Consider the following 70877-nt stretch of genomic DNA (forward strand, 5'->3'; position numbering starts at 1 on the left):
GCCTAGCTAGTGTCTGCTCATTTACTTTTTTTCTCTTCTTGACGATATAATTACTTGGGACTGGAAGTTTTGACCTTTAGTAAAACTTTTTATAGTGCCAGTCTAGAAAATAATGCTTTGATTAAACATTTCTCTTAAAGACAATTTACCAACTTGCACTTGAAATTTAAGTAGTCATCTTATGAATATGTTTATTTAGAAGATCTTAAAAACTATATATTCTGTTGTAACATACATTTAGAATCCCTTGCTTAGGGCAATTTGGAGAGATTCTTGGAAAGAAATATGTATCTTTCATCTGAACCTTACTAATAATTGCAAGAGGAAAATGGCACACTAATTCTTGCATTTCGATAAAAAGAAAGCCACCATCAAACCACTTTAATGAAAGATTTAATACTCTGTTAAACACATAAGTTTGCTTAGTTTGATATCTTACCCTGTGATTTCATTTCCACAGACTAGCCTCTCTCTAACAATGACACACATTTGATTAGCACCTACATTTTACCAAACATTATTTTCATATATATGGTCTCACATTTATTCTCCTCTTTCCCCCCAGTTTGCTGCTAAGGGAATTTCCTTGAGTAAGTTAGTTGGTAAGAATTAGAACATGCTTCTTTTTCCAACACTTAGCTTTACACATTGTCATGTATCTGTCCTAAACAGTGTGCTTGTACAAACACATACACTGACTGTCACCCTCTATTCTCTTCACACTAGTCTATCCTTATTCCCCTATTGGCTCCCCAATACCAACTGGGAGGGAGCATATGGCAGGTACAACTTAATGATAGAATAATTTTAACAAGTTACATCTGGAATCAATCCATTACATCATCATTCTGACTTGTTAAAAAATATTCAGGAAACCAACGGGTCCTTTAAAATGACATGACGCTAAACAACTGGTTTGACTGGCATTTGTCATCCGGAGAGGTGTTTCAGTTTTGTGCACTTGCAGACTAGGCTGAAAGAAGGACTAGTGGAGAAGTAAATAGCAATTAGCTGATGTGACCCATGGGTAGATTTTCTGATTTTTGCCACTTGAAGCAATTCTCAAAGACATTTAAAAGGACTTCCGATTAATTTTCATGAAATTTGAGAGCAGTTATATAGATAGTTTGCATCTTCAGCAGTGCATTAATTTGCAAATGATGGGGCCAGCCTTTAAGAATAGGGTGCTTCTTTAACATTTAGGATCAGATTGTAAAAATAATTACTTTCTCTCATTTTTTTTTTTTTGCCAAGATAAATCACTTTTATCTCTATAGGAAAGGGAGGATCTAAAAAATATATATATAAATTACATTAGTAACACAACATAAGAAAAAAACAGGGGAAAAAAACCCAACAGAGAAGTCTGTATGATGCTATTCTAACCTGTTTATAAAAAGGCCCTGTATCAGAAATTCACAATCCTACCCACTTCTAAAAATATATTTAGACATGTACAGAAGCGGTGGGCTTGTTTTTAAATTGCCTTTTTGTAAAAATATATTAAAGGTGAATAGAAATCCTCTCTCTCTGCCCCCTATCCAAGCCCCAGCTCTGTGCTGGGGATTGGAGACCAGAGGTAACTCTCTCATCATGTTCTAAACCTTGGTTACAACCACTCCCAACCCCTCCCCAACTCACTTCACTTAGAACCTGAAACATTAAAAAAAAAAAAAAAAAAAGAAAAAAAAGAAAGAAAAAGCACACTAGCCTCTTTGGAAAAGCGTAAATCTGAGGGTAAACTTGCTTTTCATTTAAAACACAAAACAACAAACAGCCAGCTCTGAGAGCCCAACTAAATTAATCAGAAACCCAGTCAAATGGAGGTTGGGTTTCAGCTCCACACAACTTTTAACAAAGAAACAGAAGGGAAAGAGGCCTGGAACCAGGGGGGATATGCTAGCAATTAGCTGCCTTTGAAAGATCAAGGGGAGGGGGCTGTTAATGGGCAGAAGGGCTGGGGTCCTGGTCTTGGTTACAGCAGTCAGGGCCTAGTCAGGCAGTTGCCTACACAGGGACACAGGCTGCCCTCCTTCCCTCCCCTCACTACCCTCTGTTGCTTTGGAATCCCCAAGAAAAGCAAAGCTGGGCAGAAACAGAGGGGAGGGGAGTGGGAACCTCACGTGCTAAGGCGGAGGTAGCCAGGCTTTTTTGCCTTTGGTGTGTATAGATGGAGGACTGCTCGGCCCCTGGGGCCCCCAAGATAGGAAAAGGATATGGGGCTAAGGGACCCCTGATTCCAAGGAAGGAGAGTAAATGTCGGGCTGTGGAGAAAAGAAAGACAAACTGGAGACACGAAGACGACCAGGGAAGCCTCACATATTCCCTGTGGCCTGCACGGTAGCTGTTAAGTTCCCCAGAAGCACTGGGAAAACGAGGTGAAGTTAAAGTGGGGGGTAGAAGACAATGAAGCCCTCCACTTGGGCAGTGCCGAGATGGAGAGAGGGAGACATTCTCCATCCAGTCCAGGTCACCAGGGAGGCAAGACAGGTGGAGGTGGAGGGAGCTGGGGGAGGGGGAGGGAGGGGGTGGGCACTGTCTGGACAACAGAAACACTCACAAAGGGAAGAGGGGGTGGGAGGTTCAGATGATCTGCTCCTTTACAGGTGGGCATCTCCGCTCCTAGCCTCGGGCTCCCCCCACATCAGCACTCTGCTTGAGCGTCCACCTGACATCTGGGAGTGTAAAGGTCCAGGAGTGAAGATGTGAGTTCTGAAGTCTTCTTCAGACCAAGACCTCAAGGTGGGGAGAGAAGCAGGGAGGCTCCTGATGGAGAACCTGGGGTGAGCTGTCCTGCCACATCCTCTCCAGAAGGTCCAGGCTGTGCTCTGTGGTACGGGTGAAGGGATCAGGCCGTAGAGCAAGGGCTATCTGCTTCAGTGGCAGATGCTTTCAAGGCATTTGGGAGATGGTCTTTGCCTCCTGGAGCCCAGCCAAAGCTATGTGGATAATGTTCTGTAGGACCTCAAACTCTAGGCAAATCCCTGGAGCTCACCCTGGGAGAGGTGGCTTCATCTGTGGCCACCCAAAAGTACTTTCCTCCAATGGGCTACAAAGTCTCAGTCAAAGTCTTGGGTGTTGGTCCTCTCCCTACCTTGAGAAGTGACAGGAATCTCTCTTCTTCCCAAGGATGAATGAAGTCAGCCCATGGCCTTTCTAGGCCACTCTGGAAATGGCCCACGGTGGGGCAGTACGAAGACTCTGGGCCCTCCTCTTTATTTCCATGAAGCATTTGGCAAGAGGCGGCAGAGCCCAGAGGCTTCTCCCAGGAACGAGTCTTGAGTGGGACACATCCATTGGGCTAAGAGGAGGCAGGAGAATGGGCAGAGGTGGGCAGGCTTCTGGAGACAGGGCTGGAGCCGCAGAAAGTGTTGAGCACTGGGCCTCCCACTTCATGACCAGGGAAATACCGAGGGGCCCAGGCTCTCCTCATGCCTCTCCTCATCCTGCTTTCCAGCTTTAAGTGGGGATGACAGTAAAGGGCAGACAAAGCTGGTGAAAGGGAAATGGATTGGGGCAGCAGAAAAGAGGGCTCTAGTCAGCTGGAAACCTCTCCCATTTACTGGCTACTCAGAGATATGGAAAAGGAAGGCAGGATGCTCCAGTGGAAGCAGGGGAGGGAGCTGAGGGAGTAGGTGAAGGGGCCCATGGGAGAGTCGATGCCTTTGGTCAGTTCCAAGAAAGCAGGACAATGCGCCTCAGCACCTTGTCCGGGGCAGGTAGGATCCAGGAGTGCCCTGAGAATTGACAACGGAGAAGGCAATGGGGGTGAAGGGGTGAGGGGCAGGACACAAAGGGGATCACAGAAGCACTTTGCCATTTCTGTAGATTTTCAGGATACGGCCGAGTCTCTGCTTTGCCGTAGCCAGGCCCTTTTTGGGACGCTTTCCTGGTCCTGCTTGATTGCTCTGGGAGCCAACTGAAGGGCGCCGCTGGGTCAAGAAGACACCAGGGGCCATGGGTGTGGTGCTGCGGTTTGCCTGGGCCATGCCAAAGGCATTGGGACGAGCAGTACACTCATGGTCAGCAAGACTTCCTGAGAGGGCCTCTTGTTTAGGCTCAGGGGGAGGCAGGGGCGAGGAGGAGGTGAGAAGTTGGGGTGGAGTGGCCAGAGGTGGGGCTGGTACTGCCACGCTGAGATTAGGCTCTTGAGGACGAGGCTGTTCTACCTCCTTCAACAAAGGCTTCTTCTTGATATATTTCTTCTTTGGGGCCTTCTGTAGCTCCTGCGGGGCCAACTTTGCAGCTGCTGCAGCCAAGCCTGTCTCAATGGAAGCTACCCGGGTCCCCTCACGCACAGGACAGTCCTGCTTCGGTAGAGTTGGGGTCACACGGGCTTTAGGACTCCATGGAGCATCATCTGAATTCTTCTTTTTCTTGGGTCGAGATTTCAAAGCAGGGTCATCGTCGTCAGACTCCAGGGAAGGGTAAATATACTCTGCATCCTTGAAGCATGCTCCCAAGCTGTCCTGTTCATCGAGACTGGCGTTCTCCTCCTCCTCCTTGCTCTCGGTTCTCCAGTATGATGGCCGCTTGATGGGCCACTTCCCTGGGATGCGCTGGGAAGCAGGACTGCTAGACGCTGTGCCCAGCCCACTGCTGGAACTCCCATGGCTTCGCTCCTGCCCCCCGGGCCAACAGGCCTGCAGGCTGGAGGTAGCTGGCGAGGATGATGAGGACTGCGGGTTGGCCATGCACAGCATGCCCTGGATGGCCTCCTGAGTGCTGGGAGAGGCAGGGGCCTCGGTGAGGGCAGCATAGTCAGGTCCCCCCACCTGCCTGCTGGCCTTGAGCAGATCAAGAGTTCCACCAGCTCCACTCCCATTTCCAAGCTTGCCTTCGACCCCTTCTACCATGTCCTCATCTGCTGTATAGTCCTCCTCAATGTCAAACTCAACTTCTCCTGGTTCACGAACTCGGTTGGGGTCAGAGCAAGGCTTCGCACGGGGCAACTTTCGGGGAAATTTTGGTCTTATTATCAGAGTCGCCTTCTCCTTTCCCAGTCTCTCATCAATCTGCAGTTCATCATCTGAATCCAAGTCAAATTCATCCTCCATCACCTGTTCTGCCACCAGCCTAGCCTTGTCTACCTTCTTTGCGATCTTGGCTCGCCGAGACTTGGATAAGCTCTTTACCCTCTTGGCACTGCCATTAGACGTCAACAGGGCCAGCCGGACCTCATTCCCATCAAGGTCCAAGTCTGGCGAGTCATCATCTGAGTCATTCAAGCAGGTGCCAGTGATGTTGAACTTTGCTTTCTGGGAACAGCCTGTCTTCAGTGCCTGATGACTGTATGTGTCCATGAGATTATAGCTCAATTGGCCAGCAGGCCCCAAGGCTGAGCTCTCCTTGCCCTTTCGCTCTGCCTTCTTGAAGAATTCCTTGGGCTCCAGGCCTTTCTTCTTTGAACCACTTTTGGAGGGCAGTGACAGCCTGGACATGGATACTGAAGTGGAATGGGCTGGCCTGGTTAAGGGAATGGAGCCGGCTGGGAAGATCCTCTGCAGCCCAAAGGTATTGCTTGTCTTCCCAACGTTCTGTCGGAAGGTATCTTCCACCAGGCCAATCTCCCTAGCCAGATCTTTAATGAGCTGTACGGTCCTCACTGTCTCTGGGATCTCATCCTCGTGGTCTGGCAGAGCTTCTTTCCTTGTCCAGGCTCTAAAGGCCAAGTTCAGGGCTTTAGCACCATGGACCAGGTAGGAGGCAGGGTGTCTCCTGTTTTCTCGCAAACCTCGAAAGACGTCCAGGATATGCTTTCCCACATACCAACAGATGGTCTCAAAGTTGGGGAACTTGAAGAGGTCTTCTGTGCTCAACCGCTTCTCAATCTCATAGACTTTGAGCTGCATTTCAATGTTAAGGCTGTGTAAGAAGTTCCCTCCAAAGACAAGGCAGTCCACGGGGGTCAGCACAGCATGGATCCATCCTGCAGGAATGAAAAGTGTCTGTCCTTGCTTCACAGAACACTTGTAGCACTTGTCCACCTGGTCCCCAAAGAACATCTCATTCTGGTTAGAGGAGCTGCTCCAGCACTCAAAGAGAGTCAGGTTGGCATTTGTTGGGCGGATCAGGTAGAAGATCTTCTCACCCTTGAGCACATGGTACCAGACCGAGCTGCCACCAAAGTCAATGTGAAAGTCGGTATAGCTATCCCGCACGCTCATGAGGCAGTACTTCTGCACATTGGGCCTCTCAAGGATACACTCCTCTGGCCACAAGTTCTCCACCCATGAGAGCTTCCGAACAATCTTGGGTGTCTCCACAAGGTTAGAAAGCCTGGTATCAGAGAATTCCAAACTAATGACATTGAGGACTTTCTCCCTCTTCCCGCTATAATAATACTTCACAAAATCACCAAGCTTCATCTTGCAGTCGGCCTGGCGGGTCACATCAATCACATCAATCTCTCTGTCAGAACCAACGTAGTGTTCCACATCCCGCACGGTGAATGATGGTGAGGGCAGCGTCATCCCCAATCCATCCTTCTTCAAGACCAGGATGGGCACACTGAAGCTATTCTCTTCCAGGAATTCCATGCTCAGCTGACTTCCAGTGGGCTTCAGAATCACTTCATCTGAGCTGTCAAAGGTCCTACTCCGAAGCTCTCCAATGAACGTAGGGCTTCCCGTCTTCACTGGCTTCCCCTTGTGTGTATCATGGCCTTTTGAAGATACACAGCGTTTTTTCATGATGGAGGGCCCATGGAAGACCTCACAATTGGGGCAGTGGTAGAGGTCAATGTCATCAGCCTTCTCCTCTTCAACACCAACACAACTGCCATGAAACCAGTCCTGGCACGTGTCACACTGGATCATGAAGCGGGTGACATCGTAAGGAAGCCGACAGAGGCAATACACCGGTCCCGAGGCCATCTTCGCCTGGCCTTGGAGCGTCCTGCGGTGGGCCAGGCTCTCAGCGTCAAAGGGAGCGGGAGGCGGCAGCACGCACTCTCTCTGGACGAAGGGAGAATCTCTTCACGCCTCTCAAAGTGACAGGAACCTCCTCACGCCCCAAACCTGCCAAGAACGTACTCGGTCCGGAACCCTACAGGGACCTCCTCATCCGCAAAGCCGCAGGGATTCCTCACGCCCGCGGAGCTCAGTCCCACCAAAGCGCCGGCGGCCGGGCTCGCTCCGGAGCTGCTCAGCGCCTCGCTCAGCGAAGGTTGGGCGACGCGCACCGAATTCTGGCATCGTCATGGCAACGCGGCGAACCTTTCTCGCCTTGTTCTCGAGCCACCCGCTGGGTCGCGCGGCCCTGGTCGCGCGGCCCTGGCCGCCCAGCCGTGCTTCAGGGCAGCTTTCTCCACAGCTCTGCCCCGGGCCCGGCCGTCAGGGCCTACTGGAGCCCGCGGCTCGGGCCTAGGCCGGCGGCCGCCAGACGAACAGGCAAGCGGCGGCGTCGCTGGGCCGGCAGGAGATCGCCGCGAGCAAACCAACGAGGAAGGAGATGAACCGGCGGCCCGGTTGGAGATCAAAACAGCCCGAAAAATCGCCGGGAGAAGCCCGGTGGCGGTGATGGGCAATTCAGAGTAGCCAATCTCTCTCATTTTTTTAATGCTTTTCCATCATTTGAAGATGGCAATAAACAAGGACAATTTCCTGGAATGCCCATTGGGATAAATGGATTAGTCAGTCTTTAAGTGTCATCAAATTCATAAGGACAAGTTGAAGTAAGTAGTCAGATGATACTGGACATTGATTCTAAAATGTGCAGAAAAGGAAAGCTACTCGGGAATACAAGAATGGTTCATTCCTAGTTTTCCTACTTATACAAGTGAAAATACTATGGTTATGATAACACGTTTAGTGGTGGTTCCTTTCTAGGGTACTTCTCAAGATACATTCATCTTTTGCCCATTCTTTCCAGTAGGTTGCAAAGCCCATAGGGATTCCTGTGGCTTTGTCAAGAGATGAGTGTATGTCTTTGCAATAACCCCAGCACTTTAAGAGTGACTACTGTAAGTATTGGCTTTTCAGAATTGTCCCATCTTTTGGGCTACTCATTTCCAAAGGAGACTACAAGTGATTTGTTTTCTATTTGTTTTACATACCACGGCAACAATGACAAGATCTAAGCTTTTAGCAATAGGAAGTTTTTTTCCCTAAGGCTTCAGTTAGGATGGAAAAAAACAACATATATCAAAAACAACATATATCAAAAAACAACATATAATCTCTACTTCAACATAATAGGTGGAGCAGAGGGATTTACAGCTCAGAAAGCCGGAGGTCCACTGACACTTAAGGAGTTCTGCAAAGAAGAAAACATCTGTGAAAGGACAAATAAGGACATAGACCTATATGTTGAAGGCATAAAACATCTTACAGTATGAGAAGGGCTCCTGGGATGAGAAACTATTCCTTGACTTGCGTGTGTCTAGGGGAGTTAGTCTACTCTGCTCTAGATTCCTAAACAATTTTGTGCATACTTCCATTATATGCTTACTATATTCTATTTGTTATGTATGCTTATCTGTCTCTCCTCCCCATCCCCCTCCTACCCTAACCAGCAGCAAGCTCTTTCAGACAGGGAATCATGTCTGACTACTCTCAGCTTTAGAGCCCAACACACATATAACTTCTTAATTAATATTGCTTGAATTTATTTATGAGAATAGTCTCATTTTGAACCCGAGGCTGGAGTAGTGAGTGTCATTAGTCAACTTTGCACTGATGAAATTTCTTTTTCATGTCCGGAAAAAGAAATCAAAATGTCCGTCAGCCAATTTAGAGTTTTGTTTTGTTTTTTTCTTTATTTGGTGCCCCCCTTTTTTTTAAAATCACGCTTTTGCTGAATGGAAATATTGCTTTGATGTGATTATGGACACATCCTCTGAAATGGGGTTTTTGATTAAAAGACTATAATCTAAAAGTAGAAGTTAAGCATAAAAGTATAAACTCATTTCCCCTGAGGGAAAAAACATTGCTCATCCAGTGACAGGATTTTTATGTTCAGTCGTTGGAAAAAGGGAAACATTCGAAATCTAGTTTGAGATCATTTTTTGTAACATGGTGTATTAACTAGGAATTCATTAAGCTACCAGTAAAAGAAAACCTAAGTATATATGTATATACATATATATACATATATATGTACATACAGATATATATATATATTGCTTAAATGAAAAGGGTTTATTTTTCTTACCTAATAAGAAACCTGGAAACATGTGGCTGCTGATGTTAGTTCAGTGGCCCAAGGATATCAGGCCCATGTTTCTATGATTCCCTTAACCTTTCCTTGGACTCACAGGTTAGTTGCCGCAGCTCCAAACATCACATCTACATTCAAGGCAGGAAGTAGGTGAAAGGGTTGTTTCAGCCCAGCCACATCTGTTATATTTTTCTATTAATTAATTTATGTGTTAGTTTATTCATTTATTTATTTAGGCTGTGTTGGGTCTTTGTTGCTGCACACGGGCTTTCTCTAGTTGCGGTGAGCGGCGCTACTCTTCATTGCGGTGCACAGGCCTCTCATTGCAGTGGTTTCTCTTGTTGTGGAGCCCAGGCTCTAGGCATGCAGGCTTCAGTAGCTGTGGCACGCAGGCTCAGTAGTTGTGGCTTGCAGGCTCTAGAGCACAGGTTCAGAAGTTGTCACACACGTGCTTATCTATTCCACGGCATGTGGGACCTTCCCAGGCCAGGGCTCGAACCAGTGTCCCCTGCATTGGCAGGCGGATTCTTAACCACTGTGCCACCAGGGAAGTCCCCACACATCTGCTATTTTTTAATCAAGAAAGTAAAAGCATTTCTATGACCTTCATCAGTGGACTAAGTCTTAATTCGTGGACTACAAAGATGTTACATGGTCATTTATAGATACAAGTAAGTCTGAGGGAAAGAGCTCCAGTGTAAGACAGTAAAGTACTTTGTCCAGGGAGTTGGGAATGGCTATTGGGGAAGCAATCACCAAAGTCAATCCCATAAGGCAATGTGACCTGATGGAAAACGGTGCATTGAATAAATTCAACTTTAACGCTAAATTGGCATAACTCCACTGCTGTTTATCTTTATTTTCTTAGATCTTAACTTCTTTACCTTAAAAACAGAAGTTTTCATATTATTCACCAAACATTGCACACTTGAGAAACAGAAAATGCTGGTAAGAATACAATGATGCACTACCAAACGTGAAATAGATAGCTAGTGGGAAGCAACCGCATAGCACAGGGAGATCAGCTTGGTGCTTTTTCACCACCTAGAGGGGTGGGATGGGGAGGGTGGGAGGGAGGGAGACGCAAGAGGGAAGAGATATGGGAACATATGTATATGTATAACTGGTTCACTTTGTTATAAAGCAGAAACTGATACACCATTGTAAAGCAATACTCTAATAAAAATGTTAAAAAAAAGATACAATGATGGCTGCATAATCTACTTGGTGATAGATCTGAAAGCCCCTTCTTTCTAGAACTTTGAGCAAATAATTTCAACTCTCCTACATATCAATGTTCTCTGCAAATTAAATGGGTCCAAATGGATAATCTCAAAATTCTTTTCTGCTTTACCAATTTATTATTCTATGATTTGTGGTAATAATCTATTAATTGAATAAATGTCTTGAAATCCTGGAGTTTAGAAAATTATTGAAATTAAGAATTAAAAGTGGTACAATCACTGTAGAAAGGACTTAAACATTGATATACCCCATGAGTAAGCAATTACACCCCTCAGTATAAACACCAGAGAAAGTCTTTCACTTGTACACTAATAAATATATATATTAGAAAGTTTACAGAGATACCAATCGTATGGAAAATACCCAGAAACTATTCAAATGCCAAAAAAGTAGGGAATAAATAAATAAATAAGCTGTAGTATGTTCGCCCAATTGGTTATCACAGGAGTTAAAATGAAGTACAGCTAGTTGGAACACCATGTATGGTGTTATAAATATAATATTGAGAAGAAAAAAATTAGTCTCCTAAGATTATATATAAAATTGCAATACCCTTTATATAAAGTTAAAATAACTAAAACCAGGGGCCTCCCTGGTGGCGCAAGTGGTTGAGAGTCCGCCTGCCGATGCAGGGGATACGGGTTCGTGCCCCGGTCTGGGAGGATCCCATATGCCGCGGAGCGGCTGGGCCCGTGAGCCATGGCCGCTGAGCCTGCGCGTCCGGAGCCTGCGCGTCCGGAGCCTGTGCTCCGCAACGGGGGAGGCCACAACAGTGAGAGGCCCGCATACCGCAAAAAAAAAAAAAAAAAATTACTAAAACCAAACAACATGTGTATTAGAAATATGTAAAAATATAAAACTAGGTATGCTTTCAAATGGCAATGAAATGATTATTATAGGAGTCAAGGTAGTAATTACATTAGAAGGGAAGAGTGAAGAGTCCAATGGATATGATGGAAAAGTTTCCCAGGTAATGTTAACTACTGTCAATGCTCTAATTATCACACTGAGTAGTAGATTCATAGATATTTTTATAGGATTTTAAATAAATAAGTAGTTGAATAAATAAATACATACTCGCATACAAAAGGCCAACGGACTGATAGATTATATCAAGAACAAAGGATTGGGCTTCCCTGGTGGCGCAGGGGTTGAGAATCCGCCTGCTGATGCAGGGGACACGGGTTCGTGTCCCGGTCCGGGAAGATCCCACACGCTGCGGAGCTGCTGGGCCCGTGAGCCATGGCTGCTGAGCCTGCGCGTCCGGAGCGTGTGCTCCGCAACGGGAGAGGCCACAGCAGTGAGAGGCCCATGTACCGCAATAAAAAAGAAAAAAGGATTACGCTTAATCCCTTTCTGTTTACTTAAATTTCAAGTAAAAAAAATTTATAAGTCCATATCATCTATGGAAGTTATTTTAGAAAAGACCTTTAAACTCATGGTTTCATTCCGTATAGAAAACAAATGACGCAAAAATTCACTCACCAAAAATAGTAGAAGTTTTTGGTTATTTAGGATGTCTTCTATTAGACCACCTAGTCATTTAATCAGTGCTAATAAAACAAGGAAGGAAATCACAAGCATACCACACCCTACCCTGAAATCCAGTCCCTCTAAGGATGACAACAGTCACTATTCTCTTTTATCACCAGTCTCATCCCTGTTCTTCTCTGGAGTGAGGTCAGGACAGAGAGATAGGAGCGTCCATCCACCGCATCTTCCTGAGCAGAGAGGAGGTTTTTGAAATGACCCAGTACCCGGTATTTCAAAGCATGTCCTCTACTGGGTGAAATGAGAGATTATCAAGATATGATTTAAACCACGATGAATCCCCAAATAATGAGGAACACAGCAGATGAAGACAGGCAAAGAACAAGACATTGAAATGTACTGACACAGATGCCCAAACCAAAGCAATTCATTTGTTCTATATTACACACACACACACACACACACACACACACACAACTGTGACATTTACTGTTATAGGCATGGGGGATATACATCAATGAACATAATAAGCTAAGCCTTTGCTCTTTAGAACTTATATTCTACTGGAAAAGACTAACAATATTTAAGTAAACAAATCAATAAACAAGATAATTTAAAAGAGCAAAAGTGAAATGAAGGAAATAAAATCATGTATTATAATACAGACTGAGGGGAAAAAACATTGCTTTAAAGCACAAATGACTTCTAACTTTTGACGATCTTCAATCCATGCAAGCTTTGAGATTGCATCAGTACTCATTAGAACAAAACTGCAGCCCCTTATGCTTATAAAATTGACTTGTATCGACCAAATTCAAGTGTCATTAGTCACACGTACCTGAAGCTACTGAAACCTACTAAAATATGTGGAGAGCACACACTGCTTCACCATTCAGCCACTCTGCAATCAGGCTCCTTTTTAACCCTCCCCTCACCCCTTCCTTAAAAACCTTCAGAAATTGAGGTGACCACCCCTCCTGTAATGACCAGCAGCTCCTGAAGCAGAGTACATTTCTTTTAACAGGCCCCATGCTTCTGACATATCTGAGGGTGATATCCTAGGGGAATTTAAATGTATACATAATTTTTATAGGCATAGATTTAGAAGAGCATATTACATATTCGAATATATATACACATATCTATGTTTGTATGTATGTATATGTATATCCATCCTATCTTGGGATCCCATATTTTGATGAAGTTTCATACCTAACACACATCTTGGGGCATCCATTTACACATGGCTTTGAATTAATAATCATGTAAGAGAATATCTAGACTCCAACAAATGTGCAACATCCGCAAAGTCATTGATTAAATCTTAGTGAGAAGTTTACAAATTCTCATATATAAGTTTGTGGGTTTTTTCAGCTTGTAAGCCTGATCCAGAGCTGCTATCAGAAAATTGACCCCCTCTGTTCTCAAACATGACATCTGCCCTTGATACCGAACATAGGTGGTCATCACCAGCAGAAAAAGAAATTTGATTTTGGAACAGATTTCTTGAGTTTCCAGTTCAATACCTCTTCCTCACTAGGTAACAGGCATAAGTGAGAGAACTGTCCAAAAGATCTACTATACAACCATTGCATCGATCCAGTTCAAGACCAGAAAGATCAAGCAACAAACCACACACTGGAAGCATTTGCATTAAACAATTTATTGAATGCCCAGCCGGTCTGGAAACGCTCTAGTGTCCTGCTGGTTGTAAAGAGTGTTGAAGCCCTACCTTACCTTCCCCAGTTACAAATGTTTCAGACAGAAAACCTTAGACCACGGGAGAGAATCCAAGCAAACGAAATGTTAAAGTCATGCTCATCTGCTAATAGACCCAGACGCTGTCTCTCACCACTTTTGAAAACTCATATTTACAAGTATGACCCACTTCATTTCTAAATCACCGTAGTTCAACCAGTGTCCAGAACCAGGATGTCAGTAGGTTTCTGATACCACGCTTCTCCCTTTCTCTGAAATGGTTCCCAGAACAAGGGTTAGCCCCATTTAACACATTGTATAGAACAGTCTCTCTCACATTGAATAGAAAGGTTAATGCGTCCTCAGGCCCTCAGAGAATCTATAAAAGAGGAAGAACAGCATTATGAGGGGTTGGGATTATTCCGCTAGGGATGCTTTCAGGGCTTAATTTTTCCATGGTAGAAACAAAATCTCTTGTTTCCAAAGCAAGATGTCAACATGATTTTTAGCTGTCAACCACTTTTTGTGCAAGAAGCTCAGTTTTACATAGCAATCACTTTTTTGTGCAAGGAATTCAATACTTATCCTTCTCTTTCACTATAATAAAAGTAAATATATATAAAGCTTTTTAACCAAACTAATTGCAAAGCTACTTAGCTAACTCTCAAATTATTGCAGGAGAGTCACCCAAACAGAGAGATGATTTCTGTCACAAAATATTTGTAATAGTCGGCTAACATAAGTGATATGTGATTTGTGGACATATGAATTGTTTGCCTTTCTGGGTAACTAACTGGAAATCCTACAGACGTTGATAGTCAAAGGCTTTCTTCCACAAACATTCATCGGTAGTTCATTTGTCTGTAAAAAGTCAAAGGCTTTTTATTTCATAGGGGCAGCTACCTAGTCGGTATAGACCCTGAGAACAAAGCAAAAATGGACTGAATGTCTACATTTTCCTCCTTTCATCTGAGTGTTTGGTCCATATAAATATCTGAGTACAAGGCTTTCTCGGAGTTTTTTTTAACTTTAATAAAGAAAATATTAGTTCTTTGTTTCTAACCATAAGTAATGAAATGTGGCTCCAGGCAACACATCACCAAGAAAGGAGAGGTTATACAACTTTCTGAGAACTCAGTGAAGTAGAGAGCCATTTTGATTACCTGTAACCACGAGTTTCTACTTGGATTGGCTCCTTTTATTTCTTAGGTTCAACTCGCATTTCTCAAAATACCAAATGCCTGATAAAATGCCTTAAGCATCTTATCTCTCTGTGTGGCATTGAAACTGTAGTTTTGAGACTCAAGAACAGTTACCACCTTTCATGTGTTCCACCTTAGGTCATAATGGCTCAGGAATAATACTTTGCTGCAGAGAGCTACCATGATGTTATTAATAAATAGCTACTCTGCTGACAAATCAATATTCGGCTCCTAATCAGTATGGGGGTGTTGTTCTCATCTCTTGTTTCTGAAATGCTGAATGCTTACAATTTCAGTTTCAGCCCAAAATAGTATAGCTATGGTTATAGTCACGGAAGTAAGAGGTGTTTGTTTGTTTGTTTGTTTTTTGCAGTAGGCGGGCCTCTCACTGTTGTGGCCTCTCCCATTGCGGAGCACAGGCTCTGGACGCGCAGGCTCAGCGGCCATGGCTCACGGGCCCAGGCGCTCCGCGGCACGTGGGATCTTCCCGGACCGGGGCACGAACACGCATCCCCTGCATCGGCAGGCGGACTCTCACATGTTCACACTGCTCCCTGAGCAAGCGACGGTCCCCACCTTCAGCGTCCTGAGGGTTACGGTGCCTCTTCTTAAGCAGCGGGGGTGCTCGGCGCCTCTTCAAGTCTACGTCAAAACGCCGGGAAACGGCCGCCACCTCTCGCCCCCAAGTCCATCTCCTGCACCCTCCTCTTCCCTCCCTCCCCTGAAGCTTTCTTTTCAGAAAACAAGGAGGCTTAGCCGCACACACCTCATTGACACTGACCCCTACCCGCCCCCCGCACCAGCGGAACTGAGCCTTTGTGTGGTTGGGAGCCGTGACACTGCTGGCCAGGAACTGGAAAGCTGGGGCCCAGTCCCGCGCCTTCAAGGAGCCAGTGGGGCTGCCTAGAGCTCTACGCTCCAGACGGTCCTTGTTGGAGAACAAAGTGACAGCGGGGAAGACTCGGGACTCCTAGGGTCGGAGAATGCACGTGGGTGCCCTCGCAGCGGTCAGTGAGGAAACGAAGGTGCATTCCAGTGACATCCTGGGTGTGAATTTCTCCTGCCCGCCTGTGGTCCTGGGCTCCGAAAAGAAACACACCCTTGAGGCAAGGATGTGGGGAGGGACAAGGCACCACTGGAAGCTCCCCTGGACTGGGGACAGGAGACCCCATTAGCTCCAGGCTCTGTGGCTTGGATCACCCCAGGAGCCCGAGCTGCTGCTCGTATTGCTTGCGTCAGCCCACTGCTCAAGATTTCACAGAGGGGTTCCTGCTTTCCAAGAAGAGGGGACGTCTGGGATTCTCTTTGGTTCTCAGCTCAAAGCTAGTTAACATCCTAGTCAGGCCTGTCACCTTTTCGGGGCTCTGCTGAGAATTAGGGCCCACCTGAACTGAAAGACACCCAGACCAAGAGCCTGAGGCAAAAGTCTTACCTTTGCCACGGTTTCCAGGTTCTGCCCCTTCACCTCAAAACCCTCTAAGCATCCTGAAAACCACTGGTAGCCTCCACTAACTGAAGGCTTTTGTGCCAGCTCAATAGTATCCATGGTTACCTTCCAGAGGGGCACAGGGAGGAACCCAGGCTTATAGCAAGGTTTACCAAAGACACGAGGAACATTCCCTCTACCCAAGCGGTAGAAAGCAAGAGATCTCGAGAGGATTCCTAGGGGTTCTGGGCTTTTTCTCTTCCTCTGAAATCAGTTTCTCAATCTGTGAACTGAACATACTCATGTCTGCTTCTCTTTATCTTCCGAGGAAGTGGGAAAAGATCATAAATGAGGGCTTCAACTTGCTTCCTGAACTTCAAGGAGCTCTCAGCCTCTTGGAGAAGAGAATTACAGGAGCATAGTGTGTGAGCACAAGGGATAGAGATTGGTGTGGGAGAACCCTGAGAAAGGGAAAGGGGAAAGAGGGGGCAGAGACAGTGTGTTTGAGGAGGTGACTGGTGACCTTCTTGAAGAAAAAGTTAGACAGTTTTCCTGGAGCCATGGTGGGGGAATGGTCTCCTTCAGGCAGAGAAGTTAGCATGATCAAAGGCAGGGAGGGAGCCTCCAAGCAGTCCTGTGCTTCTGGGGAAACAAGTCAAGTGACAGGAAGAAGGGAAGTCAAGGGAAGGAGTGCAGAGAGAGAAAGGAGAACAGAGGTAAAGATGTGGGGATTTAATTCTGGTTTTAGACATGTTGAAAGTTACATTACCCTTGAAAATATTGGTATATAAATATGCAGTGCTCACTTTATTTTCAAGTGTCTGTGTGTCAGGCACTATTCTAGATGCTGTGCACACAGAAGGAATAAAACAAAGTCCCTGTACTCATGGAGCTTATACTGTAGTGGGGGTGGGAGAAGAAAATTTATATTTTAATTTAAAAATTATATATGTATAATGATTTGTGACTCTAGTTTCTGTGTTAAATGATGAGTTTACAGCTGTGTATCAAAAACAAACACACAACTAGTTAATTAACTAAACAAATAGTGTCATGAGTCAATAATGAGTGTTTATAATTCTGAAGCCTGTGGTAAGGTATATGTGTAATGTGTCAGTTATGGTAAGAAAAAAACAAAGGATCACCAAGAAAAAGTAAAGTGGGACTAGGAAAGGATAATGGGGGAAGAGCTATTTTATATGGAATACTGAGAAGTCCTTCCTGAGGAAGAGATATTTAAGTAAAGATTTCTTAATGTGAAAGAGCGAGTCATGCATACGTATGTGAGAGAAGGCTCCAGGTAGAGCATAGGGCAAGCATAATTGCCTTGGAACATACGTGGTGTAATAAGAGTGTTTTCTGGGTATTGGGTCAGAAAGGTGGTCATAAATCCACTCTGGTTGCTCAGTAGAGCACAGACTAGATGGGAGCGAGGGCAGAGGCAGGGAGTCCAGTTAGGAGCTACTGCAATAATCCCGAGGAGATGGAATAGTGGCTTAGATAAGGGTGGTAGCAGTACAGTTGGTGAAAGTTAGCAGATTCTGAATCTATTTTGATGGTAGAAAGGACAGGATTTATTGATAGACTGGATGTGTTGTGCAAGAAAAAGAGAAAAATTCAAGATTACTTCAAGTTTGGGGGGCTAAGCCAATGGAGGCTTGGAACCATCAGCTGAGAGAGGAACAATCGATTGAGGAATAGGTTTGGGAAAGGGAACTCAAGCATATGCTTTTCTACAAGGATATATTGTACAGCATAGGGAATATAACCAATATTTTATAATAACTTCAAACAGACTACAATAGATAAAATTTTGAATCGCCATGTTGTACACCTGAAACTAATAAAAAAAAGAATTTGCTTTCAACACGTTAAGCTTGAGATGACTGACATCCAAAGGAGAAGCTGAATAGTCAAGGAAGAGGAGGGGACTAAAGATAAACACATACATAGCGCTCAAGAAAGAAGTCTAAATTCGGGATTTTGTCAACCTGTGGGCAATAGTTAAAAACGTCATAGGAAAGTATGTAAAGTGGGTACAATAGTAACCTAAGGATTGAATCTGGGAAATGCCAATATCTAAGTGATTAAAAAGTAGAGTTAAGAGGAACCAGGAGAATGTGGTGCCTTGCAAACCAATGAGGTAAAGATTTTCACAGGGGGAAGAAATAAACCACAGCACACAGATTCAGAAAAGGGAGTCCATAAAATGAAGACAAAGAATTTTCCATTGGCTCTAAAAAAATAGTACGTCACCAAATCGCTTATTAAGAACAATTTTGACTGAGTGTTGGGGGAGAAATGGTGAGCTGAGGCAGAAATGGAAAGCCAGGAAATGCAGACAGCCCCTGAGAAGCACTTTCTATGAAGTTTAGCAAAGAAGAGGGAGAAGAATTGGAACAGGAGGTTAGGGGTTGGGTCTTTGTCATGTTTACAAGCTGAGGGAGAGAAACCAACAGACAGGGAGGAGTTTAAATTCAAGACAGAAGGATAACTAACAACCTCAGAAGACATAGAAGCAACAGGGATAAGGGAATAAGGAAGTCAGCATTACACAGAAGGGATAGCTTTGCTCTCTGAACAAGGAGAAAGAAAGGCTCCCTCTGGATATGGATACATCTGTGTATGGTATGTTGGCTGGAGAGCAGGAGTTGAGAGAGATGTGACCAATGGTCTCAGTTTCTTAATGAACTAAGGTCCGTAGTCATTCACAAAAAGTGAATGAGAGGAGGTATTAAGTAAGGAATATAAGGAGAGTGAAAAGGCTTTGAATAATCTTTGAAAAGAAGAGAAAGAAGAGAGGAGATAAGAGAAGGGAGAGAAAGAGACTAAAGGAAGTACTAAATGCCCAGGCAAAATTTGAGACCATGAATTTGTAACAGACCATTTTGCATGCTTGTTTGGTTTTTATGGGGCAGAATAGCATATGGATGAAGCTCCAAACTGCCTGGGCTTGCACCATATCTCCCTCATGTGTCATATTTGATGGATTCTTAGATGGAAATTTTCACATTTAACACCACTGAAATCAGGTTTTATCTATCAAATGAAGGCACCTTACAATCAGAATTGCAATCTTTTCTTTTGCTTTTCTCAGATAATGAGATGCCTACAATTGACGGTGTCTTCTAATTGATGTAATACTTTGTACAAGTTACTTAACCCTTATGAAACTGTTTTCTTGTGTGTAAAATGGGCAAAAATCTCCCTATGGCTAGTGAGGATAAAATGAGTTCATACACGCAAAGCACTTAGAATGGTGCTGCATGTAGCAAAGTGTTTGTTAAATGCTAGTTATTATTTTTCTCCTTCAGTGCTCATCTGACTGAATGTAGGAGAAAAGAACGGTTATGATTATATTGATCCTGTGTTAGAACTTTTTTGGGCAAATGCTGACAAAGGAGAGCGATGCAAAGGAATCAAGGGTATACACAGGTTAGAAAAAAAGAAGAGACGAGGGGTAGAGAGACAAAAGACTGGTTGGAAATGAAGAAAACGGAAGCCCTGTTGAAGGGAAAAAACACGTGTAAGAGGAATAAGAAAGGGGACAGTGAAAGGTACTAGTCGGGAAGAGGGATATTCAGGCTTCAGATTTCAGAGGTGGAGCAGCTCTGCATTCTGAGCACAGCCTCTGAAGTGAGTGGCTGAAGCGAAGTGAAGGTAAAGACCACTGTAGTTGGGCTCCAGCTGTCCTATAGTAAGTAATAATAAGATATAAGTATAATAAGATAATAAACTGAAAGGGTCACCCCAGCTTTATAGCAGCTGAGGGTGTGTGACATTGCCGTCCCAACCAGAAATCCTAGGACAACTCTTTAAAAATATATATTTTTATACATATATATGTATAAAGACTTTAAAAATATATATTTTTAAAAGCCTAGCTAGTGTCTGCTCATTTACTTTTTTTCTCTTCTTGACGATATAATTACTTGGGACTGGAAGTTTTGACCTTTAGTAAAACTTTTTATAGTGCCAGTCTAGAAAATAATGCTTTGATTAAACATTTCTCTTAAAGACAATTTACCAACTTGCACTTGAAATTTAAGTAGTCATCTTATGAATATGTTTATTTAGAAGATCTTAAAAACTATATATTCTGTTGTAACATACATTTAGAATCCCTTGCTTAGGGCAATTTGGAGAGATTCTTGGAAAGAAATATGTATCTTTCATCTGAACCTTACTAATAATTGCAAGAGGAAAATGGCACACTAATTCTTGCATTTCGATAAAAAGAAAGCCACCATCAAACCACTTTAATGAAAGATTTAATACTCTGTTAAACACATAAGTTTGCTTAGTTTGATATCTTACCCTGTGATTTCATTTCCACAGACTAGCCTCTCTCTAACAATGACACACATTTGATTAGCACCTACATTTTACCAAACATTATTTTCATATATATGGTCTCACATTTATTCTCCTCTTTCCCCCCAGTTTGCTGCTAAGGGAATTTCCTTGAGTAAGTTAGTTGGTAAGAATTAGAACATGCTTCTTTTTCCAACACTTAGCTTTACACATTGTCAGGTATCTGTCCTAAACAGTGTGCTTGTACAAACACATACACTGACTGTCACCCTCTATTCTCTTCACACTAGTCTATCCTTATTCCCCTATTGGCTCCCCAATACCAACTGGGAGGGAGCATATGGCAGGTACAACTTACTGATAGAATAATTTTAACAAGTTACATCTGGAATCAATCCATTACATCATCATTCTGACTTGTTAAAAAATATTCAGGAAACCAACGGGTCCTTTAAAATGACATGACGCTAAACAACTGGTTTGACTGGCATTTGTCATCCGGAGAGTTGTTTCAGTTTTGTGCACTTGCAGACTAGGCTGAAAGAATGACTAGTGGAGAAGTAAATAGCAATTAGCTGATGTGACCCATGGGTAGATTTTCTGATTTTTGCCACTTGAAGCAATTCTCAAAGACATTTAAAAGGACTTCCGATTAATTTTCATGAAATTTGAGAGCAGTTATATAGATAGTTTGCATCTTCAGCAGTGCATTAATTTGCAAATGATGGGGCCAGCCTTTAAGAATAGGGTGCTTCTTTAACATTTAGGATCAGATTGTAAAAATAATTACTTTCTCTCATTTTTTTTTTTTTGCCAAGATAAATCACTTTTATCTCTATAGGAAAGGGAGGATCTAAAAAATATATATATAAATTACATTAGTAAGACAACATAAGAAAAAAACAGGGGAAAAAAACCCAACAGAGAAGTCTGTATGATGCTATTGTAACCTGTTTATAAAAAGGCCCTGTATCAGAAATTCACAATCCTACCCACTTCTAAAAATATATTTAGACATGTACAGAAGCGGTGGGCTTGTTTTTAAATTGCCTTTTTGTAAAAATATATTAAAGGTGAATAGAAATCCTCTCTCTCTGCCCCCTATCCAAGCCCCAGCTCTGTGCTGGGGATTGGAGACCAGAGGTAACTCTCTCATCATGTTCTAAACCTTGGTTACAACCACTCCCAACCCCTCCCCAACTCACTTCACTTAGAACCTGAAACATTAAAAAAAAAGAAGAAGAAAGAAAGAAAAAGCACACTAGCCTCTTTGGAAAAGCGTAAATCTGAGGGTAAACTTGCTTTTCATTTAAAACACAAAACAACAAACAGCCAGCTCTGAGAGCCCAACTAAATTAATCAGAAACCCAGTCAAATGGAGGTTGGGTTTCAGCTCCACACAACTTTTAACAAAGAAACAGAAGGGAAAGAGGCCTGGAACCAGGGGGGATATGCTAGCAATTAGCTGCCTTTGAAAGATCAAGGGGAGGGGGCTGTTAATGGGCAGAAGGGCTGGGGTCCTGGTCTTGGTTACAGCAGTCAGGGCCTAGTCAGGCAGTTGCCTACACAGGGACACAGGCTGCCCTCCTTCCCTCCCCTCACTACCCTCTGTTGCTTTGAAATCCCCAAGAAGAGCAAAGCTGGGCAGAAACAGAGGGGAGGGGAGTGGGAACTTCACGTGCTAAGGCGGAGGTAGCCAGGCTTTTTTGCCTTTGGTGTGTATAGATGGAGGACTGCTCGGCCCCTGGGGCCCCCAAGATACGAAAAGGATATGGGGCTAAGGGACCCCTGATTCCAAGGAAGGAGAGTAAATGTCGGGCTGTGGAGAAAAGAAAGACAAACTGGAGACACGAAGACGACCAGGGAAGCCTCACATATTCCCTGTGGCCTGCACGGTAGCTGTTAAGTTCCCCAGAAGCACTGGGAAAACGAGGTGAAGTTAAAGTGGGGGGTAGAAGACAATGAAGCCCTCCACTTGGGCAGTGCCGAGATGGAGAGAGGGAGACGTTCTCCATCCAGTCCAGGTCACCAGGGAGGCAAGACAGGTGGAGGTGGAGGGAGCTGGGGGAGGGGGAGGGAGGGGGTGGGCACTGTCTGGACAACAGAAACACTCACAAAGGGAAGAGGGGGTGGGAGGTTCAGATGATCTGCTCCTTTACAGGTGGGCATCTCCGCTCCTAGCCTCGGGCTCCCCCCACATCAGCACTCTGCTTGAGCGTCCACCTGACATCTGGGAGTGTAAAGGTCCAGGAGTGAAGATGTGAGTTCTGAAGTCTTCTTCAGACCAAGACCTCAAGGTGGGGAGAGAAGCAGGGAGGCTCCTGATGGAGAACCTGGGGTGAGCTGTCCTGCCACATCCTCTCCAGAAGGTCCAGGCTGTGCTCTGTGGTACGGGTGAAGGGATCAGGCCGTAGAGCAAGGGCTATCTGCTTCAGTGGCAGATGCTTTCAAGGCATTTGGGAGATGGTCTTTGCCTCCTGGAGCCCAGCCAAAGCTATGTGGATAATGTTCTGTAGCACCTCAAACTCTAGGCAAATCCCTGGAGCTCACCCTGGGAGAGGTGGCTTCATCTGTGGCCACCCAAAAGTACTTTCCTCCAATGGGCTACAAAGTCTCAGTCAAAGTCTTGGGTGTTGGTCCTCTCCCCACCTTGAGAAGTGACAGGAATCTCTCTTCTTCCCAAGGATGAATGAAGTCAGCCCATGGCCTTTCTAGGCCACTCTGGAAATGGCCCACGGTGGGGCAGTACGAAGACTCTGGGCCCTCCTCTTTATTTCCATGAAGCATTTGGCAAGAGGCGGCAGAGCCCAGAGGCTTCTCCCAGGAACGAGTCTTGAGTGGGACACATCCATTGGGCTAAGAGGAGGCAGGAGAATGGGCAGAGGTGGGCAGGCTTCTGGAGACAGGGCTGGAGCCGCAGAAAGTGTTGAGCACTGGGCCTCCCACTTCATGACCAGGGAAATACCGAGGGGCCCAGGCTCTCCTCATGCCTCTCCTCATCCTGCTTTCCAGCTTTAAGTGGGGATGACAGTAAAGGGCAGACAAAGCTGGTGAAAGAGAAATGGATTGGGGCAGCAGTAAAGAGGGCTCTAGTCAGCTGGAAACCTCTCCCATTTACTGGCTACTCAGAGATATGGAAAAGGAAGGCAGGATGCTCCAGTGGAAGCAGGGGAGGGAGCTGAGGGAGTAGGTGAAGGGGCCCATGGGAGAGTCGATGCCTTTGGTCAGTTCCAAGAAAGCAGGACAATGCGCCTCAGCACCTTGTCCGGGGCAGGTAGGATCCAGGAGTGCCCTGAGAATTGAGAACAGAGAAGGAAATGGGGGTGAAGGGGTGAGGGGCAGGACACAAAGGGGATCACAGAAGCACTTTGCCATTTCTGTAGATTTTCAGGATACGGCCGAGTCTCTGCTTTGCCGTAGCCAGGCCCTTTTTGGGACGCTTTCCTGGTCCTGCTTGATTGCTCTGGGAGCCAACTGAAGGGCGCCGCTGGGTCAAGAAGACACCAGGGGCCATGGGTGTGGTGCTGCGGTTTGCCTGGGCCATGCCAAAGGCATTGGGACGAGCAGTACACTCATGGTCAGCAAGACTTCCTGAGAGGGCCTCTTGTTTAGGCTCAGGGGGAGGCAGGGGCGAGGAGGAGGTGAGAAGTTGGGGTGTAGTGGCCAGAGTTGGGGCTGGTACTGCCACGCTGAGATTAGGCTCTTGAGGGCGAGGCTGTTCTACCTCCTTCAACAAAGGCTTCTTCTTGATATATTTCTTCTTTGGGGCCTTCTGTAGCTCCTGCGGGGCCAACTTTGCAGCTGCTGCAGCCAAACCTGTCTCAATGGAAGCTACCCGGGTCCCCTCACGCACAGGACAGTCCTGCTTCGGTAGAGTTGGGGTCACACGGGCTTTAGGACTCCATGGAGCATCATCTGAATTCTTCTTTTTCTTGGGTCGAGATTTCAAAGCAGGGTCATCGTCGTCAGACTCCAGGGAAGGGTAAATATACTCTGCATCCTTGAAGCATGCTCCCAAGCTGTCCTGTTCATCGAGACTGGCGTTCTCCTCCTCCTCCTCGCTCTCGGTTCTCCAGTATGATGGCCGCTTGATGGGCCACTTCCCTGGGATGCGCTGGGAAGCAGGACTGCTAGACGCTGTGCCCAGCCCACTGCTGGAACTCCCATGGCTTCGCTCCTGCCCCCCGGGCCAACAGGCCTGCAGGCTGGAGGTAGCTGGCGAGGATGATGAGGACTGCGGGTTGGCCATGCACAGCATGCCCTGGATGGCCTCCTGAGTGCTGGGAGAGGCAGGGGCCTCGGTGAGGGCAGCATAGTCAGGTCCCCCCACCTGCCTGCTGGCCTTGAGCAGATCAAGAGTTCCACCAGCTCCCCTCCCATTTCCAAGCTTGCCTTCGACCCCTTCTACCATGTCCTCATCTGCTGTATAGTCCTCCTCAATGTCAAACTCAACTTCTCCTGGTTCACGAACTCGGTTGAGGTCAGAGCAAGGCTTCGCACGGGGCAACTTTCGGGGAAATTTTGGTCTTATTATCAGAGTCGCCTTCTCCTTTCCCAGTCTCTCATCAATCTGCAGTTCATCATCTGAATCCAAGTCAAATTCATCCTCCATCACCTGTTCTGCCACCAGCCTAGCCTTGTCTACCTTCTTTGCGATCTTGGCTCGCCGAGACTTGGATAAGCTCTTTACCCTCTTGGCACTGCCATTAGACGTCAACAGGGCCAGCCGGACCTCATTCCCATCAAGGTCCAAGTCTGGCGAGTCATCATCTGAGTCATTCAAGCAGGTGCCAGTGATGTTGAACTTTGCTTTCTGGGAACAGCCTGTCTTCAGTGCCTGATGACTGTATGTGTCCATGAGATTATAGCTCAGTTGGCCAGCAGGCCCCAAGGCTGAGCTCTCCTTGCCCTTTCGCTCTGCCTTCTTGAAGAATTCCTTGGGCTCCAGGCCTTTCTTCTTTGAACCACTTTTGGAAGGCAGTGACAGCCTGGACATGGATACTGAAGTGGAATGGGCTGGCCTGGTTAAGGAAATGGAGCCGGCTGGGAAGATCCTCTGCAGCCCAAAGATATTGCTTGTCTTCCCAACGTTCTGTCGGAAGGTATCTTCCACCAGCCGAATCTCCCTAGCCAGATCTTTAATGAGCTGTACGGTCCTCACTGTCTCCGGGATCTCATCCTCGTGGTCTGGCAGAGCTTCTTTCCTTGTCCAGGCTCTAAAGGCCAAGTTCAGGGCTTTAGCACCATGGACCAGGTAGGAGGCAGGGTGTCTCCTGTTTTCTCGCAAACCTCGAAAGACGTCCAGGATATGCTTTCCCACATACCAACAGATGGTCTCAAAGTTGGGGAACTTGAAGAGGTCTTCTGTGCTCAACCGCTTCTCAATCTCATAGACTTTGAGCTGCATTTCAATGTTAAGGCTGTGTAAGAAGTTCCCTCCAAAGACAAGGCAGTCCACGGGGGTCAGCACAGCATGGATCCATCCTGCAGGAATGAAAAGTGTCTGTCCTTGCTTCACAGAACACTTGTAGCACTTGTCCACCTGGTCCCCAAAGAACATCTCATTCTGGTTAGAGGAGCTGCTCCAGCACTCAAAGAGAGTCAGGTTGGCATTTGTTGGGCGGATCAGGTAGAAGATCTTCTCACCCTTGAGCACATGGTACCAGACCGAGCTGCCACCAAAGTCAATGTGAAAGTCGGTATAGCTATCCCGCACGCTCATGAGGCAGTACTTCTGCACATTGGGCCTCTCAAGGATACACTCCTCTGGCCACAAGTTCTCCACCCATGAGAGCTTCCGAACAATCTTGGGTGTCTCCACAAGGTTAGAAAGCCTGGTATCAGAGAATTCCAAACTAATGACATTGAGGACTTTCTCCCTCTTCCCGCTATAATAATACTTCACAAAATCACCAAGCTTCATCTTGCAGTCGGCCTGGCGGGTCACATCAATCACATCAATCTCTCTGTCAGAACCAACGTAGTGTTCCACATCCCTCACAGTGAATGATGGTGAGGGCAGCGTCATCCCCAATCCATCCTTCTTCAAGACCAGGATGGGCACACTGAAGCTATTCTCTTCCAGGAATTCCACGCTCAGCTGACTTCCAGTGGGCTTCAGAATCACTTCATCTGAGCTGTCAAAGGTCCTACTCCGAAGCTCTCCAATGAACGTAGGGCTTCCCGTCTTCACTGGCTTCCCCTTGTGTGTATCATGGCCTTTTGAAGATACACAGCGTTTTTTCATGATGGGGGGCCCATGGAAGACCTCACAATTGGGGCAGTGGTAGAGGTCAATGTCATCAGCCTTCTCCTCTTCAACACCAACACAACTGCCATGAAACCAGTCCTGGCACGTGTCACACTGGATCATGAAGCGAGTGACATCGTAAGGAAGCCGACAGAGGCAATACACCGGTCGCGAGGCCATCTTTGCCTGGCCTTGGAGCGTCCTGCGGTGGGCCAGGCTCTCAGCGTCCAAGGGAGCGGGAGGCGGCAGCACGCACTCTCTCTGGACGAAGGGAGAATCTCTTCACGCCTCTCAAACTGACAGGAACCTCCTCACGCCCCAAACCTGCCAAGAACGTACTCGGTCCGGAACCCTACAGGGACCTCCTCATCCGCAAAGCCGCAGGGATTCCTCACGCCCGCGGAGCTCAGTCCCACCAAAGCGCCGGCGGCCGGGCTCGCTCCGGAGCTGCTCAGCGCCTCGCTCAGCGAAGGTTGGGCGACGCGCACCGAATTCTGGCATCGTCATGGCAACGCGGCGAACCTTTCTCGCCTTGTTCTCGAGCCACCCGCTGGGTCGCGCGGCCCTGGCCGCCCAGCCGTGCTTCAGGGCAGCTTTCTCCACAGCTCTGCCCCGGGCCCGGCCGTCAGGGCCTACTGGAGCCCGCGGCTCGGGCCTAGGCCGGCGGCCGCCAGACGAACAGGCAAGCGGCGGCGTCGCTGGGCCGGCAGGAGATCGCCGCGAGCAAACCAACGAGGAAGGAGATGAACCGGCGGCCCGGTTGGAGATCAAAACAGCCCGAAAAATCGCCGGGAGAAGCCCGGTGGCGGTGATGGGCAATTCAGAGTAGCCAATCTCTCTCATTTTTTTAATGCTTTTCCATCATTTGAAGATGGCAATAAACAAGGACAATTTCCTGGAATGCCCATTGGGATAAATGGATTAGTCAGTCTTTAAGTGTCATCAAATTCATAAGGACAAGTTGAAGTAAGTAGTCAGATGATATTGGACATTGATTCTAAAATGTGCAGAAAAGGAAAGCTACTCGGGAATACAAGAATGGTTCATTCCTAGTTTTCCTACTTATACAAGTGAAAATACTATGGTTATGATAACACGTTTAGTGGTGGTTCCTTTCTAGGGTACTTCTCAAGATACATTCAACTTTTGCCCATTCTTTCCAGTAGGTTGCAAAGCCCATAGGGATTCCTGTGGCTTTGTCAAGAGATGAGTGTATGTCTTTGCAATAACCCCAGCACTTTAAGAGTGACTACTGTAAGTATTGGCTTTTCAGAATTGTCCCATCTTTTGGGCTACTCATTTCCAAAGGAGACTACAAGTGATTTGTTTTCTATTTGTTTTACATACCACGGCAACAATGACAAGATCTAAGCTTTTAGCAATAGAAAGTTTTTTTCCCTAAGGCTTCAGTTAGGATGGAAAAAAACAACATATATCAAAAACAACATATATCAGAAAACAACATATAATCTCTACTTCAACATAATAGGTGGAGCAGAGGGATTTACAGCTCAGAAAGCCGGAGGTCCACTGACACTTAAGGAGTTCTGCCAAGAAGAAAACATCTGTGAAAGGACAAATAAGGACATAGACCTATATGTTGAAGGCATAAAACATCTTACAGTATGAGAAGGGCTCCTGGGATGAGAAACTTTACCTTGACTTGCGTGTCTCTAGGGGAGTTAGTCTACTCTGCTCTAGATTCCTAAACAATTTTGTGCATACTTCCATTATATGCTTACTATATTCTATTTGTTATGTATGCTTATCTGTCTCTCCTCCCCATCCCCCTCCTACCCTAACCAGCAGCGAGCTCTTTCAGACAGGGAATCATGTCTGACTACTCTCAGCTTTAGAGCCCAACACACATATAACTTCTTAATTAATATTGCTTGAATTTATTTATGAGAATAGTCTCATTTTGAACCCGAGGCTGGAGTAGTGAGTGTCATTAGTCAACTTTGCACTGATGAAATTTCTTTTTCATGTCCGGAAAAAGAAATCAAAATGTCCGTCAGCCAATTTAGAGTTTTGTTTTGTTTTTTTCTTTATTTGGTGCCCCCCTTTTTTTTTAAATCACGCTTTTGCTGAATGGAAATATTGCTTTGATGTGATTATGGACACATCCTCTGAAATGGGGTTTTTGATTAAAAGACTATAATCTAAAAGTAGAAGTTAAGCATAAAAGTATAAACTCATTTCCCCTGAGGGAAAAAACATTGCTCATCCAGTGACAGGATTTTCATGTTCAGTCGTTGGAAAAAGGGAAACATTCGAAATCTAGTTTGAGATCATTTTTTGTAACATGGTGTATTAACTAGGAATTCATTAAGCTACCAGTAAAAGAAAACCTAAGTATATATGTATATACATATATATACATATATATGTACATACAGATATATATATATATTGCTTAAATGAAAAGGGTTTATTTTTCTTACCTAATAAGAAACCTGGAAACATGTGGCTGCTGATGTTAGTTCAGTGGCCCAAGGATATCAGGCCCATGTTTCTATGATTCCCTTAACCTTTCCTTGGACTCACAGGTTAGTTGCCGCAGCTCCAAACATCACATCTACATTCAAGGCAGGAAGTAGGTGAAAGGGTTGTTTCAGCCCAGCCACATCTGTTATATTTTTCTATTAATTAATTTATGTGTTAGTTTATTCATTTATTTATTTAGGCTGTGTTGGGTCTTGGTTGCTGCACACGGGCTTTCTCTAGTTGCGGCGAGCGGCGCTACTCTTCATTGCGGTGCACAGGCCTCTCATTGCAGTGGTTTCTCTTGTTGTGGAGCCCAGGCTCTAGGCATGCAGGCTTCAGTAGCTGTGGCACGCAGGCTCAGTAGTTGTGGCTCGCAGGCTCTAGAGCACAGGTTCAGAAGTTGTCACACACGGGCTTATCTATTCCACGGCATGTGGGACCTTCCCAGGCCAGGGCTCGAACCAGTGTCCCCTGCATTGGCAGGCGGATTCTTAACCACTGTGCCACCAGGGAAGTCCCCACACATCTGCTATTTTTTAATCAAGAAAGTAAAAGCATTTCTATGACCTTCATCAGTGGACTAAGTCTTAATTCGTGGACTACAAAGATGTTACATGGTCATTTATAGATACAAGTAAGTCTGAGGGAAAGAGCTCCAGTGTAAGACAGTAAAGTACTTTGTCCAGGGAGTTGGGAATGGCTATTGGGGAAGCAATCACCAAAGTCAATCCCATAAGGCAATGTGACCTGATGGAAAACGGTGCATTGAATAAATTCAACTTTAACGCTAAATTGGCATAACTCCACTGCTGTTTATCTTTATTTTCTTAGATCTTAACTTCTTTACCTTAAAAACAGAAGTTTTCATATTATTCACCAAACATTGCACACTTGAGAAACAGAAAATGCTGGTAAGAATACAATGATGCACTACCAAACGTGAAATAGATAGCTAGTGGGAAGCAACCGCATAGCACAGGGAGATCAGCTTGGTGCTTTTTCACCACCTAGAGGGGTGGGATGGGGAGGGTGGGAGGGAGGGAGACGCAAGAGGGAAGAGATATGGGAACATATGTATATGTATAACTGGTTCACTTTGTTATAAAGCAGAAACTGATACACCATTGTAAAGCAATACTCTAATAAAAATGTTAAAAAAAAGATACAATGATGGCTGCATAATCTACTTGGTGATAGATCTGAAAGCCCCTTCTTTCTAGAACTTTGAGCAAATAATTTCAACTCTCCTACATATCAATGTTCTCTGCAAATTAAATGGGTCCAAATGGATAATCTCAAAATTCTTTTCTGCTTTACCAATTTATTATTCTATGATTTGTGGTAATAATCTATTAATTGAATAAATGTCTTGAAATCCTGGAGTTTAGAAAATTATTGAAATTAAGAATTAAAAGTGGTACAATCACTGTAGAAAGGACTTAAACATTGATATACCCCATGAGTAAGCAATTACACCCCTCAGTATAAACACCAGAGAAAGTCTTTCACTTGTACACTAATAAATATATATATAAGAAAGTTTACAGAGATACCAATCGTATGGAAAATACCCAGAAACTATTCAAATGCCAAAAAAGTAGGGAATAAATAAATAAATAAGCTGTAGTATGTTCGCCCAATTGGTTATCACAGGAGTTAAAATGAAGTACAGCTAGTTGGAACACCATGTATGGTGTTATACATATAATATTGAGAAGAAAAAAATTAGTCTCCTAAGATTATATATAAAATTGCAATACCCTTTTTATAAAGTTAAAATAACTAAAACCAAACAACATGTGTATTAGAAATATGTAAAAATATAAAACTAGGTATGCTTTCAAATGGCAATGAAATGATTATTATAGGAGTCAAGGTAGTAATTACATTAGAAGGGAAGAGTGAAGAGTCCAATGGATAAGATGGAAAAGTTTCCCAGGTAATGTTAACTACTGTCAATGCTCTAATTATCACACTGAGTAGTAGATTCATAGATATTTTTATAGGATTTTAAATAAATAAGTAGTTGAATAAATAAATACATACTCGCATACAAAAGGCCAACGGACTGATAGATTATATCAAGAACAAAAGATTGGGCTTCCCTGGTGGCGCAGTGGTTGAGAATCTGCCTGCTGATGCAGCGGACACGGGTTCGTTTCCCGGTCCGGGAAGATCCCACACGCCGCGGAGCTGCTGGGCCCGTGAGCCATGGCTGCTGAGCCTGCGCGTCCGGAGCGTGTGCTCCGCAACGGGAGAGGCCACAGCAGTGAGAGGCCCGCGTACCGCAAAAAAAAAGAAAAAAAAGAAAAAAGGATTACGCTTAATCCCTTTCTGTTTACTTAAATTTCAAGTAAAAAAAATTTATAAGTCCATATCATCTATGGAAGTTATTTTAGAAAAGACCTTTAAACTCATGGTTTCATTCCGTATAGAAAACAAATGACGCAAAAATTCACTCACCAAAAATAGTAGAAGTTTTTGGTTATTTAGGATGTCTTCTATTAGACCACCTAGTCATTTAATCAGTGCTAATAAAACAAGGAAGGAAATCACAAGCATACCACACCCTACCCTGAAATCCAGTCCCTCTAAGGATGACAACAGTCACTATTCTCTTTTATCACCAGTCTCATCCCTGTTCTTCTCTGGAGTGAGGTCAGGACAGAGAGATAGGAGCGTCCATCCACCGCATCTTCCTGAGCAGAGAGGAGGTTTTTGAAATGACCCAGTACCCGGTATTTCAAAGCATGTCCTCTACTGGGTGAAATGAGAGATTATCAAGATATGATTTAAACCACGATGAATCCCCAAATAATGAGGAACACAGCAGATGAAGACAGGCAAAGAACAAGACATTGAAATGTACTGACACAGATGCCCAAACCAAAGCAATTCATTTGTTCTATATTACACACACACACACACACACACAACTGTGACATTTACTGTTATAGGCATGGGGGATATACATCAATGAACATAATAAGCTAAGCCTTTGCTCTTTAGAACTTATATTCTACTGGAAAAGACTAACAATATTTAAGTAAACAAATCAATAAACAAGATAATTTAAAAGAGCAAAAGTGAAATGAAGGAAATAAAATCATGTATTATAATACAGACTGAGGGGAAAAAACATTGCTTTAAAGCACAAATGACTTCTAACTTTTGACGATCTTCAATCCATGCAAGCTTTGAGATTGCATCAGTACTCATTAGAACAAAACTGCAGCCCCTTATGCTTATAAAATTGACTTGTATCGACCAAATTCAAGTGTCATTAGTCACACGTACCTGAAGCTACTGAAACCTACTAAAATATGTGGAGAGCACACACTGCTTCACCATTCAGCCACTCTGCAATCAGGCTCCTTTTTAACCCTCCCCTCACCCCTTCCTTAAAAACCTTCAGAAATTGAGGTGACCACCCCTCCTGTAATGACCAGCAGCTCCTGAAGCAGAGTACATTTCTTTTAACAGGCCCCATGCTTCTGACATATCTGAGGGTGATATCCTAGGGGAATTTAAATGTATACATAATTTTTATAGGCATAGATTTAGAAGAGCATATTACATATTCGAATATATATACACATATCTATGTTTGTATGTATGCATATGTATATCCATCCTCTCTTGGGATCCCATATTTTGATGAAGTTTCATACCTAACACACATCTTGGGGCATCCATTTACACATGGCTTTGAATTAATAATCATGTAAGAGAATATCTAGACTCCAACAAATGTGCAGCATCCGCAAAGTCATTGATTAAATCTTAGTGAGAAGTTTACAAATTCTCATATATAAGTTTGTGGGTTTTTTCAGCTTGTAAGCCTGATCCAGAGCTGCCATCGGAAAATTGACCCCCTCTGCTCTCAAACATGACATCTGCCCTTGATACCGAACATAGGTGGTCATCACCAGCAGAAAAAGAAATTTGATTTTGGAACAGATTTCTTGAGTTTCCAGTTCAATACCTCTTCCTCACTAGGTAACAGGCATAAGTGAGAGAACTGTCCAAAAGATCTATTATACAACCATTGCATCGATCCAGTTCAAGACCAGAAAGATCAAGCAACAAACCACACACTGGAAGCATTTGCATTAAACAATTTATTGAATGCCCAGCCGGTCTGGAAACGCTCTAGTGTCCTGCTGGTTGTAAAGAGTGTTGAAGCCCTACCTTACCTTCCCCAGTTACAAATGTTTCAGACAGAAAACCTTAGACCACGGGAGAGAATCCAAGCAAACGAAATGTTAAAGTCATGCTCATCTGCTAATAGACCCAGACGCTGTCTCTCACCACTTTTGAAAACTCATATTTACAAGTATGACCCACTTCATTTCTAAATCACCGTAGTTCAACCAGTGTCCAGAACCAGGATGTCAGTAGGTTTCTGATACCACGCTTCTCCCTTTCTCTGAAATGGTTCCCAGAACAAGGGTTAGCCCCATTTAACACATTGTATAGAACAGTCTCTCTCACATTGAATAGAAAGGTTAATGCGTCCTCAGGCCCTCAGAGAATCTATAAAAGAGGAAGAACAGCATTATGAGGGGTTGGGATTATTCCGCTAGGGATGCTTTCAGGGCTTAATTTTTCCATGGTAGAAACAAAATCTCTTGTTTCCAAAGCAAGATGTCAACATGATTTTTAGCTGTCAACCACTTTTTGTGCAAGAAGCTCAGTTTTAGATAGCAATCACTTTCTTGTGCAAGGAATTCAATACTTATCCTTCTCTTTCACTATAATAAAAGTAAATATATATAAAGCTTTTTAACCAAACTAATTGCAAAGCTACTTAGCTAACTCTCAAATTATTGCAGGAAAGTCACCCAAACAGAGAGATGATTTATGTCACAAAATATTTGTAATAGTCGGCTAACATAAGTGATATGTGATTTGTGGACATATGAATTGTTTGCCTTTCTGGGTAACTAACTGGAAATCCTACAGACGTCGATAGTCAAAGGCTTTCTTCCACAAACATTCATCGGTAGTTCATTTGTCTGTAAAAAGTCAAAGGCTTTTTATTTCATAGGGGCAGCTACCTAGTCGGTATAGACCCTGAGAACAAAGCAAAAATGGACTGAATGTCTACATTTTCCTCCTTTCATCTGAGTGTTTGGTCCATATAAATATTTGAGTACACAATGCTTTCTCGGAGTTTTTTTTAACTTTAATAAAGAAAAAATTAGTTCTTTGTTTCTAACCATAACTAATGAAATGTGGCTCCAGGCAACACATCACCAAGAAAGGAGAGGTTATACAACTTTCTGAGAACTCAGTGAAGTAGAGAGCCATTTTGATTACCTGTAACCACGAGTTTCTACTTGGATTGGCTCCTTTTATTTCTTAGGTTCAACTCGCATTTCTCAAAATACCAAATGCCTGATAAAATGCCCTAAGCATCTTATCTCTCTGTGTGGCATTGAAAATGTAGTTTTGAGACTCAAGAACAGTTACCACCTTTCATGTGTTCCACCTTAGGTCATAATGGCTCAGGAATAATACTTTTCTGCAGAGAGCTACCATGATGTTATTAATAAATAGCTACTCTGCTGACAAATCAATATTCGGCTCCTAATCAGTATGGGGGTGTTGTTCTCATCTCTTGTTTCTGAAATGCTGAATGCTTACAATTTCAGTTTCAGCCCAAAATAGTATAGCTATGGTTATAGTCACGGAAGTAAGAGGTTTTTGTTTGTTTGTTTGTTTTTTGCAGTAGGCGGGCCTCTCACTGTTGTGGCCTCTCCCATTGCGGAGCACAGGCTCTGGATGCGCAGGCTCAGCAGCCATGAGTCACGGGCCCAGGCGCTCCGCGGCACGTGGGATCTTCCCGGACCGGGGCACGAACACGCATCCCCTGCATCGGCAGGCGGACTCTCACATGTTCACACTGCTCCCTGAGCAAGCGACGGTCCCCACCTTCAGCGTCCTGAGGGTTACGGTGCCTCTTCTTAAGCAGCGGGGGTGCTCGGCGCCTCTTCAAGTCTACGTCAAAACGCCGGGAAACGGCCGCCACCTCTCGCCCCCAAGTCCATCTCCTGCACCCTCCTCTTCCCTCCCTCCCCTGAAGCTTTCTTTTCAGAAAACAAGGAGGCTTAGCCGCACACACCTCATTGACACTGACCCCTACCTCCCCCCCCACCAGCGGAACTGAGCCTTTGTGTGGTTGGGAGCCGTGACACTGCTGGCCAGGAACTGGAAAGCTGGGGCCCAGTCCCGCGCCTTCAAGGAGCCAGTGGGGCTGCCTAGAGCTCTACGCTCCAGACGGTCCTTGTTGGAGAACAAAGTGACAGCGGGGAAGACTCGGGACTCCTAGGGTCGGAGAATGCACGTGGGTGCCCTCGCAGCGGTCAGTGAGGAAACGAAGGTGCATTCCAGTGACATCCTGGGTGTGAATTTCTCCTGCCCGCCTGTGGTCCTGGGCTCCGAAAAGAAACACACCCTTGAGGCAAGGATGTGGGGAGGGACAAGGCACCACTGGAAGCTCCCCTGGACTGGGGACAGGAGACCCCATTAGCTCCAGGCTCTGTGGCTTGGATCACCCCAGGAGCCCGAGCTGCTGCTCGTATTGCTTGCGTCAGCCCACTGCTCAAGATTTCACAGAGGGGTTCCTGCTTTCCAAGAAGAGGGGACGTCTGGGATTCTCTTTGGTTCTCAGCTCAAAGCTAGTTAACATCCTAGTCAGGCCTGTCACCTTTTCGGGGCTCTGCTGAGAATTAGGGCCCACCTGAACTGAAAGACACCCAGACCAAGAGCCTGAGGCAAAAGTCTTACCTTTGCCACGGTTTCCAGGTTCTGCCCCTTCACCTCAAAACCCTCTAAGCATCCTGAAAACCACTGGTAGCCTCCACTAACTGAAGGCTTTTGTGCCAGCTCAATAGTATCCATGGTTACCTTCCAGAGGGGCACAGGGAGGAACCCAGGCTTATAGCAAGGTTTACCAAAGACACGAGGAACATTCCCTCTACCCAAGCGGTAGAAAGCAAGAGATCTCGAGAGGATTCCTAGGGGTTCTGGGCTTTTTCTCTTCCTCTGAAATCAGTTTCTCAATCTGTGAACTGAACATACTCATGTCTGCTTCTCTTTATCTTCCGAGGAAGTGGGAAAAGATCATAAATGAGGGCTTCAACTTGCTTCCTGAACTTCAAGGAGCTCTCAGCCTCTTGGAGAAGAGAATTACAGGAGCATAGTGTGTGAGCACAAGGGATAGAGATTGGTGTGGGAGAACCCTGAGAAAGGGAAAGGGGAAAGAGGGGGCAGAGACAGTGTGTTTGAGGAGGTGACTGGTGACCTTCTTGAAGAAAAAGGTATACAGTTTTCCTGGAGCCATAGTGGGGGAATGGTCTCCTTCAGGCAGAGAAGTTAGCATGATCAAAGGCAGGGAGGGAGCCTCCAAGCAGTCCTGTGCTTCTGGGGAAACAAGTCAAGTGACAGGAAGAAGGGAAGTCAAGGGAAGGAGTGCAGAGAGAGAAAGGAGAACAGAGGTAAAGATGTGGGGATTTAATTCTGGTTTTAGACATGTTGAAAGTTACATTACCCTTGAAAATATTGGTATATAAATATGCAGTGCTCACTTTATTTTCAAGTGTCTGTGTGTCAGGCACTATTCTAGATGCTGTGCACACAGAAGGAATAAAACAAAGTCCCAGTACTCATGGAGCTTATACTGTAGTGGGGGTGGGAGAAGAAAATTTATATTTTAATTTAAAAATTATATATGTATAATGATTTGTGACTCTAGTTTCTGTGTTAAATGATGAGTTTACAGCTGTGTATCAAAAACAAACACACAACTAGTTAATTAACTAAACAAATAGTGTCATGAGTCAATAATGAGTGTTTATAATTCTGAAGCCTGTGGTAAAGTATATGTGTAATGTGTCAGTTATGGTAAGAAAAAAACAAAGGATCACCAAGAAAAAGTAAAGTGGGACTAGGAAAGGATAATGGGGGAAGAGCTATTTTATATGGAATACTGAGAAGTCCTTCCTGAGGAAGAGATATTTAAGTAAAGATTTATTAATGTGAAAGAGTGAGTCACGCATACGTATGTGCGAGAAGGCTCCAGGTAGAGCATAGGGCAAGCATAATTGCCTTGGAACATACGTGGTGTAATAAGAGTGTTTTCTGGATATTGTGGTGGGAGATAAGGTCAGAAAGGTGGTCAGAAATCCACGCTGGTTGCTCAGTAGAGCACAGACTAGATGGGAGCGAGGGCAGAGGCAGGGAGTCCAGTTAGGAGCTACTGCAATAATCCCGAGGAGATGGAATAGTGGCTTAGATAAGGGTGGTAGCAGTACAGGTGGTGAAAGTGAGCAGATTCTGAATCTATTTTGATGGCAGAAAGGACAGGATGTATTGATAGACTGGATGTGTTGTGCAAGAAAAAGAGAAAAATTCAAGATTACTTCAAGTTTGGGGGGCTAAGCCAATGGAGGCTTGGAACCATCAGCTGAGAGAGGAACAATCGATTGAGGAATAGGTTTGGGAAAGGGAACTCAAGCATATGCTTTTCTACAAGGATATATTGTACAGCATAGGGAATATAACCAATATTTTATAATAACTTCAAACAGACTACAATAGATAAAATTTTGAATCGCCATGTTGTACACCTGAAACTAATAAAAAAAAGAATTTGCTTTCAACACGTTAAGCTTGAGATGACTGACATCCAAAGGAGAAGCTGAATAGTCAAGGAAGAGGAGGGGACTAAAGATAAACACATACATAGCGCTCAAGAAAGAAGTCTAAATTCGGGATTTTGTCAACCTGTGGGCAATAGTTAAAAACGTCATAGGAAAGTATGTAAAGTGGGTACAATAGTAACCTAAGGATTGAATCTGGGAAATGCCAATATCTAAGTGATTAAAAAGTAGAGTTAAGAGGAACCAGGAGAATGTGGTGCCTTGCAAACCAATGAGGTAAAGATTTTCACAGGGGGAAGAAATAAACCACAGCACACAGATTCAGAAAAGGGAGTCCATAAAATGAAGACAAAGAATTTTCCGTTGGCTCTAAAAAATAGTACGTCACCAAATTGCTTATTAAGAACAATTTTGACTGAGTGTTGGGGGAGAAATGGTGAGCTGAGGCAGAAATGGAAAGCCAGGAAATGCAGACAGCCCCTGAGAAGCACTTTCTATGAAGTTTAGCAAAGAAGAGGGAGAAGAATTGGAACAGGAGGTTAGGGGTTGGGTCTTTGTCATGTTTACAAGCTGAGGGAGAGAAACCAACAGACAGGGAGGAGTTTAAATTCAAGACAGAAGGATAACTAACAACCTCAGAAGACATAGAAGCAACAGGCATAAGGGAATAAGGAAGTCAGCATTACACAGAAGGGATAGCTTTGCTCTCTGAACAAGGAGAAAGAAAGGCTCCCTCTGGATATGGATACATCTGTGTATGGTATGTTGGCTGGAGAGCAGGAGTTGAGAGAGATGGTGACCAATGGTCTCAGTTTCTTAATGAACTAAGGTCTGTAGTCATTCACAAAAAGTGAATGAGAGGAGGTATTAAGTAAGGAATTTAAGGAGAGTGAAAAGGCTTTGAATAATCTTTGAAAAGAAGAGAGGAGATAAGAGAAGGGAGAGAAAGAGACTAAAGGAAGTACTAAATGCCCAGGCAAAATTTGAGACCATGAATTTGTAACAGACCATTTTGCATGCTTGTTTGGTTTTTATGGGGCAGAATAGCATATGGATGAAGCTCCAAACTGCCTGGGCTTGCACCATATCTCCCTCGTGTGTCACATTTGATGGATTCTTAGATGGAAATTTTCACATTTAACACCACTGAAATCAAGTTTTATCTATCAAATGAAGGCACCTTACAATCAGAATTGCAATCCTTTCTTTTGCTTTTATCAGATAATGAGATGTCTAAAATTGACGGTGTCTTCTATTTGATGTAATACTTTGTACAAGTTACTTAACCCTTATGAAACTGTTTTCTTGTGTGTAAAATGGGCAAAAATCTCCCTATGGCTAGTGAGGATAAAATGAGTTCATACACGCAAAGCACTTAGAATGGTGCTGCATGTAGCAAAGTGTTTGTTAAGTGCTAGTTATTATTTTTCTCCTTCAGTGCTCATCTGACTGAATGTAGGAGAAAAGAACGGTCATGATTATACTGATCCTGTGTTAGAACTCTTTTGGGCAAATGCTGACAAAGGAGAGCGATGCAAAGGAATCAAGGGTATACACAGGTTAGAAAAAAAGAAGAGACGAGGGGTAGAGAGACAAAAGACTGGTTGGAAATGAAGAAAACGGAAGCCCTGTTGAAGGGAAAAAACACGTGTAAGAGGAGTAAGAAAGGGGACAGTGAAAGGTACTAGTCGGGAAGAGGGATATTCAGGCTTCAGATTTCAGAGGTGGAGCAGCTCTGCATTCTGAGCACAGCCTCTGAAGTGAGTGGCTGAAGCGAAGTGAAGGTAAAGACCACTGTAGTTGGGCTCCAGCTGTCCTATAGTAAGTAATAATAAGATATAAGTATAATAAGGTAATAAACTGAAAGGGTCACCCCAGCTTTATAGCAGCTGAGGGTGTGTGACATTGCCGTCCCAACCAGAAATCCTAGGACAACTCTTTAAAAATATATATTTTTATACATATATATGTATAAAGACTTTAAAAATATATATTTTTAAAAGCCTAGCTAGTGTCTGCTCATTTACTTTTTTTCTCTTCTTGACGATATAATTACTTGGGACTGGAAGTTTTGACCTTTAGTAAAACTTTTTATAGTGCCAGTCTAGAAAATAATGCTTTGATTAAACATTTCTCTTAAAGACAATTTACCAACTTGCACTTGAAATTTAAGTAGTCATCTTATGAATATGTTTATTTAGAAGATCTTAAAAACTATATATTCTGTTGTAACATACATTTAGAATCCCTTGCTTAGGGCAATTTGGAGAGATTCTTGGAAAGAAATATGTATCTTTCATCTGAACCTTACTAATAATTGCAAGAGGAAAATGGCACACTAATTCTTGCATTTCGATAAAAAGAAAGCCACCATCAAACCACTTTAATGAAAGATTTAATACTCTGTTAAACACATAAGTTTGCTTAGTTTGATATCTTACCCTGTGGTTTCATTTCCACAGACTAGCCTCTCTCTAACAATGACACACATTTGATTAGCACCTACATTTTACCAAACATTATTTTCATATATATGGTCTCACATTTATTCTCCTCTTTCCCCCCAGTTTGCTGCTAAGGGAATTTCCTTGAGTAAGTTAGTTGGTAAGAATTAGAACATGCTTCTTTTTCCAACACTTAGCTTTACACATTGTCAGGTATCTGTCCTAAACAGTGTGCTTGTACAAACACATACACTGACTGTCACCCTCTATTCTCTTCACACTAGTCTATCCTTATTCCCCTATTGGCTCCCCAATACCAACTGGGAGGGAGCATATGGCAGGTACAACTTAATGATAGAATAATTTTAACAAGTTACATCTGGAATCAATCCATTACATCATCATTCTGACTTGTTAAAAAATATTCAGGAAACCAACGGGTCCTTTAAAATGACATGACGCTAAATAACTGGTTTGACTGGCATTTGTCATCCGGAGAGTTGTTTCAGTTTTGTGCACTTGCAGACTAGGCTGAAAGAAGGACTAGTGGAGAAGTAAATAGCAATTAGCTGATGTGACCCATGGGTAGATTTTCTGATTTTTGCCACTTGAAGCAATTCTCAAAGACATTTAAAAGGACTTCCGATTAATTTTCATGAAATTTGAGAGCAGTTATATAGATAGTTTGCATCTTCAGCAGTGCATTAATTTGCAAATGATGGGGCCAGCCTTTAAGAATAGGGTGCTTCTTTAACATTTAGGATCAGATTGTAAAAATAATTACTTTCTCTCTTTTTTTTTTTTTTTGCCAAGATAAATCACTTTTATCTCTATAGGAAAGGGAGGATCTAAAAATATATATATAAATTACATTAGTAACACAACATAAGAAAAAAACAGGGGAAAAAAACCCAACAAAGAAGTCTGTATGATGCTATTCTAACCTGTTTATAAAAAGGCCCTGCATCAGAAATTCACAATCCTACCCACTTCTAAAAATATATTTAGACATGTACAGAAGCGGTGGGCTTGTTTTTAAATTGCCTTTTTGTAAAAATGTATTAAAGGTGAATAGAAATCCTCTCTCTGTGCCCCCTATTCAAGCCCCAGCTCTGTGCTGGGGATTGGAGACCAGAGGTAACTCTCTCATCATGTTCTAAACCTTGGTTACAACCACTCCCAACCCCTCCCCAACTCACTTCACTTAGAACCTGAAACATTAAAAAAAAAAGAAAAAAGAAAGAAAGAAAAAGCACACTAGCTTCTTTGGAAAAGCGTAAATCTGAGGGTAAACTTGCTTTTCATTTAAAACACAAAACAACAAACAGCCAGCTCTGAGAGCCCAACTAAATTAATCAGAAACCCAGTCAAATGGAGGTTGGGTTTCAGCTCCACACAACTTTTAACAAAGAAACAGAAGGGAAAGAGGCCTGGAACCAGGGGGGATATGCTAGCAATTAGCTGCCTTTGAAAGATCAAGGGGAGGGGGCTGTTAATGGGCAGAAGGGCTGGGGTCCTGGTCTTGGTTACAGCAGTCAGGGCCTAGTCAGGCAGTTGCCTACACAGGGACACAGGCTGCCCTCCTTCCCTCCCCTCACTACCCTCTGTTGCTTTGAAATCCCCAAGAAAAGCAAAGCTGGGCAGAAACAGAGGGGAGGGGAGTGGGAACCTCACGTGCTAAGGCGGAGGTAGCCAGGCTTTTTTGCCTTTGGTGTGTATAGATGGAGGACTGCTCGGCCCCTGGGGCCCCCAAGATACAAAAAGGATATGGGGCTAAGGGACCCCTGATTCCAAGGAAGGAGAGTAAATGTCGGGCTGTGGAGAAAAGAAAGACAAACTGGAGACACGAAGACGACCAGGGAAGCCTCACATATTCCCTGTGGCCTGCACGGTAGCTGTTAAGTTCCCCAGAAGCACTGGGAAAACTGAGGTGAAGTTAAAGTGGGGGGTAGAAGACAATGAAGCCCTCCACTTGGGCAGTGCCGAGATGGAGAGAGGGAGACGTTCTCCATCCAGTCCAGGTCACCAGGGAGGCAAGACAGGTGGAGGTGGAGGGAGCTGGGGGAGGGGGAGGGAGGGGTGGGCACTGTCTGGACAACAGAAACACTCACAAAGGGAAGAGGGGGTGGGAGGTTCAGATGATCTGCTCCTTTACAGGTGGGCATCTCCGCTCCTAGGCTCGGGCTCCCCCCACATCAGCACTCTGCTTGAGCGTCCACCTGACATCTGGGAGTGTAAAGGTCCAGGAGTGAAGATATGAGTTCTGAAGTCTTCTTCAGACCAAGACCTCAAGGTGGGGAGAGAAGCAGGGAGGCTCCTGATGGAGAACCTGGGGTGAGCTGTCCTGCCACATCCTCTCCAGAAGGTCCAGGCTGTGCTCTGTGGTACGGGTGAAGGGATCAGGCCGTAGAGCAAGGGCTATCTGCTTCAGTGGCAGATGCTTTCAAGGCATTTGGGAGATGGTCTTTGCCTCCTGGAGCCCAGCCAAAGCTATGTGGATAATGTTCTGTAGCACCTCAAACTCTAGGCAAATCCCTGGAGCTCACCCTGGGAGAGGTGGCTTCATCTGTGGCCACCCAAAAGTACTTTCCTCCAATGGGCTACAAAGTCTCAGTCAAAGTCTTGGGTGTTGGTCCTCTCCCCACCTTGAGAAGTGACAGGAATCTCTCTTCTTCCCAAGGATGAATGAAGTCAGCCCATGGCCTTTCTAGGCCACTCTGGAAATGGCCCACGGTGGGGCAGTACGAAGACTCTGGGCCCTCCTCTTTATTTCCATGAAGCATTTGGCAAGAGGCGGCAGAGGCCAGAGGCTTCTCCCAGGAACGAGTCTTGAGTGGGACACATCCATTGGGCTAAAAGGAGGCAGGAGAACGGGCAGAGGTGGGCAGGCTTCTGGAGACAGGGCTGGAGCCGCAGAAAGTGTTGAGCACTGGGCCTCCCACTTCATGACCAGGGAAATACCGAGGGGCCCAGGCTCTCCTCATGCCTCTCCTCATCCTGCTTTCCAGCTTTAAGTGGGGACGACAGTAAAGGGCAGACAAAGCTGGTGAAAGGGAAATGGATTGGGGCAGCAGAAAAGAGGGCTCTAGTCAGCTGGAAACCTCTCCCATTTACTGGCTACTCAGAGATATGGAAAAGGAAGGCAGGATGCTCCAGTGGAAGCAGGGAAGGGAGTTGAGGGAGTAGGTGAAGGGGCCCATGGGAGAGTCGATGCCTTTGGTCAGTTCCAAGAAAGCAGGACAATGCGCCTCAGCACCTTGTCCGGGGCAGGTAGGATCCAGGAGTGCCCTGAGAATTGACAACAGAGAAGGCAATGGGGGTGAAGGGGTGAGGGGCAGGACACAAAGGGGATCACAGAAGCACTTTGCCATTTCTGTAGATTTTCAGGATACGGCCGAGTCTCTGCTTTGCCGTAGCCAGGCCCTTTTTGGGACGCTTTCCTGGTCCTGCTTGATTGCTCTGGGAGCCAACTGAAGGGCGCCGCTGGGTCAAGAAGACACCAGGGGCCATGGGTGTGGTGCTGCGGTTTGCCTGGGCCATGCCAAAGGCATTGGGACGAGCAGTACACTCATGGTCAGCAAGACTTCCTGAGAGGGCCTCTTGTTTAGGCTCAGGGGGAGGCAGGGGCGAGGAGGAGGTGAGAAGTTGGGGTGTAGTGGCCAGAGTTGGGGCTGGTACTGCCACGCTGAGATTAGGCTCTTGAGGGCGAGGCTGTTCTACCTCCTTCAACAAAGGCTTCTTCTTGATATATTTCTTCTTTGGGGCCTTCTGTAGCTCCTGCGGGGCCAACTTTGCAGCTGCTGCAGCCAAGCCTGTCTCAATGGAAGCTACCCGGGTCCCCTCACGCACAGGACAGTCCTGCTTCGGTAGAGTTGGGGTCACACGGGCTTTAGGACTCCATGGAGCATCATCTGAATTCTTCTTTTTCTTGGGTCGAGATTTCAAAGCAGGGTCATCGTCGTCAGACTCCAGGGAAGGGTAAATATACTCTGCATCCTTGAAGCATGCTCCCAAGCTGTCCTGTTCATCGAGACTGGCGTTCTCCTCCTCCTCCTCGCTCTCGGTTCTCCAGTATGATGGCCGCTTGATGGGCCACTTCCCTGGGATGCGCTGGGAAGCAGGACTGCTAGACGCTGTGCCCAGCCCACTGCTGGAACTCCCACGGCTTCGCTCCTGCCCCCCGGGCCAACAGGCCTGCAGGCTGGAGGTAGCTGGCGAGGATGATGAGGACTGCGGGTTGGCCATGCACAGCATGCCCTGGATGGCCTCCTGAGTGCTGGGAGAGGCAGGGGCCTCGGTGAGGGCAGCATAGTCAGGTCCCCCCACCTGCCTGCTGGCCTTGAGCAGATCAAGAGTTCCACCAGCTCCACTCCCATTTCCAAGCTTGCCTTCGACCCCTTCTACCATGTCCTCATCTGCTGTATAGTCCTCCTCAATGTCAAACTCAACTTCTCCTGGTTCACGAACTCGGTTGGGGTCAGAGCAAGGCTTCGCACGGGGCAACTTTCGGGGAAATTTTGGTCTTATTATCAGAGTCGCCTTCTCCTTTCCCAGTCTCTCATCAATCTGCAGTTCATCATCTGAATCCAAGTCAAATTCATCCTCCATCACCTGTTCTGCCACCAGCCTAGCCTTGTCTACCTTCTTTGCGATCTTGGCTCGCCGAGACTTGGATAAGCTCTTTACCCTCTTGGCACTGCCATTAGACGTCAACAGGGCCAGCCGGACCTCATTCCCATCAAGGTCCAAGTCTGGCGAGTCATCATCTGAGTCATTCAAGCAGGTGCCAGTGATGTTGAACTTTGCTTTCTGGGAACAGCCTGTCTTCAGTGCCTGATGACTGTATGTGTCCATGAGATTATAGCTCAGTTGGCCAGCAGGCCCCAAGGCTGAGCTCTCCTTGCCCTTTCGCTCTGCCTTCTTGAAGAATTCCTTGGGCTTCAGGCCTTTCTTCTTTGAACCACTTTTGGAGGGCAGTGACAGCCTGGACATGGATACTGAAGTGGAATGGGCTGGCCTGGTTAAGGGAATGGAGCCGGCTGGGAAGATCCTCTGCAGCCCAAAGATATTGCTTGTCTTCCCAACGTTCTGTCGGAAGGTATCTTCCACCAGCCGAATCTCCCTAGCCAGATCTTTAATGAGCTGTACGGTCCTCACTGTCTCCGGGATCTCATCCTCGTGGTCTGGCAGAGCTTCTTTCCTTGTCCAGGCTCTAAAGGCCAAGTTCAGGGCTTTAGCACCATGGACCAGGTAGGAGGCAGGGTGTCTCCTGTTTTCTCGCAAACCTCGAAAGACGTCCAGGATATGCTTTCCCACATACCAACAGATGGTCTCAAAGTTGGGGAACTTGAAGAGGTCTTCTGTGCTCAACCGCTTCTCAATCTCATAGACTTTGAGCTGCATTTCAATGTTAAGGCTGTGTAAGAAGTTCCCTCCAAAGACAAGGCAGTCCACGGGGGTCAGCACAGCATGGATCCATCCTGCAGGAATGAAAAGTGTCTGTCCTTGCTTCACAGAACACTTGTAGCACTTGTCCACCTGGTCCCCAAAGAACATCTCATTCTGGTTAGAGGAGCTGCTCCAGCACTCAAAGAGAGTCAGGTTGGCATTTGTTGGGCGGATCAGGTAGAAGATCTTCTCACCCTTGAGCACATGGTACCAGACCGAGCTGCCACCAAAGTCAATGTGAAAGTCGGTATAGCTATCCCGCACGCTCATGAGGCAGTACTTCTGCACATTGGGCCTCTCAAAGATACACTCCTCTGGCCACAAGTTCTCCACCCATGAGAGCTTCTGAACAATCTTGGGTGTCTCCACAAGGTTAGAAAGCCTGGTATCAGAGAATTCCAAACTAATGACATTGAGGACTTTCTCCCTCTTCCCGCTATAATAATACTTCACAAAATCACCAAGCTTCATCTTGCAGTCGGCCTGGCGGGTCACATCAATCACATCAATCTCTCTGTCAGAACCAACGTAGTGTTCCACATCCCTCACGGTGAATGATGGTGAGGGCAGCGTCATCCCCAATCCATCCTTCTTCAAGACCAGGATGGGCACACTGAAGCTATTCTCTTCCAGGAATTCCACGCTCAGCTGACTTCCAGTGGGCTTCAGAATCACTTCATCTGAGCTGTCAAAGGTCCTACTCCGAAGCTCTCCAATGAACGTAGGGCTTCCCGTCTTCACTGGCTTCCCCTTGTGTGTATCATGGCCTTTTGAAGATACACAGCGTTTTTTCATGATGGAGGGCCCATGGAAGACCTCACAATTGGGGCAGTGGTAGAGGTCAATGTCATCAGCCTTCTCCTCTTCAACACCAACACAACTGCCATGAAACCAGTCCTGGCACGTGTCACACTGGATCATGAAGCGGGTGACATCGTAAGGAAGCCGACAGAGGCAATACACCGGTCGCGAGGCCATCTTCGCCTGGCCTTGGAGCGTCCTGCGGTGGGCCAGGCTCTCAGCGTCAAAGGGAGCGGGAGGCGGCAGCACGCACTCTCTCTGGACGAAGGGAGAATCTCTTCACGCCTCTCAAAGTGACAGGAACCTCCTCACGCCCCAAACCTGCCAAGAACGTACTCGGTCCGGAACCCTACAGGGACCTCCTCATCCGCAAAGCCGCAGGGATTCCTCACGCCCGCGGAGCTCAGTCCCACCAAAGCGCCGGCGGCCGGGCTCGCTCCGGAGCTGCTCAGCGCCTCGCTCAGCGAAGGTTGGGCGACGCGCACCGAATTCTGGCATCGTCATGGCAACGCGGCGAACCTTTCTCGCCTTGTTCTCGAGCCACCCGCTGGGTCGCGCGGCCCTGGCCGCCCAGCCGTGCTTCAGGGCAGCTTTCTCCACAGCTCTGCCCCGGGCCCGGCCGTCAGGGCCTACTGGAGCCCGCGGCTCGGGCCTAGGCCGGCGGCCGCCAGACGAACAGGCAAGCGGCGGCGTCGCTGGGCCGGCAGGAGATCGCCGCGAGCAAACCAACGAGGAAGGAGATGAACCGGCGGCCCGGTTGGAGATCAAAACAGCCCGAAAAATCGCCGGGAGAAGCCCGGTGGCGGTGATGGGCAATTCAGAGTAGCCAATCTCTCTCATTTTTTTAATGCTTTTCCATCATTTGAAGATGGCAATAAACAAGGACAATTTCCTGGAATGCCCATTGGGATAAATGGATTAGTCAGTCTTTAAGTGTCATCAAATTCATAAGGACAAGTTGAAGTAAGTAGTCAGATGATATTGGACATTGATTCTAAAATGTGCAGAAAAGGAAAGCTACTCGGGAATACAAGAATGGTTCATTCCTAGTTTTCCTACTTATACAAGTGAAAATACTATGGTTATGATAACACGTTTAGTGGTGGTTCCTTTCTAGGGTACTTCTCAAGATACATTCATCTTTTGCCCATTCTTTCCAGTAGGTTGCAAAGCCCATAGGGATTCCTGTGGCTTTGTCAAGAGATGAGTGTATGTCTTTGCAATAACCCCAGCACTTTAAGAGTGACTACTGTAAGTATTGGCTTTTCAGAATTGTCCCATCTTTTGGGCTACTCATTTCCAAAGGAGACTACAAGTGATTTGTTTTCTATTTGTTTTACATACCACGGCAACAATGACAAGATCTAAGCTTTTAGCAATAGAAAGTTTTTTTCCCTAAGGCTTCAGTTAGGATGGAAAAAAACAACATATATCAAAAACAACATATATCAGAAAACAACATATAATCTCTACTTCAACATAATAGGTGGAGCAGAGGGATTTACAGCTCAGAAAGCCGGAGGTCCACTGACACTTAAGGAGTTCTGCCAAGAAGAAAACATCTGTGAAAGGACAAATAAGGACATAGACCTATATGTTGAAGGCATAAAACATCTTACAGTATGAGAAGGGCTCCTGGGATGAGAAACTTTACCTTGACTTGCGTGTCTCTAGGGGAGTTAGTCTACTCTGCTCTAGATTCCTAAACAATTTTGTGCATACTTCCATTATATGCTTACTATATTCTATTTGTTATGTATGCTTATCTGTCTCTCCTCCCCATCCCCCTCCTACCCTAACCAGCAGCGAGCTCTTTCAGACAGGGAATCATGTCTGACTACTCTCAGCTTTAGAGCCCAACACACATATAACTTCTTAATTAATATTGCTTGAATTTATTTATGAGAATAGTCTCATTTTGAACCCGAGGCTGGAGTAGTGAGTGTCATTAGTCAACTTTGCACTGATGAAATTTCTTTTTCATGTCCGGAAAAAGAAATCAAAATGTCCGTCAGCCAATTTAGAGTTTTGTTTTGTTTTTTTCTTTATTTGGTGCCCCCCTTTTTTTTTAAATCACGCTTTTGCTGAATGGAAATATTGCTTTGATGTGATTATGGACACATCCTCTGAAATGGGGTTTTTGATTAAAAGACTATAATCTAAAAGTAGAAGTTAAGCATAAAAGTATAAACTCATTTCCCCTGAGGGAAAAAACATTGCTCATCCAGTGACAGGATTTTCATGTTCAGTCGTTGGAAAAAGGGAAACATTCGAAATCTAGTTTGAGATCATTTTTTGTAACATGGTGTATTAACTAGGAATTCATTAAGCTACCAGTAAAAGAAAACCTAAGTATATATGTATATACATATATATACATATATATGTACATACAGATATATATATATATTGCTTAAATGAAAAGGGTTTATTTTTCTTACCTAATAAGAAACCTGGAAACATGTGGCTGCTGATGTTAGTTCAGTGGCCCAAGGATATCAGGCCCATGTTTCTATGATTCCCTTAACCTTTCCTTGGACTCACAGGTTAGTTGCCGCAGCTCCAAACATCACATCTACATTCAAGGCAGGAAGTAGGTGAAAGGGTTGTTTCAGCCCAGCCACATCTGTTATATTTTTCTATTAATTAATTTATGTGTTAGTTTATTCATTTATTTATTTAGGCTGTGTTGGGTCTTGGTTGCTGCACACGGGCTTTCTCTAGTTGCGGCGAGCGGCGCTACTCTTCATTGCGGTGCACAGGCCTCTCATTGCAGTGGTTTCTCTTGTTGTGGAGCCCAGGCTCTAGGCATGCAGGCTTCAGTAGCTGTGGCACGCAGGCTCAGTAGTTGTGGCTCGCAGGCTCTAGAGCACAGGTTCAGAAGTTGTCACACACGGGCTTATCTATTCCACGGCATGTGGGACCTTCCCAGGCCAGGGCTCGAACCAGTGTCCCCTGCATTGGCAGGCGGATTCTTAACCACTGTGCCACCAGGGAAGTCCCCACACATCTGCTATTTTTTAATCAAGAAAGTAAAAGCATTTCTATGACCTTCATCAGTGGACTAAGTCTTAATTCGTGGACTACAAAGATGTTACATGGTCATTTATAGATACAAGTAAGTCTGAGGGAAAGAGCTCCAGTGTAAGACAGTAAAGTACTTTGTCCAGGGAGTTGGGAATGGCTATTGGGGAAGCAATCACCAAAGTCAATCCCATAAGGCAATGTGACCTGATGGAAAACGGTGCATTGAATAAATTCAACTTTAACGCTAAATTGGCATAACTCCACTGCTGTTTATCTTTATTTTCTTAGATCTTAACTTCTTTACCTTAAAAACAGAAGTTTTCATATTATTCACCAAACATTGCACACTTGAGAAACAGAAAATGCTGGTAAGAATACAATGATGCACTACCAAACGTGAAATAGATAGCTAGTGGGAAGCAACCGCATAGCACAGGGAGATCAGCTTGGTGCTTTTTCACCACCTAGAGGGGTGGGATGGGGAGGGTGGGAGGGAGGGAGACGCAAGAGGGAAGAGATATGGGAACATATGTATATGTATAACTGGTTCACTTTGTTATAAAGCAGAAACTGATACACCATTGTAAAGCAATACTCTAATAAAAATGTTAAAAAAAAGATACAATGATGGCTGCATAATCTACTTGGTGATAGATCTGAAAGCCCCTTCTTTCTAGAACTTTGAGCAAATAATTTCAACTCTCCTACATATCAATGTTCTCTGCAAATTAAATGGGTCCAAATGGATAATCTCAAAATTCTTTTCTGCTTTACCAATTTATTATTCTATGATTTGTGGTAATAATCTATTAATTGAATAAATGTCTTGAAATCCTGGAGTTTAGAAAATTATTGAAATTAAGAATTAAAAGTGGTACAATCACTGTAGAAAGGACTTAAACATTGATATACCCCATGAGTAAGCAATTACACCCCTCAGTATAAACACCAGAGAAAGTCTTTCACTTGTACACTAATAAATATATATATAAGAAAGTTTACAGAGATACCAATCGTATGGAAAATACCCAGAAACTATTCAAATGCCAAAAAAGTAGGGAATAAATAAATAAATAAGCTGTAGTATGTTCGCCCAATTGGTTATCACAGGAGTTAAAATGAAGTACAGCTAGTTGGAACACCATGTATGGTGTTATACATATAATATTGAGAAGAAAAAAATTAGTCTCCTAAGATTATATATAAAATTGCAATACCCTTTTTATAAAGTTAAAATAACTAAAACCAAACAACATGTGTATTAGAAATATGTAAAAATATAAAACTAGGTATGCTTTCAAATGGCAATGAAATGATTATTATAGGAGTCAAGGTAGTAATTACATTAGAAGGGAAGAGTGAAGAGTCCAATGGATAAGATGGAAAAGTTTCCCAGGTAATGTTAACTACTGTCAATGCTCTAATTATCACACTGAGTAGTAGATTCATAGATATTTTTATAGGATTTTAAATAAATAAGTAGTTGAATAAATAAATACATACTCGCATACAAAAGGCCAACGGACTGATAGATTATATCAAGAACAAAGGATTGGGCTTCCCTGGTGGCGCAGTGGTTGAGAATCCGCCTGCTGATGCAGCGGACACGGGTTCGTTTCCCGGTCCGGGAAGATCCCACACGCCGCGGAGCTGCTGGGCCCGTGAGCCATGGCTGCTGAGCCTGCGCGTCCGGAGCGTGTGCTCCGCAACGGGAGAGGCCACAGCAGTGAGAGGCCCGCGTACCGCAAAAAAAAAGAAAAAAAAGAAAAAAGGATTACGCTTAATCCCTTTCTGTTTACTTAAATTTCAAGTAAAAAAAATTTATAAGTCCATATCATCTATGGAAGTTATTTTAGAAAAGACCTTTAAACTCATGGTTTCATTCCGTATAGAAAACAAATGACGCAAAAATTCACTCACCAAAAATAGTAGAAGTTTTTGGTTATTTAGGATGTCTTCTATTAGACCACCTAGTCATTTAATCAGTGCTAATAAAACAAGGAAGGAAATCACAAGCATACCACACCCTACCCTGAAATCCAGTCCCTCTAAGGATGACAACAGTCACTATTCTCTTTTATCACCAGTCTCATCCCTGTTCTTCTCTGGAGTGAGGTCAGGACAGAGAGATAGGAGGGTCCATCCACCGCATCTTCCTGAGCAGAGAGGAGGTTTTTGAAATGACCCAGTACCCGGTATTTCAAAGCATGTCCTCTACTGGGTGAAATGAGAGATTATCAAGATATGATTTAAACCACGATGAATCCCCAAATAATGAGGAACACAGCAGATGAAGACAGGCAAAGAACAAGACATTGAAATGTACTGACACAGATGCCCAAACCAAAGCAATTCATTTGTTCTATATTACACACACACACACACACACACAACTGTGACATTTACTGTTATAGGCATGGGGGATATACATCAATGAACATAATAAGCTAAGCCTTTGCTCTTTAGAACTTATATTCTACTGGAAAAGACTAACAATATTTAAGTAAACAAATCAATAAACAAGATAATTTAAAAGAGCAAAAGTGAAATGAAGGAAATAAAATCATGTATTATAATACAGACTGAGGGGAAAAAACATTGCTTTAAAGCACAAATGACTTCTAACTTTTGACGATCTTCAATCCATGCAAGCTTTGAGATTGCATCAGTACTCATTAGAACAAAACTGCAGCCCCTTATGCTTATAAAATTGACTTGTATCGACCAAATTCAAGTGTCATTAGTCACACGTACCTGAAGCTACTGAAACCTACTAAAATATGTGGAGAGCACACACTGCTTCACCATTCAGCCACTCTGCAATCAGGCTCCTTTTTAACCCTCCCCTCACCCCTTCCTTAAAAACCTTCAGAAATTGAGGTGACCACCCCTCCTGTAATGACCAGCAGCTCCTGAAGCAGAGTACATTTCTTTTAACAGGCCCCATGCTTCTGACATATCTGAGGGTGATATCCTAGGGGAATTTAAATGTATACATAATTTTTATAGGCATAGATTTAGAAGAGCATATTACATATTCGAATATATATACACATATCTATGTTTGTATGTATGCATATGTATATCCATCCTCTCTTGGGATCCCATATTTTGATGAAGTTTCATACCTAACACACATCTTGGGGCATCCATTTACACATGGCTTTGAATTAATAATCATGTAAGAGAATATCTAGACTCCAACAAATGTGCAACATCCGCAAAGTCATTGATTAAATCTTAGTGAGAAGTTTACAAATTCTCATATATAAGTTTGTGGTTTTTTTCAGCTTGTAAGCCTGATCCAGAGCTGCCATCGGAAAATTGACCCCCTCTGCTCTCAAACATGACATCTGCCCTTGATACCGAACATAGGTGGTCATCACCAGCAGAAAAAGAAATTTGATTTTGGAACAGATTTCTTGAGTTTCCAGTTCAATACCTCTTCCTCACTAGGTAACAGGCATAAGTGAGAGAACTGTCCAAAAGATCTATTATACAACCATTGCATCGATCCAGTTCAAGACCAGAAAGATCAAGCAACAAACCACACACTGGAAGCATTTGCATTAAACAATTTATTGAATGCCCAGCCGGTCTGGAAACGCTCTAGTGTCCTGCTGGTTGTAAAGAGTGTTGAAGCCCTACCTTACCTTCCCCAGTTACAAATGTTTCAGACAGAAAACCTTAGACCACGGGAGAGAATCCAAGCAAACGAAATGTTAAAGTCATGCTCATCTGCTAATAGACCCAGACGCTGTCTCTCACCACTTTTGAAAACTCATATTTACAAGTATGACCCACTTCATTTCTAAATCACCGTAGTTCAACCAGTGTCCAGAACCAGGATGTCAGTAGGTTTCTGATACCACGCTTCTCCCTTTCTCTGAAATGGTTCCCAGAACAAGGGTTAGCCCCATTTAACACATTGTATAGAACAGTCTCTCTCACATTGAATAGAAAGGTTAATGCGTCCTCAGGCCCTCAGAGAATCTATAAAAGAGGAAGAACAGCATTATGAGGGGTTGGGATTATTCCGCTAGGGATGCTTTCAGGGCTTAATTTTTCCATGGTAGAAACAAAATCTCTTGTTTCCAAAGCAAGATGTCAACATGATTTTTAGCTGTCAACCACTTTTTGTGCAAGAAGCTCAGTTTTAGATAGCAATCACTTTCTTGTGCAAGGAATTCAATACTTATCCTTCTCTTTCACTATAATAAAAGTAAATATATATAAAGCTTTTTAACCAAACTAATTGCAAAGCTACTTAGCTAACTCTCAAATTATTGCAGGAAAGTCACCCAAACAGAGAGATGATTTATGTCACAAAATATTTGTAATAGTCTGCTAACATAAGTGATATGTGATTTGTGGACATATGAATTGTTTGCCTTTCTGGGTAACTAACTGGAAATCCTACAGACGTCGATAGTCAAAGGCTTTCTTCCACAAACATTCATCGGTAGTTCATTTGTCTGTAAAAAGTCAAAGGCTTTTTATTTCATAGGGGCAGCTACCTAGTCGGTATAGACCCTGAGAACAAAGCAAAAATGGACTGAATGTCTACATTTTCCTCCTTTCATCTGAGTGTTTGGTCCATATAAATATTTGAGTACACAATGCTTTCTCGGAGTTTTTTTTAACTTTAATAAAGAAAAAATTAGTTCTTTGTTTCTAACCATAACTAATGAAATGTGGCTCCAGGCAACACATCACCAAGAAAGGAGAGGTTATACAACTTTCTGAGAACTCAGTGAAGTAGAGAGCCATTTTGATTACCTGTAACCACGAGTTTCTACTTGGATTGGCTCCTTTTATTTCTTAGGTTCAACTCGCATTTCTCAAAATACCAAATGCCTGATAAAATGCCCTAAGCATCTTATCTCTCTGTGTGGCATTGAAAATGTAGTTTTGAGACTCAAGAACAGTTACCACCTTTCATGTGTTCCACCTTAGGTCATAATGGCTCAGGAATAATACTTTTCTGCAGAGAGCTACCATGATGTTATTAATAAATAGCTACTCTGCTGACAAATCAATATTCGGCTCCTAATCAGTATGGGGGTGTTGTTCTCATCTCTTGTTTCTGAAATGCTGAATGCTTACAATTTCAGTTTCAGCCCAAAATAGTATAGCTATGGTTATAGTCACGGAAGTAAGAGGTTTTTGTTTGTTTGTTTGTTTTTTGCAGTAGGCGGGCCTCTCACTGTTGTGGCCTCTCCCATTGCGGAGCACAGGCTCTGGATGCGCAGGCTCAGCAGCCATGGCTCACGGGCCCAGGCGCTCCGCGGCACGTGGGATCTTCCCGGACCGGGGCACGAACACGCATCCCCTGCATCGGCAGGCGGACTCTCACATGTTCACACTGCTCCCTGAGCAAGCGACGGTCCCCACCTTCAGCGTCCTGAGGGTTACGGTGCCTCTTCTTAAGCAGCGGGGGTGCTCGGCGCCTCTTCAAGTCTACGTCAAAACGCCGGGAAACGGCCGCCACCTCTCGCCCCCAAGTCCATCTCCTGCACCCTCCTCTTCCCTCCCTCCCCTGAAGCTTTCTTTTCAGAAAACAAGGAGGCTTAGCCGCACACACCTCATTGACACTGACCCCTACCCGCCCCCCCCACCAGCGGAACTGAGCCTTTGTGTGGTTGGGAGCCGTGACACTGCTGGCCAGGAACTGGAAAGCTGGGGCCCAGTCCCGCGCCTTCAAGGAGCCAGTGGGGCTGCCTAGAGCTCTACGCTCCAGACGGTCCTTGTTGGAGAACAAAGTGACAGCGGGGAAGACTCGGGACTCCTAGGGTCGGAGAATGCACGTGGGTGCCCTCGCAGCGGTCAGTGAGGAAACGAAGGTGCATTCCAGTGACATCCTGGGTGTGAATTTCTCCTGCCCGCCTGTGGTCCTGGGCTCCGAAAAGAAACACACCCTTGAGGCAAGGATGTGGGGAGGGACAAGGCACCACTGGAAGCTCCCCTGGACTGGGGACAGGAGACCCCATTAGCTCCAGGCTCTGTGGCTTGGATCACCCCAGGAGCCCGAGCTGCTGCTCGTATTGCTTGCGTCAGCCCACTGCTCAAGATTTCACAGAGGGGTTCCTGCTTTCCAAGAAGAGGGGACGTCTGGGATTCTCTTTGGTTCTCAGCTCAAAGCTAGTTAACATCCTAGTCAGGCCTGTCACCTTTTCGGGGCTCTGCTGAGAATTAGGGCCCACCTGAACTGAAAGACACCCAGACCAAGAGCCTGAGGCAAAAGTCTTACCTTTGCCGCGGTTTCCAGGTTCTGCCCCTTCACCTCAAAACCCTCTAAGCATCCTGAAAACCACTGGTAGCCTCCACTAACTGAAGGCTTTTGTGCCAGCTCAATAGTATCCATGGTTACCTTCCAGAGGGGCACAGGGAGGAACCCAGGCTTATAGCAGGGTTTACCAAAGACACGAGGAACATTCCCTCTACCCAAGCGGTAGAAAGCAAGAGATCTCGAGAGGATTCCTAGGGGTTCTGGGCTTTTTCTCTTCCTCTGAAATCAGTTTCTCAATCTGTGAACTGAACATACTCATGTCTGCTTCTATTCATCTTCCGAGGAAGTGGGAAAAGATCATAAATGAGGGCTTCAACTTGCTTCCTGAACTTCAAGGAGCTCTCAGCCTCTTGGAGAAGAGAATTACAGGAGCATAGTGTGTGAGCACAAGGGATAGAGACTGGTGTGGGAGAACCCTGAGAAAGGGAAAGGGGAAAGAGGGGGCAGAGACAGTGTGTTTGAGGAGGTGACTGGTGACCTTCTTGAAGAAAAAGTTAGACAGTTTTCCTGGAGCCATGGTGGGGGAATGGTCTCCTTCAGGCAGAGAAGTTAGCATGATCAAAGGCAGGGAGGGAGCCTCCAAGCAGTCCTGTGCTTCTGGGGAAACAAGTCAAGTGACAGGAAGAAGGGAAGTCAAGGGAAGGAGTGCAGAGAGAGAAAGGAGAACAGAGGTAAAGATGTGGGGATTTAATTCTGGTTTTAGACATGTTGAAAGTTACATTACCCTTGAAAATATTGGTATATAAATATGCAGTGCTCACTTTATTTTCAAGTGTCTGTGTGTCAGGCACTATTCTAGATGCTGTGCACACAGAAGGAATAAAACAAAGTCCCTGTACTCATGGAGCTTATACTGTAGTGGGGGTGGGAGAAGAAAATTTATATTTTAATTTAAAAATTATATATGTATAATGATTTGTGACTCTAGTTTCTGTGTTAAATGATGAGTTTACAGCTGTGTATCAAAAACAAACACACAACTAGTTAATTAACTAAACAAATAGTGTCATGAGTCAATAATGAGTGTTTATAATTCTGAAGCCTGTGGTAAAGTATATGTGTAATGTGTCAGTTATGGTAAGAAAAAAACAAAGGATCACCAAGAAAAAGTAAAGTGGGACTAGGAAAGGATAATGGGGGAAGAGCTATTTTATATGGAATACTGAGAAGTCCTTCCTGAGGAAGAGATATTTAAGTAAAGATTTCTTAATGTGAAAGAGCGAGTCACGCATACGTATGTGAGAGAAGGCTCCAGGTAGAGCATAGGGGAAGCATAATTGCCTTGGAACATACGTGGTGTAATAAGAGTGTTTTCTGGGTATTGGGTCAGAAAGGTGGTCAGAAATCCACTCTGGTTGCTCAGTAGAGCACAGACTAGAGGGGAGCGAGGGCCGAGGCAGGGAGTCCAGTTAGGAGCTACTGCAATAATCCTGAGGAGATGGAATAGTGGCTTAGATAAGGGTGGTAGCAGTACAGTTGGTGAAAGTGAGCAGATTCTGAATCTATTTTGATGGCAGAAAGGACAGGATGTATTGATAGACTGGATGTGTTGTGCAAGAAAAAGAGAAAAATTCAAGATTACTTCAAGTTTGGGGGGCTAAGCCAATGGAGGCTTGGAACCATCAGCTGAGAGAGGAGCAATGGTTTGAGGAATAGGTTTGGGAAAGGGAACTCAAGGATATGCTTTTCTACAAGGATATATTGTACAGCATAGGGAATATAACCAATATTTTATAATAACTTCAAACAGACTACAATAGATAAAATTTTGAATCGCCATGTGGTACACCTGAAACTAATAAAAAAAAGAATTTGCTTTCAACACGTTAAGCTTGAGATGACTGACATCCAAAGGAGAAGCTGAATAGTCAAGGAAGAGGAGGGGACTAAAGATAAACACATACATAGCGCTCAAGAAAGAAGTCTAAATTCGGGATTTTGTCAACCTGTGGGCAATAGTTAAAAACCTCATAGGAAAGTATGTAAATGGGTACAATAGTAACCTAAGGATTGAATCTGGGAAATGCCAATATCTAAGTGATTAAAAAGTAGAGTTAAGAGGAACCAGGAGAATGTGGTGCCTTGCAAACCAATGAGATAAAGATTTTCACAGGGGGAAGAAATAAACCACAGCACACAGATTCAGAAAAGGGAGTCCATAAAATGAAGACAAAGAATTTTCCGTTGGCTCTAAAAAATAGTACGTCACCAAATTGCTTATTAAGAACAATTTTGACTGAGTGTTGGGGGAGAAATGGTGAGCTGAGGCAGAAATGGAAAGCCAGGAAATGCAGACAGCCCCTGAGAAGCACTTTCTATGAAGTTTAGCAAAGAAGAGGGAGAAGAATTGGAACAGGAGGTTAGGGGTTGGGTCTTTGTCATGTTTACAAGCTGAGGGAGAGAAACCAACAGACAGGAAGGAGTTTAAATTCAAGACAGAAGGATAACAACCTCAGAAGACATAGAAGCAACAGGCATAAGGGAATAAGGAAGTCAGCATTACACAGAAGGGATAGCTTTGCTCTCTGAACAAGGAGAAAGAAAGGCTCCCTCTGGATATGGATACATCTGTGTATGGTATGTTGGCTGGAGAGCAGGAGTTGAGAGAGATGTGACCAATGGTCTCAGTTTCTTAATGAACTAAGGTCCGTAGTCATTCACAAAAAGTGAATGAGAGGAGGTATTAAGTAAGGAATTTAAGGAGAGTGAAAAGGCTTTGAATAATCTTTGAAAAGAAGAGAAAGAAGAGAGGAGATAAGAGAAGGGAGAGAAAGAGACTAAAGGAAGTACTAGATGCCCAGGCAAAATTTGAGACCATGAATTTGTAACAGACCATTTTGCATGCTTGTTTGGTTTTTATGGGGCAGAATAGCATATGGATGAAGCTCCAAACTGCCTGGGCTTGCACCATATCTCCCTCATGTGTCATATTTGATGGATTCTTAGATGGAAATTTTCACATTTAACACCACTGAAATCAGGTTTTATCTATCAAATGAAGGCACCTTACAATCAGAATTGCAATCTTTTCTTTTGCTTTTCTCAGATAATGAGATGTCTACAATTCACGGTGTCTTCTATTTGATGTAATACTTTGTACAAGTTACTTAACCCTTATGAAACTGTTTTCTTGTGTGTAAAATGGGCAAAAATCTCCCTATGGCTAGTGAGGATAAAATGAGTTCATACACGCAAAGCACTTAGAATGGTGCTGCATGTAGCAAAGTGTTTGTTAAGTGCTAGTTATTATTTTTCTCCTTCAGTGCTCATCTGACTGAATGTAGGAGAAAAGAACGGTCATGATTATACTGATCCTGTGTTAGAACTCTTTTGGGCAAATGCTGACAAAGGAGAGCGATGCAAAGGAATCAAGGGTATACACAGGTTAGAAAAAAAGAAGAGACGAGGGGTAGAGAGACAAAAGACTGGTTGGAAATGAAGAAAACGGAAGCCCTGTTGAAGGGAAAAAACACGTGTAAGAGGAGTAAGAAAGGGGACAGTGAAAGGTACTAGTCGGGAAGAGGGATATTCAGGCTTCAGATTTCAGAGGTGGAGCAGCTCTGCATTCTGAGCACAGCCTCTGAAGTGAGTGGCTGAAGCGAAGTGAAGGTAAAGACCACTGTAGTTGGGCTCCAGCTGTCCTATAGTAAGTAATAATAAGATATAAGTATAATAAGATAATAAACTGAAAGGGTCACCCCAGCTTTATAGCAGCTGAGGGTGTGTGACATTGCCGTCCCAACCAGAAATCCTAGGACAACTCTTTAAAAATATATATTTTTATACATATATATGTATAAAGACTTTAAAAATATATATTTTTAAAAGCCTAGCTAGTGTCTGCTCATTTACTTTTTTTCTCTTCTTGACGATATAATTACTTGGGGCTGGAAGTTTTGACCTTTAGTAAAACTTTTTATAGTGCCAGTCTAGAAAATAATGCTTTGATTAAACATTTCTCTTAAAGACAATTTACCAACTTGCACTTGAAATTTAAGTAGTCATCTTATGAATATGTTTATTTAGAAGATCTTAAAAACTATATATTCTGTTGTAACATACATTTAGAATCCCTTGCTTAGGGCAATTTGGAGAGATTCTTGGAAAGAAATATGTATCTTTCATCTGAACCTTACTAATAATTGCAAGAGGAAAATGGCACACTAATTCTTGCATTTTGATAAAAAGAAAGCCACCATCAAACCACTTTAATGAAAGATTTAATACTCTGTTAAACACATAAGTTTGCTTAGTTTGATATCTTACCCTGTGGTTTCATTTCCACAGACTAGCCTCTCTCTAACAATGACACATTTGATTAGCACCTACATTTTACCAAACATTATTTTCATATATATGGTCTCACATTTATTCTCCTCTTTCCCCCCAGTTTGCTGCTAAGGGAATTTCCTTGAGTAAGTTAGTTGGTAAGAATTAGAACATGCTTCTTTTTCCAACACTTAGCTTTACACATTGTCAGGTATCTGTCCTAAACAGTGTGCTTGTACAAACACATACACTGACTGTCACCCTCTATTCTCTTCACACTAGTCTATCCTTATTCCCCTATTGGCTCCCCAATACCAACTGGGAGGGAGCATATGGCAGGTACAACTTACTGATAGAATAATTTTAACAAGTTACATCTGGAATCAATCCATTACATCATCATTCTGACTTGTTAAAAAATCTTCAGGAAACCAACGGGTCCTTTAAAATGACATGACACTAAATAACTGGTTTGACTGGCATTTGTCATCCGGAGAGTTGTTTCAGTTTTGTGCACTTGCAGACTAGGCTGAAAGAAGGACTAGTGGAGAAGTAAATAGCAATTAGCTGATGTGACCCATGGGTAGATTTTCTGATTTTTGCCACTTGAAGCAATTCTCAAAGACATTTAAAAGGACTTCCGATTAATTTTCATGAAATTTGAGAGTAGTTATATAGATAGTTTGCATCTTCAGCAGTGCATTAATTTGCAAATGATGGGGCCAGCCTTTAAGAATAGGGTGCTTCTTTAACATTTAGGATCAGATTGTAAAAATAATTACTTTCTCTCATTTTTTTTTTTGCCAAGATAAATCACTTTTATCTCTATAGGAAAGGGAGGATCTAAAAAAATATATATAAATTACATTAGTAACACAACATAAGAAAAAAACAGGGGAAAAAAACCCAACAGAGAAGTCTGTATGATGCTATTGTAACCTGTTTATAAAAAGGCCCTGTATCAGAAATTCACAATCCTACCCACTTCTAAAAATATATTTAGACATGTACAGAAGCGGTGGGCTTGTTTTTAAATTGCCTTTTTGTAAAAATATATTAAAGGTGAATAGAAATCCTCTCTCTCTGCCCCCTATCCAAGCCCCAGCTCTGTGCTGGGGATTGGAGACCAGAGGTAACTCTCTCATCATGTTCTAAACCTTGGTTACAACCACTCCCAACCCCTCCCCAACTCACTTCACTTAGAACCTGAAACATTAAAAAAAAAAAGAAGAAAGAAAGAAAAAGCACACTAGCTTCTTTGGAAAAGCGTAAATCTGAGGGTAAACTTGCTTTTCATTTAAAACACAAAACAACAAACAGCCAGCTCTGAGAGCCCAACTAAATTAATCAGAAACCCAGTCAAATGGAGGTTGGGTTTCAGCTCCACACAACTTTTAACAAAGAAACAGAAGGGAAAGAGGCCTGGAACCAGGGGGGATATGCTAGCAATTAGCTGCCTTTGAAAGATCAAGGGGAGGGGGCTGTTAATGGGCAGAAGGGCTGGGGTCCTGGTCTTGGTTACAGCAGTCAGGGCCTAGTCAGGCAGTTGCCTACACAGGGACACAGGCTGCCCTCCTTCCCTCCCCTCACTACCCTCTGTTGCTTTGGAATCCCCAAGAAAAGCAAAGCTGGGCAGAAACAGAGGGGAGGGGAGTGGGAACCTCACGTGCTAAGGCGGAGGTAGCCAGGCTTTTTTGCCTTTGGTGTGTATAGATGGAGGACTGCTCGGCCCCTGGGGCCCCCAAGATAGGAAAAGGCTATGGGGCTAAGGGACCCCTGATTCCAAGGAAGGAGAGTAAATGTCGGGCTGTGGAGAAAAGAAAGACAAACTGGAGACACGAAGACGACCAGGGAAGCCTCACATATTCCCTGTGGCCTGCACGGTAGCTGTTAAGTTCCCCAGAAGCACTGGGAAAACGAGGTGAAGTTAAAGTGGGGGGTAGAAGACAATGAAGCCCTCCACTTGGGCAGTGCCGAGATGGAGAGAGGGAGACGTTCTCCATCCAGTCCAGGTCACCAGGGAGGCAAGACAGGTGGAGGTGGAGGGAGCTGGGGGAGGGGGAGGGAGGGGGTGGGCACTGTCTGGACAACAGAAACACTCACAAAGGGAAGAGGGGGTGGGAGGTTCAGATGATCTGCTCCTTTACAGGTGGGCATCTCCGCTCCTAGCCTCGGGCTCCCCCCACATCAGCACTCTGCTTGAGCGTCCACCTGACATCTGGGAGTGTAAAGGTCCAGGAGTGAAGATGTGAGTTCTGAAGTCTTCTTCAGACCAAGACCTCAAGGTGGGGAGAGAAGCAGGGAGGCTCCTGATGGAGAACCTGGGGTGAGCTGTCCTGCCACATCCTCTCCAGAAGGTCCAGGCTGTGCTCTGTGGTACGGGTGAAGGGATCAGGCCGTAGAGCAAGGGCTATCTGCTTCAGTGGCAGATGCTTTCAAGGCATTTGGGAGATGGTCTTTGCCTCCTGGAGCCCAGCCAAAGCTATGTGGATAATGTTCTGTAGGACCTCAAACTCTAGGCAAATCCCTGGAGCTCACCCTGGGAGAGGTGGCTTCATCTGTGGCCACCCAAAAGTACTTTCCTCCAATGGGCTACAAAGTCTCAGTCAAAGTCTTGGGTGTTGGTCCTCTCCCCACCTTGAGAAGTGACAGGAATCTCTCTTCTTCCCAAGGATGAATGAAGTCAGCCCATGGCCTTTCTAGGCCACTCTGGAAATGGCCCACGGTGGGGCAGTACGAAGACTCTGGGCCCTCCTCTTTATTTCCATGAAGCATTTGGCAAGAGGCGGCAGAGGCCAGAGGCTTCTCCCAGGAACGAGTCTTGAGTGGGACACATCCATTGGGCTAAGAGGAGGCAGGAGAATGGGCAGAGGTGGGCAGGCTTCTGGAGACAGGGCTGGAGCCGCAGAAAGTGTTGAGCACTGGGCCTCCCACTTCATGACCAGGGAAATACCGAGGGGCCCAGGCTCTCCTCATGCCTCTCCTCATCCTGCTTTCCAGCTTTAAGTGGGGATGACAGTAAAGGGCAGACAAAGCTGGTGAAAGGGAAATGGATTGGGGCAGCAGAAAAGAGGGCTCTAGTCAGCTGGAAACCTCTCCCATTTACTGGCTACTCAGAGATATGGAAAAGGAAGGCAGGATGCTCCAGTGGAAGCAGGGGAGGGAGCTGAGGGAGTAGGTGAAGGGGCCCATGGGAGAGTCGATGCCTTTGGTCAGTTCCAAGAAAGCAGGACAATGCGCCTCAGCACCTTGTCCGGGGCAGGTAGGATCCAGGAGTGCCCTGAGAATTGACAACGGAGAAGGCAATGGGGGTGAAGGGGTGAGGGGCAGGACACAAAGGGGATCACAGAAGCACTTTGCCATTTCTGTAGATTTTCAGGATACGGCCGAGTCTCTGCTTTGCCGTAGCCAGGCCCTTTTTGGGACGCTTTCCTGGTCCTGCTTGATTGCTCTGGGAGCCAACTGAAGGGCGCCGCTGGGTCAAGAAGACACCAGGGGCCATGGGTGTGGTGCTGCGGTTTGCCTGGGCCATGCCAAAGGCATTGGGACGAGCAGTACACTCATGGTCAGCAAGACTTCCTGAGAGGGCCTCTTGTTTAGGCTCAGGGGGAGGCAGGGGCGAGGAGGAGGTGAGAAGTTGTGGTGTAGTGGCCAGAGTTGGGGCTGGTACTGCCACGCTGAGATTAGGCTCTTGAGGGCGAGGCTGTTCTACCTCCTTCAACAAAGGCTTCTTCTTGATATATTTCTTCTTTGGGGCCTTCTGTAGCTCCTGCGGGGCCAACTTTGCAGCTGCTGCAGCCAAGCCTGTCTCAATGGAAGCTACCCGGGTCCCCTCACGCACAGGACAGTCCTGCTTCGGTAGAGTTGGGGTCACACGGGCTTTAGGACTCCATGGAGCATCATCTGAATTCTTCTTTTTCTTGGGTCGAGATTTCAAAGCAGGGTCATCATCGTCAGACTCCAGGGAAGGGTAAATATACTCTGCATCCTTGAAGCATGCTCCCAAGCTGTCCTGTTCATCGAGACTGGCGTTCTCCTCCTCCTCCTCGCTCTCGGTTCTCCAGTATGATGGCCGCTTGATGGGCCACTTCCCTGGGATGCGCTGGGAAGCAGGACTGCTAGACGCTGTGCCCAGCCCACTGCTGGAATTCCCACTGCTTCGCTCCTGCCCCCCGGGCCAACAGGCCTGCAGGCTGGAGGTAGCTGGCGAGGATGATGAGGACTGCGGGTTGGCCATGCACAGCATGCCCTGGATGGCCTCCTGAGTGCTGGGAGAGGCAGGGGCCTCGGTGAGGGCAGCATAGTCAGGTCCCCCCACCTGCCTGCTGGCCTTGAGCAGATCAAGAGTTCCACCAGCTCCCCTCCCATTTCCAAGCTTGCCTTCGACCCCTTCTACCATGTCCTCATCTGCTGTATAGTCCTCCTCAATGTCAAACTCAACTTCTCCTGGTTCACGAACTCGGTTGGGGTCAGAGCAAGGCTTCGCACGGGGCAACTTTCGGGGAAATTTTGGTCTTATTATCAGAGTCGCCTTCTCCTTTCCCAGTCTCTCATCAATCTGCAGTTCATCATCTGAATCCAAGTCAAATTCATCCTCCATCACCTGTTCTGCCACCAGCCTAGCCTTGTCTACCTTCTTTGCGATCTTGGCTCGCCGAGACTTGGATAAGCTCTTTACCCTCTTGGCACTGCCATTAGACGTCAACAGGGCCAGCCGGACCTCATTCCCATCAAGGTCCAAGTCTGGCGAGTCATCATCTGAGTCATTCAAGCAGGTGCCAGTGATGTTGAACTTTGCTTTCTGGGAACAGCCTGTCTTCAGTGCCTGATGACTGTATGTGTCCATGAGATTATAGCTCAATTGGCCAGCAGGCCCCAAGGCTGAGCTCTCCTTGCCCTTTCACTCTGCCTTCTTGAAGAATTCCTTGGGCTTCAGGCCTTTCTTCTTTGAACCACTTTTGGAGGGCAGTGACAGCCTGGACATGGATACTGAAGTGGAATGGGCTGGCCTGGTTAAGGGAATGGAGCCGGCTGGGAAGATCCTCTGCAGCCCAAAGATATTGCTTGTCTTCCCAACGTTCTGTCGGAAGGTATCTTCCACCAGGCCAATCTCCCTAGCCAGATCTTTAATGAGCTGTACGGTCCTCACTGTCTCCGGGATCTCATCCTCGTGGTCTGGCAGAGCTTCTTTCCTTGTCCAGGCTCTAAAGGCCAAGTTCAGGGCTTTAGCACCATGGACCAGGTAGGAGGCAGGGTGTCTCCTGTTTTCTCGCAAACCTCGAAAGACGTCCAGGATATGCTTTCCCACATACCAACAGATGGTCTCAAAGTTGGGGAACTTGAAGAGGTCTTCTGTGCTCAACCGCTTCTCAATCTCATAGACTTTGAGCTGCATTTCAATGTTAAGGCTGTGTAAGAAGTTCCCTCCAAAGACAAGGCAGTCCACGGGGGTCAGCACAGCATGGATCCATCCTGCAGGAATGAAAAGTGTCTGTCCTTGCTTCACAGAACACTTGTAGCACTTGTCCACCTGGTCCCCAAAGAACATCTCATTCTGGTTAGAGGAGCTGCTCCAGCACTCAAAGAGAGTCAGGTTGGCATTTGTTGGGCGGATCAGGTAGAAGATCTTCTCACCCTTGAGCACATGGTACCAGACCGAGCTGCCACCAAAGTCAATGTGAAAGTCGGTATAGCTATCCCGCACGCTCATGAGGCAGTACTTCTGCACATTGGGCCTCTCAAGGATACACTCCTCTGGCCACAAGTTCTCCACCCATGAGAGCTTCTGAACAATCTTGGGTGTCTCCACAAGGTTAGAAAGCCTGGTATCAGAGAATTCCAAACTAATGACATTGAGGACTTTCTCCCTCTTCCCGCTATAATAATACTTCACAAAATCACCAAGCTTCATCTTGCAGTCGGCCTGGCGGGTCACATCAATCACATCAATCTCTCTGTCAGAACCAACGTAGTGTTCCACATCCCTCACGGTGAATGATGGTGAGGGCAGCGTCATCCCCAATCCATCCTTCTTCAAGACCAGGATGGGCACACTGAAGCTATTCTCTTCCAGGAATTCCACGCTCAGCTGACTTCCAGTGGGCTTCAGAATCACTTCATCTGAGCTGTCAAAGGTCCTACTCCGAAGCTCTCCAATGAACGTAGGGCTTCCCGTCTTCACTGGCTTCCCCTTGTGTGTATCATGGCCTTTTGAAGATACACAGCGTTTTTTCATGATGGGGGGCCCATGGAAGACCTCACAATTGGGGCAGTGGTAGAGGTCAATGTCATCAGCCTTCTCCTCTTCAACACCAACACAACTGCCATGAAACCAGTCCTGGCACGTGTCACACTGGATCATGAAGCGGGTGACATCGTAAGGAAGCCGACAGAGGCAATACACCGGTCGCGAGGCCATCTTCGCCTGGCCTTGGAGCGTCCTGCGGTGGGCCAGGCTCTCAGCGTCAAAGGGAGCGGGAGGCGGCAGCACGCACTCTCTCTGGACGAAGGGAGAATCTCTTCACGCCTCTCAAAGTGACAGGAACCTCCTCACGCCCCAAACCTGACAAGAACGTACTCGGTCCGGAACCCTACAGGGACCTCCTCATCCGCAAAGCCGCAGGGATTCCTCACGCCCGCGGAGCTCAGTCCCACCAAAGCGCCGGCGGCCGGGCTCGCTCCGGAGCTGCTCAGCGCCTCGCTCAGCGAAGGTTGGGCGACGCGCACCGAATTCTGGCATCGTCATGGCAACGCGGCGAACCTTTCTCGCCTTGTTCTCGAGCCACCCGCTGGGTCGCGCGGCCCTGGCCGCCCAGCCGTGCTTCAGGGCAGCTTTCTCCACAGCTCTGCCCCGGGCCCGGCCGTCAGGGCCTACTGGAGCCCGCGGCTCGGGCCTAGGCCGGCGGCCGCCAGACGAACAGGCAAGCGGCGGCGTCGCTGGGCCGGCAGGAGATCGCCGCGAGCAAACCAACGAGGAAGGAGATGAACCGGCGGCCCGGTTGGAGATCAAAACAGCCCGAAAAATCGCCGGGAGAAGCCCGGTGGCGGTGATGGGCAATTCAGAGTAGCCAATCTCTCTCATTTTTTTAATGCTTTTCCATCATTTGAAGATGGCAATAAACAAGGACAATTTCCTGGAATGCCCATTGGGATAAATGGATTAGTCAGTCTTTAAGTGTCATCAAATTCATAAGGACAAGTTGAAGTAAGTAGTCAGATGATATTGGACATTGATTCTAAAATGTGCAGAAAAGGAAAGCTACTCGGGAATACAAGAATGGTTCATTCCTAGTTTTCCTACTTATACAAGTGAAAATACTATGGTTATGATAACACGTTTAGTGGTGGTTCCTTTCTAGGGTACTTCTCAAGATACATTCATCTTTTGCCCATTCTTTCCAGTAGGTTGCAAAGCCCATAGGGATTCCTGTGGCTTTGTCAAGAGATGAGTGTATGTCTTTGCAATAACCCCAGCACTTTAAGAGTGACTACTGTAAGTATTGGCTTTTCAGAATTGTCCCATCTTTTGGGCTACTCATTTCCAAAGGAGACTACAAGTGATTTGTTTTCTATTTGTTTTACATACCACGGCAACAATGACAAGATCTAAGCTTTTAGCAATAGGAAGTTTTTTTCCCTAAGGCTTCAGTTAGGATGGAAAAAAACAACGTATATCAAAAACAACATATATCAAAAAACAACATATAATCTCTACTTCAACATAATAGGTGGAGCAGAGGGATTTACAGCTCAGAAAGCCGGAGGTCCACTGACACTTAAGGAGTTCTGCAAAGAAGAAAACATCTGTGAAAGGACAAATAAGGACATAGACCTATATGTTGAAGGCATAAAACATCTTACAGTATGAGAAGGGCTCCTGGGATGAGAAACTTTTCCTTGACTTGCGTGTGTCTAGGGGAGTTAGTCTACTCTGCTCTAGATTCCTAAACAATTTTGTGCATACTTCCATTATATGCTTACTATATTCTATTTGTTATGTATGCTTATCTGTCTCTCCTCCCCATCCCCCTCCTACCCTAACCAGCAGCAAGCTCTTTCAGACAGGGAATCATGTCTGACTACTCTCAGCTTTAGAGCCCAACACACATATAACTTCTTAATTAATATTGCTTGAATTTATTTATGAGAATAGTCTCATTTTGAACCCGAGGCTGGAGTAGTGAGTGTCATTAGTCAACTTTGCACTGATGAAATTTCTTTTTCATGTCCGGAAAAAGAAATCAAAATGTCCGTCAGCCAATTTAGAGTTTTGTTTTGTTTTTTTCTTTATTTGGTGCCCCCCTTTTTTTTTAAATCACGCTTTTGCTGAATGGAAATATTGCTTTGATGTGATTATGGACACATCCTCTGAAATGGGGTTTTTGATTAAAAGACTATAATCTAAAAGTAGAAGTTAAGCATAAAAGTATAAACTCATTTCCCCTGAGGGAAAAAACATTGCTCATCCAGTGACAGGATTTTCATGTTCAGTCGTTGGAAAAAGGGAAACATTCGAAATCTAGTTTGAGATCATTTTTTGTAACATGGTGTATTAACTAGGAATTCATTAAGCTACCAGTAAAAGAAAACCTAAGTATATATGTATATACATATATATACATATATATGTACATACAGATATATATATATATTGCTTAAATGAAAAGGGTTTATTTTTCTTACCTAATAAGAAACCTGGAAACATGTGGCTGCTGATGTTAGTTCAGTGGCCCAAGGATATCAGGCCCATGTTTCTATGATTCCCTTAACCTTTCCTTGGACTCACAGGTTAGTTGCCGCAGCTCCAAACATCACATCTACATTCAAGGCAGGAAGTAGGTGAAAGGGTTGTTTCAGCCCAGCCACATCTGTTATATTTTTCTATTAATTAATTTATGTGTTAGTTTATTCATTTATTTATTTAGGCTGTGTTGGGTCTTGGTTGCTGCACACGGGCTTTCTCTAGTTGCGGCGAGCGGCGCTACTCTTCATTGCGGTGCACAGGCCTCTCATTGCAGTGGTTTCTCTTGTTGTGGAGCCCAGGCTCTAGGCATGCAGGCTTCAGTAGCTGTGGCACGCAGGCTCAGTAGTTGTGGCTCGCAGGCTCTAGAGCACAGGTTCAGAAGTTGTCACACACGGGCTTATCTATTCCACGGCATGTGGGACCTTCCCAGGCCAGGGCTCGAACCAGTGTCCCCTGCATTGGCAGGCGGATTCTTAACCACTGTGCCACCAGGGAAGTCCCCACACATCTGCTATTTTTTAATCAAGAAAGTAAAAGCATTTCTATGACCTTCATCAGTGGACTAAGTCTTAATTCGTGGACTACAAAGATGTTACATGGTCATTTATAGATACAAGTAAGTCTGAGGGAAAGAGCTCCAGTGTAAGACAGTAAAGTACTTTGTCCAGGGAGTTGGGAATGGCTATTGGGGAAGCAATCACCAAAGTCAATCCCATAAGGCAATGTGACCTGATGGAAAACGGTGCATTGAATAAATTCAACTTTAACGCTAAATTGGCATAACTCCACTGCTGTTTATCTTTATTTTCTTAGATCTTAACTTCTTTACCTTAAAAACAGAAGTTTTCATATTATTCACCAAACATTGCACACTTGAGAAACAGAAAATGCTGGTAAGAATACAATGATGCACTACCAAACGTGAAATAGATAGCTAGTGGGAAGCAACCGCATAGCACAGGGAGATCAGCTTGGTGCTTTTTCACCACCTAGAGGGGTGGGATGGGGAGGGTGGGAGGGAGGGAGACGCAAGAGGGAAGAGATATGGGAACATATGTATATGTATAACTGGTTCACTTTGTTATAAAGCAGAAACTGATACACCATTGTAAAGCAATACTCTAATAAAAATGTTAAAAAAAAGATACAATGATGGCTGCATAATCTACTTGGTGATAGATCTGAAAGCCCCTTCTTTCTAGAACTTTGAGCAAATAATTTCAACTCTCCTACATATCAATGTTCTCTGCAAATTAAATGGGTCCAAATGGATAATCTCAAAATTCTTTTCTGCTTTACCAATTTATTATTCTATGATTTGTGGTAATAATCTATTAATTGAATAAATGTCTTGAAATCCTGGAGTTTAGAAAATTATTGAAATTAAGAATTAAAAGTGGTACAATCACTGTAGAAAGGACTTAAACATTGATATACCCCATGAGTAAGCAATTACACCCCTCAGTATAAACACCAGAGAAAGTCTTTCACTTGTACACTAATAAATATATATATAAGAAAGTTTACAGAGATACCAATCGTATGGAAAATACCCAGAAACTATTCAAATGCCAAAAAAGTAGGGAATAAATAAATAAATAAGCTGTAGTATGTTCGCCCAATTGGTTATCACAGGAGTTAAAATGAAGTACAGCTAGTTGGAACACCATGTATGGTGTTATACATATAATATTGAGAAGAAAAAAATTAGTCTCCTAAGATTATATATAAAATTGCAATACCCTTTTTATAAAGTTAAAATAACTAAAACCAAACAACATGTGTATTAGAAATATGTAAAAATATAAAACTAGGTATGCTTTCAAATGGCAATGAAATGATTATTATAGGAGTCAAGGTAGTAATTACATTAGAAGGGAAGAGTGAAGAGTCCAATGGATAAGATGGAAAAGTTTCC

The 70877-nt window shown here is 44.7% G+C and overlaps 4 protein-coding genes across 10 annotated transcripts; all 4 read right to left on the reverse strand.

Annotated features, from left to right (window-relative positions):
- Positions 1-3724: 3724 nt before the first annotated feature.
- LOC132495063 (histone lysine demethylase PHF8-like) lies at positions 3725-6890 on the reverse strand. 3 transcript variants are annotated; one of them, XM_060106651.1, is made up of 2 exons: positions 5535-6875; positions 3725-5249 (listed from the first exon to the last, which is right to left on the reverse strand). In XM_060106651.1, exons 1-2 carry the CDS (start codon positions 6873-6875, stop codon positions 3801-3803), a joined length of 2790 nt encoding a protein of 929 aa, XP_059962634.1. In that variant the 3' UTR covers positions 3725-3800. The 3 variants fall into 3 exon arrangements, with proteins under 3 accessions (XP_059962634.1, XP_059962633.1, XP_059962635.1); XM_060106650.1 differs by having other exon boundaries at positions 3725-4779; positions 4834-6875; XM_060106652.1 differs by having other exon boundaries at positions 3725-6890.
- A 17000-nt stretch (positions 6891-23890) lies between these two features.
- Positions 23891-26980, reverse strand: LOC132495078 (histone lysine demethylase PHF8-like). Of its 3 annotated transcripts, none has more exons than XM_060106671.1 (2): positions 25625-26965; positions 23891-25339 (listed from the first exon to the last, which is right to left on the reverse strand). In XM_060106671.1, exons 1-2 carry the CDS (start codon positions 26963-26965, stop codon positions 23891-23893), a joined length of 2790 nt encoding a protein of 929 aa, XP_059962654.1. The 3 variants fall into 3 exon arrangements, with proteins under 3 accessions (XP_059962654.1, XP_059962653.1, XP_059962655.1); XM_060106670.1 differs by having other exon boundaries at positions 23891-24869; positions 24924-26965; XM_060106672.1 differs by having other exon boundaries at positions 23891-26980.
- Positions 26981-43733: 16753 nt separating this feature from the next.
- Positions 43734-46823, reverse strand: LOC132495046 (histone lysine demethylase PHF8-like). 3 transcript variants are annotated; one of them, XM_060106603.1, is made up of 2 exons: positions 45468-46808; positions 43734-45182 (listed from the first exon to the last, which is right to left on the reverse strand). In XM_060106603.1, exons 1-2 carry the CDS (start codon positions 46806-46808, stop codon positions 43734-43736), a joined length of 2790 nt encoding a protein of 929 aa, XP_059962586.1. The 3 variants fall into 3 exon arrangements, with proteins under 3 accessions (XP_059962586.1, XP_059962585.1, XP_059962588.1); XM_060106602.1 differs by having other exon boundaries at positions 43734-44712; positions 44767-46808; XM_060106605.1 differs by having other exon boundaries at positions 43734-46823.
- A 16660-nt stretch (positions 46824-63483) lies between these two features.
- Positions 63484-66634, reverse strand: LOC132495068 (histone lysine demethylase PHF8-like). The gene is made up of 2 exons (XM_060106657.1): positions 65294-66634; positions 63484-65008 (listed from the first exon to the last, which is right to left on the reverse strand). Exons 1-2 carry the CDS (start codon positions 66632-66634, stop codon positions 63560-63562), a joined length of 2790 nt encoding a protein of 929 aa, XP_059962640.1. The 3' UTR covers positions 63484-63559.
- Positions 66635-70877: the final 4243 nt, after the last annotated feature.

Source organism: Mesoplodon densirostris, chromosome 8 (assembly GCF_025265405.1).
Source record: "Mesoplodon densirostris isolate mMesDen1 chromosome 8, mMesDen1 primary haplotype, whole genome shotgun sequence".
In the NCBI taxonomy this organism is placed as follows: domain Eukaryota; kingdom Metazoa; phylum Chordata; class Mammalia; order Artiodactyla; family Ziphiidae; genus Mesoplodon; species Mesoplodon densirostris.

What these genes read in the sequence shown, in the direction of transcription:
- LOC132495068 (XM_060106657.1), bottom strand. Translation starts at nt 66,634, where the DNA reads ATGGCCTCGCGACCGGTGTATTGCCTCTGTCGGCTTCCTTACGATGTC. An exon ending in AAGATACCTTCCGACAGAAC is followed by an intron (nt 65,009 to 65,293) that starts GTTGGGAAGACA and finishes CAGAAAGCAAAG; the next exon opens with TTCAACATCACTGGCACCTG.
- LOC132495078 (XM_060106672.1), bottom strand. Translation starts at nt 26,965, where the DNA reads ATGGCCTCGCGACCGGTGTATTGCCTCTGTCGGCTTCCTTACGATGTC.
- LOC132495046 (XM_060106605.1), bottom strand. Translation starts at nt 46,808, where the DNA reads ATGGCCTCGCGACCGGTGTATTGCCTCTGTCGGCTTCCTTACGATGTC.
- LOC132495063 (XM_060106652.1), bottom strand. Translation starts at nt 6,875, where the DNA reads ATGGCCTCGGGACCGGTGTATTGCCTCTGTCGGCTTCCTTACGATGTC.